Source organism: Melospiza melodia, chromosome 24 (genome assembly GCF_035770615.1).
Source record: "Melospiza melodia melodia isolate bMelMel2 chromosome 24, bMelMel2.pri, whole genome shotgun sequence".
NCBI lineage: Eukaryota > Metazoa > Chordata > Aves > Passeriformes > Passerellidae > Melospiza > Melospiza melodia.
Window position 1 is genome coordinate 1518368 of NC_086217.1, and position 54886 is coordinate 1573253.

Below are 54886 nucleotides of genomic sequence, written 5' to 3' on the forward strand. Positions count from 1 at the left end.
CAGGAGGGAGGGTGCGGGACAGGAGGGAGGGTGAGGGCAGGAGGGAGGGTGCGGGACAGGAGGGACGGTGCGGGGCAGGAGGGAGGGTGCGGGACAGGAGGGAGGGTGAGGGCAGGAGGGAGGGTGCGGGACAGGAGGGAGGGTGAGGGCAGGAGGGAGGGTGCGGGACAGGAGGGAGGGTGAGGACAAGAGGGAGGGTGAGGGCAGGAGGGAGGGTGAGGACAGGAGGGAGGGTGAGGGCAGGAGGGAGGGTGAGGGCAGGAGGGAGGGTGAGGACAGGAGGGAGGGTGAGGGCAGGAGGGAGGGTGAGGACAGGAGGGAGGGTGAGGGCAGGAGGGACGGTGCGGGGCAGGAGGGAGGGTGAGGGCAGGAGTGATGGATGGTGCTGGACAGGAGGGGGGAATGCAGGGCAGGAGGGGCAGGAGGGACGGTGCGGGCAGGAGGAGCAGGAGGAGCAGGAGGGAGGGAGCGGGGCTGGAGGGATGATGCGGGCAGGAGGAGCCTGCCTGCTCTATCCCCGCGGTTGGGCCAGCGCTGCTCCCGCCGGCGCTGCCCTGTCACACGCTTTGCGCTGAAATTCGCTGCCCTGACGTTAATTGGCTTTGACCCATCTGGGCCGCCGCGATCGCATCTTGGAGGTTCAGCGGCCCCGAGGTGCTGGGATGGACGGGAGGGGACAGCCCTGTCGCCGTGCGAGGGAGCCAGAGGCTCTCGGCCTGACCTTGTTGGCAGCGCGGCGCTGCTGAGGGCGGAGAGGACCCGCCCTGATGGGGATTTGGAGCTGCCTCTGGGCCGGGGGGAGCTGGGCAGCGTTTCTGTGTCCCTGTGTCCTACGGGGATTTGCTCGGTGCTGTCCGCGAGTGTCACCCTTCCTGTGCCCCTGGAAGGAACATCTTGGTGGCACCGTGCTGGGAACCACGGCTCCGAGCCGTGCTGCTCCCCGTCCCTCTTCAAAGCAGCCAGAACTCTCTTCCCACCCCCGGACACCATAAAATATCTGCCTTTTCCATCCCGCAGTCACGGTGCAATTTAGAATGGAAAATCGGGGAGAGGAGTGCTGAGCCTGCAGCAGCTGGTGCCAGGGGAGATGCCAGGAGTGCCTGGCTCTCAAACATTCCCAGATCCTGAGAGAGCCGTGTGGGGCAGCAGCAGCATCCCAGGGAGGGAAGGGCCCCCTGGGCACCGTCCCAGGGAGGGAAGGGCCCACACTGGGCACCAGCAGAGGCTTCGGGTTCCTGCAGCAGGAGCCCGGCTCCCTCAGCCCCATCCCGGTGCAGAGGGGTGTCCCGGCTGGGACCGGCTCCTGCTGCCCTGCCCGGGGCTCCCGGGCCGCTCCGTCCGGGCTCTCCAAACCTGCCCCAGCGCCGGGGGTGCGAGCCCCAGGGGCTGGGACAGCGGGGATGGGGGTGCGGGGTGGGAGCGGGGGCTGTCCGAGGAGATGCCCGGAGACGCCGGGGGCTGCAAGGGCTGCGGGAGCTCGGGGAGCTGCCCCGGGACGTGCCGGGGGATGCCGGGGATGCGGGGCCGTGCCGAGGGACACCGAGGTGATGTCGGGCGGATGCGGGGGATGCTGGAGCGGCGCTGGGGCCGCGTCACGGGACCCGAGGGGATGCCAGGTGACGCTGGGCGTGCCAGGGGGATGCCGGGGCCACGCCAGGTGAGGCCGAGGCCATGTCGGGGGAGGCTGAGGGATGCCGGGGGGATGCCGGGCCACGCCCAGGGATGCCGGGGAGAAGTCGGGGGGTGCCGGGGGGGATGCCCGGCTCGGGGCTCGCTCCGAGACCCTCCCCCGGCCCGGAGAGCCCGGCGGGGCGGGCGGCCCCGGACTACATTTCCCATGTCCGCCGCGGCCGGGGGCGGTGCGGGGCGGTGCGGGGGGCGCGGAGCGCAGGCGGAGGCGCGGAGAGGCGCAGGGGCGGCGGGGCCCGCTCGGCCCGGCTCGGCTCGGCTCGGCCCGGCCCGGCTCGGCGCCGGGCGGGGATGCGGGAGGGGCGGCCCGCTGCCCCCGGCCCCGCTGCCCGCCCGCACCGCCGCCACCATGAAGAAGCAATTCAACCGCATGCGCCAGCTCGCCAACCAGACCGTGGGCAGGTGGGGACGGGATGGGGTGGGATGGGATGGGGTCCATGGAATGGGATGGGGTGGGATGGGATGGGATCCATGGAATGGGATGGATGGGGTGGGATGGGATGGGATCCATGGAATGGGATTCGGTGGGATGGGATGGGATCCATGGAATGGGATGGGGTGGGATGGGATGGGATCCATGGAATGGGATGGGGTGGGATGGGATCCATGGAATGGGATGGGATGGGATCCATGGAATGGGATGGGGTGGGATGGGATGGGATCCATGGAATGGGATGGGGACGGACCCAGCCCTGCCCACAGCCCCATCCCGCGCCCTGCCTGCTCCCGCCCGCCCCGCCGCACCCGCACCTGCCCGTTCCCAGCTCCCTGCCCGCTCCGTGCCGGCCCCACCGCCCCCATCCCATGTGTCCTGCCTGCCCCAGTGCCCTGATTCTGCCCCCTCCCCGCGTCCTGCCTGCCCCACTAACCTGATTCTGCCCCCTCGCTGCCTGCCCCACTGTTCCTACTCCCTGTCTGCTCTCTGGCAGCCTCACTGCCCTCATCCCACACTCATCCCACTCCCTGCCTGCCCCTCCTCCCTTCCTGCCCCAGTGCCCTGATGCTGTACCTGTGCCACTGCCGCACTGCCTGCCCCACTGCTCCTGCTCCGTGCCTGGGTCCTCCTTGCCCCACTGGCCCCAATCCCGCTCCCTACCTGCTCCCTGCCTGCCCCACAGCCCTCCTGCTCCCTGTGTGCCCCTTGCCCTGCTCCCTGTCTGACACCCTCTGTCCTCACTGTGCCCCACTCCCTGCCCTGGCCCTGCTCCCTGCCCGTCTGCCTGTCCCTCTGTCTGTTCTCTGCCTGCCCCACTGCCCCCGTACCCACCCCTTACATCCTTCTTGCCCATTCCCTGCCAGTTAACCCCTGCCTGCCCGCCTACAGCTGCCCTGCCCCACTCCTTGTCCCCTTTACCCACTGCTCCCTGCCTGTCCCCCTGTCCTGCCATCCCATCTGTCCCAGGGCTGTGGGGACACAGCTCCGATGCTGTGGGGTGCCCCACTGCCCTGCCCCCCCAGCACCCCAGGATGGCCCTGCTGGCCGAGGGGCTGGGAGCACTCTGGGGCTCTGGAGCCGGAGCCGTGCCCACGGGAATGCCCACGGGAATGCCGTGTGTGCCATGCATGGCCAGGCCTGGGTTTGGCAGTGGCTGTTGTGTAATTCCTGGAGATTTTGTACCGGAGGGCGGGGGGGCGGGAAGAGGATTTATTTATTTCCCTTCCCGTGGCGGCACTGGGGCACTGGCACAGCTGGAGCGGTGGCTCCATAGCCCCGCGGCATGGCCAGGGCTCCGGCTGGCACCGCCCGTGCCCCCGTGTGCCCCCGACTGAGCAGCCACGGCCCGGCTGGCAGCGGCTGTGGGAGCGCCGGGAGGCGCGGGAATGTGGGCAGGTACAGCAGTGCCGGGCAGGGAGCGCGGGGCAGGTGCGGGAGTGCAGGCAGGTACAGCAGTGCAGGCAGGTAGAGCAGTGCAGGCAGGTGCAGCAGTGCAGGCAGGTGCAGCAGTGCAGGCAGGTCCAGCAGTGCAGGCAGGTGCAGCAGTGCAGGCAGGGACAGCAGTGCAGGCAGGTACAGCAGTGCAGGCAGGTGCAGCAGTGCAGGCAGGTACAGCAGTGCAGGCAGGTGCGGGAGTGCAGGCAGGTGCGGGAGTGCAGGCAGGTGCAGCAGTGCAGGCAGGTGCAGCAGTGCAGGCAGGTCCAGCAGTGTGGGCAGGTACAGCAGTGCAGGCAGGTACGGGAATGCCGGGCAGGTACAGCAGTGCAGGCAGGTGCAGCAGTGCAGGCAGGTACAGCAGTGCAGGCAGGTAGAGCAGTGCAGGCAGGTAGAGCAGCGCAGGCAAGTACAGCAGTGCAGGCAGGTGCGGGAGTGCAGGCAGGTCCAGCAGTGCAGGCAGGTGCGGGAGTGCAGGCAGGTGCGGGAGTGCAGGCAGGTACAGCAGTGCAGGCAGGTGCGGGAGTGCAGGTAGGTAGAGCAGTGCAGGCAGGTGTGGAAGTGCCGGGAGGTGCAGGAGTGCCGGGCAGGGAGCACGGGGCAGGTACAGCAGTGCAGGCAGGTACAGCAGTGCAGGCAGGTACAGCAGTGCAGGCAGGTGCAGCAGTGCAGGCAGGTCCAGCAGTGCAGGCAGGTACAGCAGTGCAGGCAGGTGCAGCAGTGCAGGCAGGGAGCGCGGGGCAGGTACAGCAGTGCCGGGCAGGGAGAGCAGCTCGGGAGCTCCAGGGTCTGAAGGGAGTGCGAGCATGGCAGTGGTGTGGGAGCGCCGTGCAGGTGCAGTGTGGGAATGTACAGTGGGAATATGGAGCGGGAACGTGGCACTGGGAATGTGGCACAAGGAGCATGGCACTGGGAAGGTGGCACAGGGAACGTGGCACTGGGAGTGTGGCACAGAGAGTGTGGCACAGGGAATGTGGCACAAGGAGCGTGGCACAGGGAATGTGGCACAGGGAATGTGGCACAAGGAGTGTGGCACAGGGAATGTGGCACAGGGAATGTGGCACAGGGAATGTGGCGCAGGGAATGTGGCACAGGGAACGTGGCACTGGGAGCGTGGCACAGGGAACGTGGCACTGGGAATGTGGCGCTGGGATCGTGCTGTGGGACCGTGGTGCGGGAGTGCCGGGAGCCCGGCAGTGCCTCCGGTGGCGAGCGCCAGGGGGAGGCTGTTCCAGGACTCGCTGCTCCATGTCCCGGCTCCACTTGGATGCTGGGAGCCAGCACGGAGCCCCTGTTCCCACTGGGGAGAGCTGCAGCTCCACAGGAGCTGGAGGGGGAGACTGGAACCTCTGCTGGGCCCTGAGCATGGCGTTTATTTTACTGTATTTTGGTTTGTATTTATTTATTTTATTTACTTTGGGTTTGGGTGGATTTTTTTGTCATTTCACTTGACAGAAAGAACTGAGGATACTCAGCCCAGCCCAGACCTGGTACCCAACCTTGGGAAGAATTCCTGTGCCAGTCTGTGAGGGGCAGGGATATTTATCTCCGTGAGGTGGAAAAAGGAGGAGAAGCCAAAGAGTGGCTGTAGATCATTCTGAGGATGTTTCCTGCAAAGTGCTTTTACCTCTATTTGTGTTTGTCCGTCCCATCGGGACAGTGGCACCAGGATGTCACCTCAGTCACTCCGGCAGCCCTGGGAATTTCCCAGGATGGGCTCCGTGGGGATTTTTTTCCCATGGGGATTAAATCGAGCATGTGCAGGGTGGCACTTTGGGCTCCCCAGTGGCACCGAGGGGATGCCGCTCACCGGGAATGGGTTTTTCCTCCTCGACTTTTCTGAGCATCTCACGCTGGGTCCCCCATCCCGGGGGCAGTGGTGGCCTTTGGGGCTAGATGTCACCTCGCTGGCTCACAGGGAGATGCTTCTCCAAGCCCCAGGACGGCCGCGCCTCCAGACAAAGCCTTTAAACACCGCGGGTTTATTCCTGGTGCTGCAGGGATGCCCGGCAAGAAGGAAGGACATTTCCTGCTTGCATGGAATAAGGGCAAATGGAATAAAAGCACCGCCTGGGATTTTCCCAGCGGGGTTTGCGGAAGGGAACAGCACCCTGTAAATAGCCAGGCTCCCCATCTGCACCTCGGGGTGCCCATGACTGCTGCCAGCAGAACCCCCGGGGCTTTCGGCTCCGGAGCCGGCGGATGCCGGCAGCCCCGGGGATATTTTTATCCTCCTCGCAAAGAGACAGTGCTGGCAGCCTGGAATATTCATGGAGCGAGCGGGCTGAGGGTTCTGTCCCTGCTCCAGCTGCCTCAGGGCTCTGCGCCCTGCAGGGGCTCCTCCAGGGCTGCTAAATCGGGATGGAAGCGAGCTGGGGATGCGGCCCCAGGGAGGGAAGCGCCGGGAGCAGAGGGCCCCGAGCATCCCGTGCCAAAGCGATGCCAGCACCGAGATGGCCGCGGGAAGGCAGCGGGAAATGAGGACAGGAGGCTTTTCTGCCTTGCAGACTGTCTCCCATTTTGCTTTGCTTCCCTCGCTTTGCCCAGCTGTGGGCAGGATGGAGGGAAGCAGCTGCAGCCCTCCCTGCCTGCTCCTGCTGCTGCTGCAGCCTGGCAGAGCCAGCCCTGGCCCCGGGTGGGCAGCGCTCCCCGGGCTGTGCCCCTGGGCTTTGATCACCGGGCTGTGTACCCAGGCTGTGCCCCCCGGGCTGTGTCCCCAGACTGTGTCCCTAGGCTGTGTCCCCAAGCTGTGCCCCCCGGGCTGTGTCCCCAAGCTGTGTCCCCCGAGCTGTGATCACCGGGCTGTGTCCCCTGGCTGTGCCCCCGGGCCGTGATCACCAGGCTCTGTCCCCCAGGCTGTGCCCCCCGGCTATGCCCCCCGGCTGTGCTCCCGGGCCGTGATCACCAGGCTCTGTCCCCCAGGCTGTGCCCCCCGGCTATGCCCCCCGGCTGTGCTCCCGGGCCGTGATCACCAGGCTCTGTCCCCCAGGCTGTGCCCCCCGGCTATGCCCCCCGGCTGTGCCCCCGGGCTGTGATCACCAGGCTCTGTCCCCCCCGGCTGTGCCCCCGGGCTGTGATCACGGGGCTGTGATCCCCCCACTGTGTCCCCAGGCTGTCGCACAATGTCACCCGCACCCGAGAAGCGCCAGCCGGGCCGCGTCCCCGCGTGGCGCTGGATGTTGCAGTCGGAGTAGTTTCCCGGGGGAGCTGAGCAGCGATTTGAGGATATCAATATTTGATGTTTTGCTTCTTGCCTGCTGAAAAGACGCTGGGAAAAACCCGCGGCTCGGCGGGGCTCGGGGGGGTTGAGCCGGGATCTGTGTCCCCAGAGAAGCAGTGGCCACGAGAGCTCAGGTGGCGGCAGAAGATGGGGACAGCGCGGCCTTGGGGCAGATCCAGCGTGGATGCGGAGCCCGGCGCTTCCAGGGCTGGTGCTGACACCGAGGGAGGGCTCCCTCCTCCCTCTGGCAAACGCAGAGGATGCCCAGTGCTTTCCCCAGGGGCTGGGGATGAACCTCACTGCCCAGCCTCCCCTCTGGGTTCTGGGGACTCCAGCGCCTGGAATGTTCTCGCAGGAGGGGATGGAGCCGGGCCTGTCCTCATGTTTGGGATGTGGGACAGGAGGGGATGGAGCTGGGGATGGAGCTGGGCCTGTCCCTGTGTCCATGTGGGCTGTGGGACAGGAGGGGATGGAGCCGGGCCTGTCGCTGTGTCCATGTGGGACAGGAGGGGATGGAGCCGGGGATGGAGCCGGGGATGGAGCCAGGCCTGTCCCTGTGTCCATGTGGGACAGGAGGGGATGGAGCCGGGCCTGTGCCTGTGTCCATGTGGGACAGGAGGGGACAGGAGGGGATGGAGCTGGGCCTGTCCCTGTGACCATGTGGGACAAGAGGGGATGGAGCCAGGGCTGTCCCCGTGTCCATGTGGGACAGGAGGGGACAGGAGGGGATGGAGCCGGGCCTGTCCCTGTGACCATGTGGGACAAGAGGGGATGGAGCCAGGGCTGTCCCCGTGTCCATGTGGGACAGGAGGGGACAGGAGGGGATGGAGCCGGGCCTGTCCGTGTGTCCGTGTCCATGTGGGACAGGAGGGGATGGAGCCAGGCCTGTCCCTGTGTCCATGTGGGACAGGAGGGGATGGAGACGGGGATGGAGCCAGGCCTGTCCCTGTGTCCATGTGGGACAGAGGGGATGGAGCCAGGCCTGTCCCTCTGTCCATGTGGGACAGGAGGGGATGGAGCCGGGCCTGTCCCTGTGTCCGTGTGGGACAGGAGGGGATGGAGCTGGGCCTGTCCCTGTGTCCGTGTGGGACAAGAGGGGATGGAGCTGGGCCTGTCCCTGTGTCCATGTGGGACAGGAGGGGATGGAGCCGGGGATGGAGCCGGGCCTGTCCCTGTGTCCGTGTGGGACAGGAGGGGATGGAGCCGGGGATGGAGCCAGGCCTGTCCCTGTCCCTGTGTCCGGGCGGGATATGGGACACACCCAGCCCCGGGAATCAGCACGGCACTGCCTCGGCTGGGTGTTTGTGCCTCCTCTCCACCGGTGGAGCTATTTTTAGGCTAAAGCAAGGAGAAATCAGGGAATGAACACTGGTAATTAAGTAGTGATTAAATATTTCTGAGCAGGCTGCAGCGAGGGCCAAAGGGGTGTTTGGGCAGGAGATGGAGGTGAGGGGCTTTGTGGGGCACCATGGACATGCTCTGACAATGGAGATGGTTCATCCCTGCCCCTGCTGCAGATTCATCCCTGCTCCTGCTGTCCCCACACCAGGGGTAATGCTTTATCTTTCAGGGATTAATTGCCATGAAATCCTTGGAGTTCTGCAGGCTCAGGGTCAAATCCAAGGCCGGCAGCTCCCTGTTGTGGGTGGCTGAGGCACCAGAGTGGGACGGTGGCAGGGGACAGTGCTGGGTGGTCCAGCCAGGAGAGTTGGCTGGCACCAGGAGATGCTCCAGGGAAGCAGCGGCTCTGCTGCACCTCCCCAGGCCAAGGCTTTGGAAACTCATGTATTTATTTGGGAATCAACAGAATTTGCTTGATTGGGGTTGATTTCTGCTGGCAGCAGTGAACTTGTGCAGCAACAAAGCCCAAGCATGCCATGGCTGTGTCGCCTCTCGTTGGCTTTGGCTCCCCACGGTCACTGTCCCTATTCCCAGCTGCCTGCAGGGACAGGGCCTGGGGTTGTGCAGGGAAAAATGGCTCGGGTGGAGGGGGAGGAGCAGGATTTTATTTGCCAAAAGGAAAGAGGAAAAGTTGGGAGTTGGGGATGCTGGCTGTGTCCCCAAGGGTGCTCTGTCAGGATGACTGTAACTCATATGGAACGAAGTTTTGGGGAATTAGGGACCAGACAGGGAAACTGGGGGGTCCCTGCCCTCTCTCTTGGGAGGCAGAGGGACCATCACCCATCCTTGAATGGGATTGATTGGAGCCCCTTTACTTATCCCGATCCATAAAACGCTGCAGCCTGGCTGTTCCCCCTCTTCAAAGCCCAGTTCCTCCCTGGCAGGGAGCAGGGCTGTCTGTGCAGGGCTGGCACAAGGGATGCTCTCCACGGGGGTTTCTCACACTGAGGATGTCCTTTAAAACACATCAAGGCCATGTTTTTGTTATTCTCTTTGAAATGTTGTTTTCTGCTGCCCAAACACACCTCAGGGCATAGCCTGGGCTGGGATGTGGCTACTGGGAGAAAGAGCTGCCTGTGGGACCTGGGATGTGCAAATCCCACCCACCTCCTGCCTGGGAGAGGAGAAAACAGGAAAAAATCCCTTCTTCTGCTCAAGTGAGGAAGTGATTCCTGGGGAGTGAGCAGCAGGGACGTGCCAGTGGTGCCTCACTCCCTGCCACCTCCCACTCCTTCAGGAGGCTAAAAATATCCCAAGCTGGGACAGACGTGTGGCTGTGCCCGTGGATATTTGCTGCTTTTTTCCCTGTTTGTGCTAATTCTGTGTCACTTCCAATCCTGTCTAAATGAAAGTGAAGGTGTTTCCCAGAGGAGGAGGAGAAGCTGCTCAGCTCTTGCTCCCAGGTGGGCAGTGCTCCTTAGAGAGGATCTAATCTGTTCATTTCAACAACTAATCTTTAAAATTAACATAAACAGGATTCAATTTAATTTAATTTATTTTTAAACCACCTTAAATCAGGTGCTGGGACATCTTTCATGGCCAAGGCAGATTTAATGCAGTTGATTTGGGCAGCCCTGGCACAGGTGCCCAGAGCAGCTGGGGCTGCCCCTGGATCCCTGCAGTGCCCAAGGCCAGGCTGGACACTGGGGCTGGAGCAGCCTGGGACAGTGGGAGGTGTCCCTGGGACAGTGGGACAAGTCCTTGCCATGGCAGGTGTGGCACTGGATGGACTTTAAGATCCCTTCCAACCCAAACCACTCTATGATTCTGTGATTTGCACTTTTTGCAAGGCTTTGGCTGAGATGGACTTGCGTGTGAGCCTCTCCCATGTTGTGCTCACTGTCTGACCCTTTCTCTGTGTTTGCTCCTTATTTCCACTGCTCCAACATTTCCCTCCCTGTCTCCAAGCTGAGAATCCAGCTCGGAGGGCAGGAAGGGCCCAGGCTCAGGAAATGAAGGTGCTGTTTGCAGGATGGCAGCACCAAACTCTCTCTGTCCCCTGAGGAACCTTTAGGGACCGATTGGCTGAGTGACAGCTCTGCCCCAGCTCAAACTGACAGAGCTCGTTTTTCCAAGTGAAAGGATGCACTGAAGTTGTTAAAAACCCTGGGAAAAAGAACAAATGATCCGGATGTGATGGTTTAACTGAGCCTGAGCAGCTGTGGTGCAGGGCCCTGGGCTCTGGTTGCTGCGGGTCCGGGGGCCGAGGACGGCGGGTTTGTGTCTCCTGCATCCCGGCGCTGCTCCCTCGGGAAGGCATCAGCTCTGGAGCGGTAAATCCGTCTGCAGTGAGCAGCAAAGGGTGTGGCGGGGCCCGGGCAGCAGCTGCCTCCTCCCATCCCATGGCTGCCCCCGTGCAAGGAGGCTCAGCCATGCGGGGAGCCCGGGGAGCCGCAGCCACAGCGCCTCTCTGGGAGCACTGCCCGCTTCCTTCTGGGAATCTGCATCCCTGCTTTCCTGGCAATAGCGGGAAAACAAGGCAGAGATGGGCAGCAGGCCCTGGAGTGGTGTGGTGCCTGGCAGTGACCGTGGAGATGCTCCATCGTTTCCTTCCTTAGGGGATGAGGCATGGCTGGTGGGAGCAGAGAGCCTTGAATCCCCCCTGCATCCCAGAGGAAAAGCACATCCCGGGCTCCATGGTGTGCAGGGGTTGCTGCTGTGTGTCCCACACCCTTCACCAATGACTCCTGTCCTCTTTTGTCCTGCAGAGCCGAGAAGACCGAGGTGTTGAGCGAGGATCTGCTGCAGGTGAGGCTCCCTCGGAGCCATCCCGGGGTGTCCATGGGAGCCCGGGCACCTCTCGGGGAGCTGCACTCATCAGCAGCTCCCTGGTGGTGCCACAGCATCCCAGCCACTCCAGGGGTGGGATCTCAGGTGATGGGATTCTGGGGTGATGAGATCCTGGGATTATGGGTTCCCTGGTAATGGGTGATGGGATACTCCAGTGATGGGATCCTGGATGATGGAATCCCTGGAGGATGATGATCCCCAGGTGATGGGATCCCCAGTGATGGGATCCTGGATGATGGAATCCCTGGAGGATGATGATCCCCGGGTGATGGGATCCCCAGTGATTGGATCCCTGGGTGATGGGATCCCCGGTGATGGGATCCCTGGGTGATGGGATCCCTGGGTGATGGGATCCCCAGTGATGGGCTCTGTCACTCCCACAGGTGGAGAAGCGGCTGGAGCTGGTGAAGCAGGTGTCCCACAGCACCCACAAGAAGCTGACGGCCTGTCTGCAGGGCCAGCAGGGCCTGGACGCCGACAAGCGCTCGGTTAGGGCAGCAGGATCCAGGGATCTGGGGATGTGGGGAACTGGGGGGATCCAGGAATCTGGGGTATCCGGGGGAACACAGCCCGTCTCTCTCTGCAGAAGAAGCTGCCGCTGACGACGCTGGCGCAGTGTCTGATGGAGGGATCGGCCGTGCTGGGGGATGACTCCCTGCTGGGGTAAGGGGGGCTGGGGCTGCAATGGGTCTGCACTGCCCTGGGATGTGCTGGGAGTGTCCCCAGCCATGCCTGTCCCTGCAGGAAGATGCTGCGGCTGTGCGGGGAGGCTGAGGACAAGCTGGCACAGGAGCTGATCCACTTTGAGCTGCAGGTGGAGCGGGACGTCATCGAGCCGCTCTTCGTGCTGGCTGAGGTGAGCTGTGAGTCTTGGGGTGTTCTTCGTGCTGACTGAGGTGAGCCTGGGGCGCCCTTTGTGCTGGCTGAGGTGAGCCTGGGGACCCTGGGGTGTCCTTTGTGCTGGCTGAGGTGAGCTGTGAGTCTTGGGGTGTTCTTTGTCCTGGCTGAGGTGAGCCTGGGGTGGCCGCCCTGTCCCTGAGGATGTGACATTAGGGAGGTGCATCCTCACCCACCCAGCCCTGGACACCTCTCCAGGGCTGTCACCTCCTCCTGTTCCCTTGTGCTGCCACAGGTGGAAATCCCAAATATCCAAAAGCAGAGGAAGCACTTGGCCAAGCTCGTGCTGGACATGGACTCCTCCAGGACGAGGTAAGAAGTGCCTTCAAGGGTTTTATGAGAAATAAACCTTGCCAAGGCGCGGGTGGCTCCAGGAGAGCAGCTCCCGAGCCCTGGCACCGCAGCTCCCCTGGGACAGGGAGCCCTGGCTGTGCCTCTGGGGGCTTGAGCCCAGCTCTGCAAGGAGCCACCATTTCTGCTCCTGTCTGCAGAACCCATGGATTCCTTTTCCTTGCCTGTTCTCTGCAGCAGAAGTGTATTTTTTTTTTTCTGGCAGAAAGGGTTATTTTGTACTTTTTACCTTGTCTTGGTGAGTTCTGATGCAGAGCCGGGTGCTCCTGTCCCTGCAGTGACACCAAGAGGAGTAGGGATGACTCAGGATTGTCCCATGGCACCCCTGAGTCGTCCAAACACTCACTCCAGAGTGTCCTGGGAGAGATCTGAGAGCTGTCCACAGTCCCCAGCATCATGCCTAGGCTCTCCCATGCCTTTCTCCTCTCTTCCCGCCTGGCTGTGTCTCCTTACCCTGCTGAAGGGAATTCCCTCCCTGCTGTGTGCAGTGCTGTGGGGCTGGGGTTGGGAGTGGGGCTCAGTCCCAGCTGGACTGGGATTGTCTCCGTGCTGCTCAGCCCTGGGGACCGTGATGACCCTGCAGGGCCCTGGGACACGGTCAGGCCCCGACTGTCGCTGTCCCTCCCACAGGTGGCAGCAGTCGGTGAAGTCCTCGGGTCTGGCCAGCAACCTGCAGCCCTCGGGGGCCAAAGCCGACGCTCTCAGGGAGGAGATGGAGGAGGCGGCCAACAGAGTGGAGATCTGCAGGGTAGGGGGCTGCCCCTGGCCGAGGGGTCTGCGGGCTCCCAGACCCTGGGGAAAGCTGCAGCCTCTCCTCCCAGCCCACTCTGCACCTTCCTTCCCCTGCCTGTGCTGCGTCTCTTCTGGGCCCCAAACACACCTCAGAGGCTGGGGGTGATGCTCCCCAGCCAGGCAGGACATCCCCGCTGCTCCATCCCCATCCTCCACATCCCGGAGCTGGAGGGGCTCCCATTCCCTGGCAGAGCTCAGCACTGGGTTCATCCAACCTTGGCAGAGACATTTCTCCACCTTCTCTGTGCTGGGTCATTGATTTCTGCCATTTTCAAGCACTCAGAGGGACTTTCCCCCCTTCCCTGGCATAACAGGGAGTCCAATCTCCCCTCTTTGTGCACTTTGGGGGGAGCTGGGCCCTGCTCAGGCTGCAGTGGGGGAGCTGAGCTCCCCTGAGCTCCCCTGAGCTCCCCTGCCACACCAGCCTTAACCCTGTGCCACCCTGGCTCCCGCTGGACCGAGCTGCTCCCTGCTGGTGGCTGGGGAAGGGCCCTGCTGGTGGCACCAGGGCTGCAGGGCAGGGACAGTGACAGTGACATAACCTCTGCCCCCGCAGGACCAGCTCTCCGCTGACATGTACAATTTTGTGGCCAAAGAAGTCGACTATGCAAACTATTTTTCAAACTGTAAGTGCCAAGCCCCGGGCTGTCCCTGTCCCTGTCCCAGCAGTACAGTGACCCTGGTGCTGTGTCCCCACAGCTGATCGAGGTGCAGGCCGAGTACCACCGCAAATCCCTGGCGCTCCTGCAGAACTTCCTGCCACAGATCAAAGCCCAGCAGGGTGAGTGCCCACAGGTCTGTCCCTGCCTGTGGCACCGAGGGGCTGTGACTGTACAGGGACAGCTGAGCACCCTCCCTTTGCTTGTCCTGCCTGCATCCCACCTGCTCCAGAGCTGGGAGGGAATCCCATCTCCTTCCCCATCCCCATCCTATCCCATCCCATCCCATCCCATCCTATCCCATCCCATCCCATCCATCCCATCCCATCCCATCCCATCCCATCCCATCCCATCCCATCCCATCCCATTATCCTATCCCATCCCATCCCATTATCCCATCCCATCCCATCCCATTATCCCTCCCATCCTATCCCATCTCCATCCCCATCCCCATCCCCATCCCCATCCCCATCTCCATCCCCATCCCCATCCCCATCCCCATCCCATCCCATCCCCATTCCCTCCCCATCCCATCCCATCCCATCCCATCCCATCCCATCCCATCCCATCCCACCCCAAGGGCCTTTTGGGGAGGGGCTGCTGGATCTGGCACCACCCTCCCTCTCCTCTGCCCCCTCTGCCCGTCACAGAGGCGTGGGTGGAGAAGCCCTCCTTTGGGAAGCCCCTGGAGGAGCACCTGGCTGTCAGCGGGAGGGAGATCGCCTTCCCCGTGGAGGCCTGTGTCACCATGCTGCTGGAATGTGGCATGCAGGAGGAGGTGGGTGCTGCTGGGATGGGGATGCAGGAGGAGGTGGGCACTGCTGGGATGGGGGATGCAGGAGGAGGTGGCACTGCTGGGATGGGGATGCAGGAGGAGGTGGGCACTGCTGGGATGGGATGCAGGAGGAGGTGGGCACTGCTGGGATGGGATGCAGGAGGAGGTGGGCACTGCTGGGATGGGGATGCAGGAGGAGGTGGGCACTGCTGGGGATGGGGGGGATGCAGGAGAAGAGCACTGCTGGGATGGGCATGCAGGAGGAGGTGGGTGCTGCTGGGTTTGGGAGATGCAGGAGGAGGTGGCACTGCTGGGATGGGGGATGCAGGAGGAGACGGGTCCTGATGAATTGGGGGGTGCAGGAGGAGGTGGGTCCCATGTCCAACCCTTGCTGGGCACGATGGACGGGGTCACAGGTGTCCCCAACACTCTCCTCTGGCCAGGGTCTCTTCCGAGTGGCTCCCTCGGCCTCCAAGCTGAAGAAGCTCAAGGCTGCCCTGGACTGCTGCGTGGTGGACGTGCAGGAGTACTCAGCTGACCCCCACGCCATCGCAGGTGCGGCTCCTCGGGGTGGGGGGACCCCTCCAGGCACCCCCCCAAGGGCACCCAGAGGGGGATCGGTGGCACCAAGTCCAGCTGGAGACCAGGAACCAGTGGTGCCGTCCAGGGGTTGACGCTGGCTCTGATTTTGTTCAATTAATCTTGTCATTAATTAATGGCCTGTCTAATGGGCCAGGGTGTCCGCTCAGCGAGCAGGCAGGTGACACAAACTAGGACAGTGGCTGCCCCAGAGAGGTGCTGCCATGCAGAGGGAAGGTGCTCAGAGGGGCTGCAGGGTGGCAAGGTGGGCACTGGGTTGGGGGGTGCCACAGGCTGCTCCAAGATGGGGACACCAGTGGGTGCTCAGGGGTGCTCAGGGGGTGGTGGAGGGGAAGGCTGGGGGGGACGTGGGTCCAAATGCCCAGGAGGAAAACCACTTGGTGCCCAACAGCCAGTGCCACCTGCAGTGCCAATGCTGTGTCCCCTGTGTGCCACAGGAGCCCTCAAGTCCTACCTGCGGGAGCTGCCCGAGCCCCTGATGACCTTCGAGCTGTACGAGGAGTGGATCCAGGCCTCCAAGTGAGTCTGGGCTGTCCCCCCATTCCTCAGTGGCATGGGCAGGGACAGTCTGGGTCCCCAGGGATGCTCTGGGCTTTTCCTGGCACAGTTCACAGCATTTGGGATCTTTCCTCTGGGCTCTGAGAGCCATGAAGTGCTGAGAGGAAATCCAAAGGGATTCTTTCTCCTTGGGACAGGTCTTGGACTTTATTTACTTCCATAATGTTGGTGGCAGCCTGGGGGTCTCACAGGGTCGCCAGGGGTGGGGCTGGCAGGGTCCTCAGCCCCAGGGCAGGGTGGGGATGGGGGATAACACCCTCTCCCTCCCTGCAGCATCCCAGAGCAGGAGAAAACGGCTGCAGGCTCTCTGGAACGCCTGCGAGAAGCTGCCCAAAGCCAACTACAACAACATCAGGTGAGCCTGGGCCAGAAGGACACGCGGAGGGGACACGGGGTGAGGCCATGCACTGATCCCTGTGGGATCTGCTCTCCAGGTACGTGATTAAATTCCTGGCCAAGTTGACCGAGTACCAGGATATCAACAAAATGACCCCGAGCAATGTGGCCATCGTGCTGGGACCCAACCTGCTGTGGCCACAGGCCGAGGGTGAGTGCTGGGGGAGGGATGGGGGCAAGTCCTGCTGAGAATCCTGCTGGGAAAACTGCTGGGAATCCCACTGGGAGCCCTTCTGGGAGCCCTGCTGGGAAAAATCTGCTGGGGGAGGTCTGAGGGCAGATCCTGCTGGGAATCCTGTTGGGAATCCTGCTGGGAGCCCTGCTGGGAAATCCTGCTGAGAACCCTGCTGGGAATCCTGCTGGGAATCCTGCTGGGAGCCCTGCTGGGAATCCTGCTGAGAACCCTGCTGGGAATCCTGCTGGTAATCCTGCTGGGAACCCTGCTGAGAACACTGCTGGGAATCCAGCTGGGAATCCTGCTGGGGATCCTGCTGGGAATCCTGCTGGGAGCCCTGCTGGGAATCCTGCTGGGAAAACTGCTGAGAACCCTACTGGGAACCCTGCTGAGAACCCTGCTGGAATCCTGCTGGGAATCCTGCTGGGAGCCCTGCTGGGAATCCTGCTGGGAATCCTGCTGGGAAAACTGCTGGGGGAGGGCTGAGGGGCAGATCCCGCTGGGAATCCTACTGGGAACACTGCTGGAACACTGCTGGGAACACTGCTGGGAACACTGCTGGCCGGGGGGGGTTGCTGAGCTGCTGCCCCACCCCCCCAGGAACATGACGGAGATGATGACGACGCTGTCGCTGCAGATCGTGGGCATCATCGAGCCGCTCATCCAGCACGCAGACTGGTTCTTCCCGGGAGGTAGGGCGTGCCTGGGCACAGCTGGCCCTCCTGGCACTCCAGGGGAGAGGCTCAGAGCCCCCAGGTTTGGTTTTGCCAGCCCCCTCTGCTGCTGGAGCTCAGGCAGGGCTCTGGCACAGCACCGAGCCCATCCCTGCAGGGGCAGCACCCCCAGTCCCTCCCCTCCCTAAGCATGCCCCTCCCACCATCCTCTGTGCCCCCCAGAGATCGAGTTCAACGTGACGGGCAACTACGGCAGCCCCCTGCACGTGAACCACAACGCCAACTACAGCTCCATGCCCTCGCCCGACATGGAGCACGGCGAGCGCCGGCAGCACGAGACAGCGCGGCGCCCGCTCAGCGTGGCCACGGACAACATGATGCTGGAGTTCTGCAAGAAGGACGGGTAGGACAGACAGCAGGACACTGGGGTTCTGCAAGGATGGGTGGGACAGACAGCAGGACACTGGGGTTGTGTAGCACAGACAGCATGATGCTGGGGTTCTGCAAAAAGGACGGGTAGGACAGACAGCAGGACATTGGGGTTGTGCAAGAAGGATGGGTGGGGACACTGGGGACAGGATGGGGCAGCTCTGACACACCCCAGGGGCAGCAGGGGAGGATGCTCAGCATCACTTTGGGGTGGGTGGCACTGAGCTGGTGGAGGTTGGGTGGTCCCAGGGTGCAGGAACCCCCTGATTTCCATGCCAGGCTCTTGGGGGGCTCAGGTGAACCCAGGGCTCCATGCCTGCCTCCAGCCCACTGCAGATGGGAGTGGGGTGGCGCATGGGGTGACACTGGGGCTGTTACATGGCAGAGACAGGTGTCCTGCTGTCCTCAAGGCCTGCAGCATTTGCTGCCCATTCCCAGCCTGTGCATGTCCCCCCTCCATCACACCTCACAGGGACCTCAAAGAGTTGAATGGGCTCCAGAAAACACCCCAGGACTCTGCCCATCCCAAAATGTCTCCATTTCCAGGGGGTACCCCCAGCTGTCCCACCACTGGCACAGCCTGGTCCCTGCTCAGCCCCCCTCTCTCACAGCCCCTTTGCCCGGCAGTGACCTCAGTCCCTGTGCACTCTGCAGTTTTAGAGGGTTTTCACAATAATAATCGTTTTGTTTCTGCCCATGCAGCCTTAGGAAAATCCAAAGGTACCATATCCTCTGCAGGCTGCTGGCAGGGTGCTGGCAGGGAGCTGGGAGGGTGCTGGGAGGGTGCTGGGGGGGTGCTGGATGAGTGCTGGGAGGGTGCTGGGAGGGTGCTGGTGGGTGCTGATTCTCAGGAAGGGAGAGGTCGCTGGGGGTGACACAACCCATCCCACTCTGCCCCCCCCCTGCCCATTGCCCTGTAGTTTCATTCCCAGCAGTTTCCCGGTGGAAGAAGTGTTTTTAGGGACCCCAAAGGAGTGGCGGGGGTGTGCTGACCGTGCCCTCCCACCAGGCAGGCGCTGACCCCCGTGTCTGTGTCCCCAGCATGGGCGTCAGGGTGATGGACACGTCGTGGGTGGCTCGCCGCGGCACCTCCGCGGGGCGCAAGGCGAGCTCGGCGCCCCCGGCCGCGCAGCCCCCGGCGCCGCCCGCCGAGCTGCCCCCCACGCCCCACTCGCCCATTCCCGAGCAGCCCCCGGAGATTTCAGCAGTGCCTCTCCACCTCCCACCAGCTTCGGCTTCCCCCCGGCAGCCGAGCGGACAAGGTAAGGACACCTGAGGACAGCGGCAGCTCCTCCTGTCCCCGAGCCGGGGCACCGTCCCCACGAGTGAGGCCAGCAGGAAACAGCAAGAAACAACCTCAGCAGGGGAGGGTGCTCTGCATCCCCGGAGAGGAGCAGAGACCCAGGGCAGCAGGACAGCAGGACAGCACAGCATGCCAGTGAGGAGCAGAGTCCCGAGGCAGCAGGACAGGATGCTCAGTATCCCCACAGCCACCAGCACAACTCCACCCTGCCACTCCCATGAGAACCGTGCTGCCTTCAGGGATATTCCTGAGGGCCCCTTGCCCGGGTGTCACTGGGCTCTAGTGGAATTCGGGCTGGAGTTGCTGCAGGAAGGTGCAGAGAAAGCCCTGGGGGAACCCAGAGCCCTCTGAGACCTTCGTGTGCCCAGGGTCTGAGCCCGAGTTCAATCTGCACAGCCCACATGGGAGAAAGCTCCTAAATCGCACTTTTCTGCCCCAAAAGTGAAGCAGAGCTGGGGCCGGGGTGCTCACACCTGGGGAGGGGCAGCCCCGGGAGGGTCGTGCCGTGGGACGAGCGGGGGGACTCGGCACCACGAGGGCTCCCGCGCCTCTGCCCGCGCCCACCAAGGTTTCTGCTCTTTGACGAATTTCCCCTCGCTTTGGTGTCACTTCTGCCAGTTTTTATGGTGCTTCTGTACCTTTGCAGCAGGGCTGACCCAGCGGCCGCCTGGCGCCGCGGCGGCCCCGGGGACCCCCGGCTTGGGGACTCCCCGAGCCCCCGGGCACGCTGTCCCCCCTGGGCGCCGCCGCTGGGGCCGGGCTGTGGCCGCAGCCCCCCCGCGCCCGCCCCGCTCTGCTCCCTGCGCTGTCCCCCCGCTGTCCCCGTGGCCCTGTGCCCCCCTGTCCCCCTGGCCCTGTCCCACCCCGGCCCCGCGGCTCTGCCTGCACCCCGCGCCCCCCCTGCCCCGGGGCAGCCGCCCGCCCGCCCCCGCCGCCGGAGCCGGCCCCCCGAGGTAACCGTGGGGCCCTGGGGGGGCTGGGGGGGCTGGGGGTGTCATCGCCGCCCGGGGGGACCCTGGGTCTGGTGGGGAGGGGACACAAGCGCCGGGGCCTGAGGAACCCGGGGGGCGGGAGGGGGACAGCGGGTGCGGAGTGCTGGGTGCGGGAAGGAGCTCATGGCTCTCCCTCTTCTTCTTCTTCTTGTTCTTCCACTGTTTGTTTTCAATTTTCTGTTTTATTCGTATGGCTCATCTTTTGCGTTTTCCTTTTATTGATTTTTTGTTTTATTTTTGTTTTATTTTTTAATAATATTTTCCTGATTTTTGAGTTTTCTTTACTTTGTTAATTTTCCTGCTTAACTTTATACTTTAATTCTCTTGTATTTTCTGGTTTTAATTTTATTTCCAATGTTTAATCTTTGTTTTCCATTGTTTTAATTCTACTTTTCATTTATTTTTATTTTATTTAATTTTTCAACTTTACTTTTACTTTTTATTCTTTGCCTTTATATGCTTGAAACCTTTTCCTTTCCTTTCCTTTCCTTTCCTTTCCTTTCCTTTCCTTTCTTTCCTTTCCTTTCCTTTCCTTTTCCTTTCCTTTCCTTTCCTTTCCTTTCCTTTCCTTTCCTTTCCTTTCCTTTCCTTTCCTTTCCTTTCCTTTCCTTTCCTTTCCTTTCCTTTCCTTTCCTTTCCTTTCCTTTCCTTCCCTTCCCTTCCCTTCCCTTCCCTTCCCTTCCCTTCCCTTCCCTTCCCTTCCCTTCCCTTCCCTTCCCTTCCCTTCCCTTCCCTTCCCTTCCCTTCCCTTCCCTTCCCTTCCCTTCCCCTTCCCCTCCCCTTCCCCTTCCCCTTCCCCTTCCCCTTCCCCTTCCCCTTCCCCTTCCCCTTCCCCTTCCCCTTCCCCTTCCCCTTCCCCTTCCCCTTCCCCTTCCCCTTCCCTTTCCTTCTTCCTTTTTTGAGGTTTTTTCCCCCCTTTTTCTTCCTTTTTCTTCCATTTCTTTTCTCCCTCTTTTCTTTCCCTTTCCCTCTTTCCTTTTTCCCATTTTGCGAGGGGTTTTTTTTCTCTGTTTTTTCCCCCGTTTTCTGTCCATCTGTCTTTTGGCCGTTCTTTCCCGTTCTGTCTCTCCCCCGTGCCCGTTCCGTGCCCCGTGCCCGCCCCAGCACTTTCAGGCCCCCGGAGCTGTCCCCGGGGCCGCCCCCCGAGCAGAGCCCGCACTCGCTGCGCAAAGGTAGGACCGGAGCGGGCCGGGGGGAGCGGGGGGTGCCCGCGGCGGCGCGGCCCTGACCCGCCGCTGTCGCCGTGTCTGTCCCGCAGGGGCCAAGAAGCTGGCGCCCATCCCGTCCCCGGCCAGCCTGTCCCCGACGCCCCCCAGCACCCCGTCCCCGTACGGCCCCCCCGGAGCCCCCCCGGGCGCGGGGCCGCCCCCGCTGCTGCCGTCCCCCGCCGCCGCCGCCGCCCCCCGCGCCCGGGCCGCCCCCAAGGCTCGGCCGCGCCCCGCGCTGCCCCCCCCGCCGCAGCCGCCCCCGGCCGCCCCCGCGCCCCCGCAGCCCCCGGAGCCGCCCCGCACGGACAGCGCGGCGCCCGGGGACGGCGCCGTCACAGGTAACCCCGGGGGAGGGTCCCGGGAGGGGGGCGGAGACCCCCGGCACGGGGACGGTGGCCCTGAGGAGGCGGCGGTGTGCCCTGGAAGGTGCGCGTGTCCCCTGGGAGGTGGCGCCCTCCCCGCTGAGGTGGAACTGGAAAGGCAGAAATGTGCCCGGGAAGGTGGCGGTGTTCCCCAGGAAGGTGACAATGTCCCTGGAAAGGCAGAACCGTCCCCAAGACGGTGGTGATGAGCCCAGGGAGGTGCCGAGGCATCGGGAAGCTGGCAGTGTCCCCTGGGAGGTGGCAGTGTCACCAGGAATGTGGCATCCCCGGAGCTGTGCTGCTGTCCCTACTGCTCTCCCTGAGCCCTGGTGGTGCCGTGTCCCCCCGGGGTCCCTGCGCTGCTGCGGGGGACAGCCAGGGGCGTGCTTGGGAAGTGCAGGTGGCATTGGGGACTACTGAGGACACAGAGGCCGGGGGAGTGTCCCAGTGTCCCTTCTGTGGGGTCTGGCAGGACTCAGGGCTCTGTCCCCGCTTGCCTGCCCTGCCTGTGAGGGGTGGGCAGGCACGAGTGGCAGAGAGGGAGTGGTCACTGTCCCCAGGGGCTGCCACCTGCCTTTGGGTGGCACTGGCACCGGTGTGGCTCTGCCAACGCATTGCTGTGGGCCTGGCAGGGCACCCTGGCATGGATGCAGCCCTGACATCACACCTGGCATCACCCCTGGCTCAGGTGCAGCTCCCCTGTGCCATTGTGGGACAAGATCCCTGAGCCACATCCCTGAGAAATATCCCTGGGCAACATCCCTGGGCAATATCCCTGAAAAATGTCCCTGGGCAATGTCCCTAAGAAATGTCCCTTGTATAATGTCCCTGGGCAATGTCCCTGAGCAACATCTCTGAGAAATGTCCCTGAGCAACGTCCTTGAGCTGGGCAGGGGTGGCAGAGGTGCTTCTTCTGTCTGAGGGGGTTGCTCTGCTCTCAGCAAGGGACACGGTGACACTGCCTGCTGTGGCTATGGTCACCCTGTCACTTCACACGTGCAGCCTCACCCTGCGGGTCACCTGGGAGAGGGGACAGAGGTGTCACCTGCGCTCGGTGCGACATGGGCAGTGTGTGGGGACAGCGGTGTCACCTGCCCTCAGTGGGACAGGGCTTCAGGGGACACGGGCAGTGTGTGGGGACAGCGGTGTCACCTGCGCTTCACGGGACACGGGCAGTGTGTGGGGACAGCTGGTGTCACTGCCCTGACTCGGGTGGGATCCACAGAGCAGAGGGCGGTGGTGCCACCCCCGGTGGTGACAGTGACACGGTGCCAGCCCGGTGGGTGTCCCCATCTCTGTGCCCTCCCGCAGGTCTGCTCCGTTTTGAGGTCCCCTCCCTCCACGTGTCCCCGGACGCCGCCCTGTGCCGGGACCCGCCCGAGGCAGCTCAGAGACTCTCGGGGCCGAGCCTGACCCCGCGGCAGGAGGAGGAGGAATCGGAGAGCACAGCCCTATGACAGTGTCCCTGTCCCCGAGCTCATCCGTGCGGCACCCAGGGCCAGCCCCGGCCACCGGCACCCAGGGCCACGGGGCCATTTTGGGTGGCAAAGCGCCCGGTTTTGGGGGCGGCCGCCGTTCTTTATTTCATTTTTGTTCGCCTTATCCAGACTTTGCCTTGGAACCGGGTGCCTGCCCCCCTGCCCCGCAGCACCCACGACCCTGGGGCGGTGCCACCACGTCCCCCATGCCCCGAGGCGGGTGCCACTGGGTGCTGGCCAGGTGACAAGGAGCTCGCCGGCGCTTTGCAGTGGCATTTCCTTTCTTCGGCTTCTTCCCCCCCTGCTTGTTTGGGAGCAGGATGGGACCTGACCAGCAATAACCTGGGGATGCAGGATGTGCCCCCCCGGCTCTCGGGGTGCTGGCGGGGGAGGCGCATGTCCCTCGGCACCCGCTGTCCCCGGGGCTTGGTGGCTTTGGTCGTGCATGCACAGACAAATTAACCTTTATCCTTTCCAGAGAGAGAAGAGCTGTATATATATATATCGGCAGAGATATATATATATTCTATATTTGTATAGAGAGAGAGAAACTATAGAGAGATTTGTTTTATGTGGAGCCATTCCCGCCCGGCCGGGGCGAGAGGGAGGATGGAAATGGCAGCGCTTCGCCCCCGCCCCGCTCGCGCCGTGCCCCCCGCCCCAGGTGGGCACCGGGGGGCACCAGCACCCCAAAGCAATCAATAAATCCAATAAATCCGTGTGCCACTCGCTGAGAACCGCCCGGCGGCGCTGGCCCTTCCTTCCTGCCCCGCCTTGGGGGGAGGACTGGGAGGTGGAGAGCGTTTGGGGAATAAAATGGTGGTTTGGTGTTTTATAGGGAACTTTACGGGTCTGGTGCCATGGGATGGGGCAGGGTCCCCCTCCCCCAGAAACAGCCACCCCACATGGCAGGGTCCAGCCGGAGTGACCCCTGATCCCGGGCTGATCCCCACTGCAGGACCAGGACCAGCCCTAAGGGACTCAGAGCCCTTTTCCCCTGGGATGGACACTGGGTTTGTTTCACGTGTCTTTAATAGAAACCGCCGGCGGTGGGCAGAGCCCCGTACAAAAGCTGGCTGCAGGAATCGGGGATTGCATAGACCGAGGTGTGGGGGACCCCCCACCCTCAAATAGTCGCCTTTTAGAAAACAAAAAGCGTCTCTGAATAAAACTCTCCTGGTACAATAAATACTCTGGTGCTGCAGAGCTGGGGACCATGCACCCGCCTGCCCTGTTTGGGATGGCCCGGAGCTGGGAGACCCCTGGGTTCAGAGCCGCCACTTGGGGATGAACCCAGGTCTGAAACCCCCAGCTAGGGATGGTCCTGGTTTGGAATGCTTCTGGATCGGGACCCAGGGTGCCCTGGGTCAGGCAGGAGCCCCCCTGTCAGGATTCCATTTGGGAGCCTCTGCATCAGGGTAGCCTGGTTTGGTTTTCCCCCAGCTCAGAAGTCCCTGGGCTGGGAGCCCCCAGGTCGGGACAACCCCAGTCAGGACGTTCCTGGTTTTGGATCCCCGCTTCAGGCACCCTTGTGGTGAGACACCCCTGTTGGGGAGCTCCCCGATCCGTTCAGGACCTGCTGTACATCTGCTGGGGTGGTGCTCCCATCCATGGCTCAGAAGCTGGACTCGGGCACGGCCGAGGGCCGCAGGGGCCCAGGGGGCTGCCGGCCCCGCTGCAGGGTGGCCCCGGGGGGAGCGCGGGCCAGGGGCGGCCCCGCCGCGGCCCTGCCCAGCGAGGCGGATCTGCGCAGCGCCCCCTCGGCCCGGGGGGGCAGGCTGGCCGAGCTCCGCGACCGCCCCAGCGCCGAGGGGCCGGGGGGGCAGCGGCCCGGGGGCACAGCCGCGTCCCCCCGCGGCCCCGCGGCCCCGGGGCTGCTGCCGGCTCCCGGCGGCGGCCGGCGCGGGGTCCCCTCGGCGCTGGCGGCCCGGCGGAGCCGGCGGGGGGCGCGGGGGGCGCCCGGCTCCCCCTGTCCCGCGGGTCCGGCGGGGACGGTCCGGACGCTGAGGCTGCGACCGTGCAGCCCCTGCAGGCCCCGCACCGAGGGCCGCGCCTCGAACCCGCCTGCGGGGAAAGCACGGTCAGGGCGGGCGGGGGGCGCGGCGGGCACCGGGGGCCGGCATCCTGAGTCTCACCGTTCTCCGGGGCGGCGACGGAGCCCGAGGGGTCGGGGTCGGTGCGGGGGTCGGCGCGGGGCTCGGAGGCGGCCAGGCGGAACACCCAGTGCCCCGCGGCGGCGGCGGAGCCTGCGGGGAGCGGGGCGTGGGCCGGGGGCACCGAGAGGGGGGACCCAGCGCGGGGAGCGGGGCGTGGGACAGGGTAGGACAGGATGGGCTGGGGGTGAACCGGGGATGGGACAGGGTGGGCTGAGGGTGCTCACACGCGAAGGGATGGCGCAGCAGGTCTGTGTGCACACGTGTGCAGGGGGCAGAGGCAGGCGTGTGCACACGGGTGTGGGTGACACGTGGGGCTGTGTGTGAGCACGCGGCAGTGCCAGGGTGTGGGAGCAGGGATCTGGGGCTCACCCGTGCTGGAGCCGGCGGCGCGGCGGCGCTGGTAGAACAGGATGTAGGCGCTGCGGGTGCTCACCTCGGCCTCACGCACCCACTCCACCCGGCTGTCGTCGTAGCTGTACCAGCGCCCGTCCAGGGCGTTGCAGCAGAACGCTGGGGGCGAGGGGACACGGGGTGAGCGGGGACAGGGGCTCTGTCCCTGGATGCCCCCAGCCCCAGCGTGCAGAGGGGACCAGGAGCCCTATGGTGCAGGGACACACCAAGGGAATGACGGTGCTGGGGGACACATGCCGGTGCCATGAGGTGGCTGGAATGCCATCCTGAATGTCCCCTGCCCCCCGGTTCCCCTCTGCCCTGCCCCATGGCACCCCCATTATACCCCTGTCCCAGCGTCCCCGCTCACCGGTGTAGTGGCCGCCCTGCATGCTGCCATGGTGGTTGCAGACGGCGTACAGGTCGTACAGGTGGTCGCGGGGGCAGCCCGGGGGCAGGCACAGGGTGGGCTGCCAGGGCACCCAGCGCCCCAGGAGCTGCCCCCCGGGCTGGCCCCGCTGTGCCACGTGCGGGGCCATGTCCAGCCCCCGCAGCGGGAACCTCACCAGCGTGGTGAGCTTGTGCCGCTGCTCGGCCACCTGCCGGAAGCGCTTCAGGTGGATGATGAGGATGTCGGGCAGCGTCCACAGGCTGAGCTTCACCGTGCCCTGCTGGGGCACCTTGCAGTGCGGGCAGCGCCAGGCATCGTCCGGGGCCAGCTGGGGACACCACGTCATGTCCACCTCCCTCCCTGTCACCCCCGGCAGCTCCACAGCCACCCCCAGCACTGCAGCCCCTGTGCTGGGGGTGCCCGTACCTGCTCCTCCTTGGTGTAGAGCTGGAAGCATTCATCCAGGGTGCAGCTGTGCTGCTGCCCGTGCGCCTGCTGCTGCCGTCTCACGCTCTCTGCATCCTGCACCACCTCCTCCTGGATGCTCCCGAACAGCCTGGGGGGGACACGTCACCACTGAGGGTGACTCCAATGCCAGGGTGTCCCCTCAGCCCGGGCACAGGGGACTTACCGCTCTTTGGTGCTCATGTCCCACTCCACCGTCAGCCTCACGTGGGGAGGGCCCCCGGCCCCGCACAGCTGCAGGGCCCTGAGGGGAGGACAGGGTGAGATGTCCCCAGAACCCCTGTCCCCATGGGGACACCTCCTTGCCAGCCCGTGGAGGCAGGCAGGGACAGCCAGCACCTCCCACACTGGGAACACGGGGCTGGGGACCCAGTGCTGGGGCAGCAGAGTGACCACACTGTGGCTACCCAAAGTGTCACCACTGGGCACCCATGGTGACAACACAGCCATGCTCAGGGACCCTCTGATGGCCCACTCATGTTGATGTCACTAACCACCCCCAGGGGTTGAGGGGACATCCTGGGGACAGTCCTGTCCCTGTCGCCCCTTACCTGTCGATGGCAGGGTGGCAGAGAGGATGAGGATCCTGAGGGGACAGGTAGGTGCAGGGGGCCGAGCCCCCGGCCAGGCGGATCCGGAAAAGGGCTCCTGTGCCCTGTGAGGGGAGAGGGGGCTGTGGGGCCACCAGGGGACAGGGATCCCTTGCCCAGCAGCAGCACCTGGCCAAGCCAGGCCTTGGCACACGGGGCAAACACAGCCCCCGAATTTGGATGGCTTTGAGGGCACAGGGCTGTTCCCTGGGCTCACCTGTGGCCGGACATCTCCCCGCAGGACCCCCCTCAGCTGGGCCAGGATGTTCTGCTGCAGCTGCTCCCAGGAGACGCCGCGCTCCTCCCGCAGCACCAGCGGCGGCCCGAACCTGGGCACAGGCAGCAGGGACACGGGCTGGGTGTCACATGGGTGAGGAGGGGGTGGGACAGGGTGGCAGGCGGGTGACAGGTGGGTAGCAGGCAGGTGGCAGGACAGGGTGGCAGGCAGGTGGCAGGGAGGTGGCAGGACAGGGTGACAAGCAGGTGGCAGGCAGGGGGCAGGTGGGTGGCAGGCAGGTGGGGGTACCTGGCGAGCTGTGGCCCCGTGCCCGCTGTGTTGCAGAGCAGCAGGAGGATGCGGCCGCCGGGCGCGCGGTGCAGGCAGTCGGAGGAGCGGGCAGCGCTGGACAGCAAGCGCGGCCCCTCCGGCCGTGGCACCGCGGGGGACGTGGGGAGGCTGCGTGGACACCCTGCGGAATGAGGGAAACGAGGGGCTCTTGTTAGCAGTGGGTTAATTATTGCCACAGCCCTGCCTAGCACTGCCGTTCACACCAATCCCAGCAGAGAGGACACAGCTCCCACCAATCCCAGCCAAAGAGATCCATTTCCCACTAATTCTGACAGAAACTGCCTCCCCTATTCCCGATGGGGCGCAGCTGCCTCTGACCAATCACAGCAGGGAGGATCCACTGCCCCACCAATCCCAATGAGGGGATCCATCACCTGCCACCAATCACAGTGAGGGATCCACGGCCTCCCGCCAATCACAGGGTCGTTCCCGCCCCCCCGCCCAGCGCCAATCCTAGCACAGCCCGGGAGCTCCCAGCCAATCGGCGCGGGGCGGGCCGGCAGCCGCAGCCAATGGCAGCGCGCGGCGGTACCTGCGCGGCGGGCGGGCGGCGGCTGGAAGGCGTAGACGGGCGCGGCCTCGCCGGCCGCCCGCAGCGCCTCGGGGTCGGACAGCGAGCGCAGGAGGCCCCGCGGGGACACCTCGGCCAGGATCACCTGCGGGACGGGCGTTCAGCAGCACCGCCCGGGCCGGCCCCAAGCCCCGCTCCTCGCTCCCCTCCCCGCTCCCCGTGCCCCGCCCCGCTCCGCTCTCCGCTCCCCGCTTCCCGCTCCGTTCCGCTCGGCACCCCGTTCCCCGCTCTGCTCCCCGCGCTCCGCTCCCCTCCCCGCTCCGCGCTCCCCTCCCCGTCCCGCTCCGCTCCCCGTTCCCCGCTCTGCTCCCCGTTCCCCGCTCTGCTCCCCGTTCCCCGCTCTGCTCTCCGGACCCCGCTCCCCGCCCGCCCGTTACCTGCTCGGCGGGGACGCGGCCCTCCCGCGCCACCATCTCCCGCAGGTCGGCCACGGTGCCCAGCAGCGGCACGGCCAGGCCCACCCGCACGAAGCGCCAGCGCTCGCACTGCAGCACCAGCGTGACGTTCAGAGCCCTGGGGACACGGCGGGGACACGGCTCAGCACCGCCTGGCAGCCCCGCATGGCACACACCCACCGGGCACCGCTGCCGCCTGCCCCGCGGCTGCCGCCGCCTCCGCGTTCGTTATTTACCCCAAAAAATGCAAATTGCTGTGCTCGGAACAGCCGTCCTGCGGGCTCACCTGGTCTGGCGCAGCGGGATGGGCAGCGAGATGCACAGGAAGGGGTCGAAGGTGTTGCTCTGCTTCAGGCAGTGAGGGCACGTCAGGGAGGACCTGGCAGATGGATGGGCAGCGTCAGCACAGCGGGCACGGCCCCCGAGAGCCCACCCTGGGGCTGATCCCAGGTACCACACCCCAAATCCACCATCCCAGGTACCACACCCCAAATCCTCCATCCCAGCAACCACACCCCAAATCCACCGTCCCAGGTACCACACCCCAAATCCACCATCCCAGCAACCACACCCCAAATCCACCATCCCTGGTACCACACCCCAAATCCTCCATCCCAGCAACCACACCCCAAATCCACCGTCCCAGGTACCACAGCCCAAATCGACCATCCCAGCAACCACACCCCAAATCCACCATCCCTGGTACCACACCCAAATCCACCATCCCTGGTACCACACCCCAAATCCACCATCCCAGGTACCACACCCAAATCCACCATCCCAGGTACCACACCCCAAATCCACCATCCCAGGTACCACACCCCAAATCCACCATCCCAAGTACCGCACCCGAATCCACCATCCCAGGTACCAAGCCTAAATCCACCATCCCAGGTACCACACTCCAAATCCATCATCCCAGGTATCACACCCCAAATCCCTCATTCCAGGAACCACACCCCAAATCCACCAGCCCAGGAACCACACCCCAAATCCACCATCCCAGCAACCACACACCACATCCATCATCCCTGGTACCAACAACCACCTACTGCTGATTCTTCTTAATTTGTTTGTTTTGTTGTTTTTTGTTTGGTTTGGTTTTATTTTTGGGGGGGTTGTTTTGTTTGTTTGTTTCTAATTTCTTTTTTCCCCCTGCCTTTCTGTTCAACAGAAAGGGAAAAAATGAATTAAAATCCAAAGCAAAATCCCAAGTCCTCTTTATTTGTCACCTTGAAAAGCCACTGAGCTCCCTGGGAAACAGCCACAGGAATTAATAATCCTTTAGCGCACAGACGGCTCTGGCACGTGGAACAGGGATAATTAAAGTGCCTTTTGCATATATAGGACGAGGGATTAATTGAGAGAGGAGGAGGGCTTGTGATGCCAGATGCGTGCCCTGCTGCCTGTGGTGTCGTGGCTTGGGGACAGGGTGGCCTGAGCATCCCACGAGTGCCAGGCTGGTGAGGGTGTGGGGTGTCCCATAGCGGGGCACCCTCGTGCTGGGGCTCTGGGATAATCCCGAGTCCTGTGGCAAGAAAACGCCATGGGCAGGGACACCACCATGGGCAGGGACACCACCATGGGCAGGGACACTGCCATTGGAGCAGGTCACTCCAGCACTGTCCAACCTGGCCTTGCACACTTTCACCTGCTTGTAGGGGAAGAAGCTGCCCTGGCTGGGGAGGGATGGATGGATGATGGATGGATGGATGGATGGATGGATGGATGGATGGATGGATGGATGGATGGATGGATGATGGATGGATGGATGGATGATGGATGGATGGATGGATGATGGAGGGATGGATGGATGGATGATGGATGGATGGATGGATGGATGGATGGATGGATGGATGGATGGATGGATGGATGGATGGATGATGGATGGATGGATGGATTGATGGAGGGATGGATGATGGATGGATGGATGGATGGATGGATGGATGGATGGATGGATGGATGGATGTGTGAATGGATGATGGACGATGGAGGGATGGAGGGATGGATGGATGGATGGATGATGGATGGATGGATGGATTGATGGATGATACAGGGATGGATGGATGATGGATGGATGGATGATGGATGGATGGATGATGGATGGATGGATGGATGGATGGATGGATGATGGAGGGAGGAGTGAATGGATGGATGATGGATGGATGGATGGATGGATGGATGGATGGATGGATGGATGATGGATGGATGGATGATGGACGATGGACGGATGGATGATGGATGGATGGATGGAGAGATGGATGGATGATGAATGGATGGATGGAGGGATGAATGGATGGGTGATGGATGGATGGATGGATGGATGGATGGATGGATGGATGGATGGATGATGGATGGATGGATGGATGGATGGATGGATGGATGGATGGATGGATGATGGATGGATGATGGATGGATGTGTGAATGGATGATGGACGATGGAGGGATGGAGGGATGGATGGACGGATGATGGATGGATGGATGGATGGATGGATGGATGGATGGATGGATGGATGATGGATGGATGATGGATGGATGTGTGAATGGATGATGGACGATGGAGGGATGGATGGATGGATGATGGATGGATGGATGGATGATGGATGGATGGATGGATGGATGGATGGATGGATGGATGGATGGATGGATGATGGATGGATGATGGATGGATGGATGGATGATGGATGATGGATGGATGATGGATGGATGGATGATGGATGGATGGATGATGGATGGATGATGGATGGATGGATGGATGGATGGATGGATGGATGGATGGATGGATGGATGGATGATGGATGGATGATGGATGGATGGATGGATGATGGATGATGGATGGATGATGGATGGATGGATGGATGATGGAGGGATGGATGGATGGATGGATGGATGGATGGATGGATGGATGGATGGATGGATGGATGGATGATGGAGGGAGGAGTGAATGGATGGATGATGGATGGATGGATGGATGGATGGATGAATGGATGATGGATGGATGGATGATGGATGGATGGATGGATGATGGATGATGGAGGGAGGGGTGAATGGATGGATGGATGGATGAATGGATGATGGATGGACGGATAGATGGATGGATGGATGGATGGATGGATGGATGGATGGATGGATGGATGGAGATCCTCTCCATTTCATGCCTTTTCTGGACTCACAGTGCCCACCCAGGGCTCACAGAAGGGCAAAGCCTCCTGTGGCAGGATCTGTGCCTCACTGACCTGTACTGGGCCTGGAAGTGGCTCTGCACGAAGCTCTGCCCACGGGGGTGCTGGGTGCCAGGGGGGGACCTGCTGGCACAACTGCTTCCGTCCTTGCCAGGCTGCAGGGGCAAGAGACAAGTGATGAGTGAGGTGACAGGGTGAGGGCATGTCCTTCAGGGGACAGGGACACGTCCTAGGGAACCAAGCCCAGCTTTGGTGTCCCTATGGCACGAGGATGGGCTCAAGGTGATGCCAAAGAGACTCTGGCGCCTGCCTGCCTGGCACTGCTGCACCCTCCAGGCAGTGTCAGTAAAAACCCTGGGCTGTTCTGGGGTAAGACAGTGACTTTCTGGTGTCTCAATGAGTAAGACTGAAAATCACTGAGGATTTTGGCCGAGAGGTGGATTTTCCTCAATGCCATCTGCTGGCATCAGGTCCTGCTGAGGCTGACGTGTCCTGACGGTCTGCCTGGCACTGGGGTCCATCTGGTGTGGCTGAGAGGGGACCTGGATGGTGTCTGTGCCCTACAGGGCCCCCAGAATTCCCCAAAAACCCAAGGGGTGCCTCCTCCTCCTGCCTTCCTGGCAGCCAAGCCTTGGTGCCCACTTTGGTCCCCCCTCACCCCAGACACTTATCGGGGGTCCCACCCCTGCCAGGCATCCCTCCCCAAGGACAGGGACATGTGGGTGACACGGCTGGCATCACCAAAAGGAGCCAAAACTGGGGGATGGCAGGGAAAACCACAGGTGCTGAGGGACACACCAAGGGTCCCCTCCCGAGAGCCAGGTGGCACAGCCTCCAGGTGGCACAGCCTCCAGGTGGCACAGCCGGTGTCACACCACAGCTCATGGCACACTGACATTTAACGGGAGTTGCCAGGCTTTCCCAAAAAGCCTGAGGTATCCAAATGTGCCAGGGAAGGTGGCAGGGCTGAGGGCAGCTCAGGGCAGGGCAGGGATGGTTGCAGGGCCCTGGCCAGGCAGTAAAGGGCACCACAGCCAGGCTGTCCCTGAGCTACACAGCTGGGCTGGAGGCTGGGCTGGGGGTCACCCCAAAGTGGGGACAGCTCAGTGCTGGGCCAGGTGTCACCCCAAAGTGGGGACAGCCCAGTGCTGGGCCAGGTGTCACCCCCAGAGTGGGGACAGCTCAGTGCTGGGCTGGGGGTCACCCCAAAGCAGGGACAGCTCAGTGCTGGGCCAGATGTCACCCCCAAAGCAGGGACAGCTCAGTGCTGGGCTGGGTGTCACCCCAAAGTGGGGACAGCTCAGTGCTGGGCCAGGTGTCACCCCCAGAGCAGGGACAGCTCAGTGCTGGGCTGGGAGTCACCCCCAGAGCAGGGACAGCTCAGTGCTGGGCTGAGCTCATGGGTCAAACAGCAACAGCTCAAATCCATCTCCTGCAACAGGCGGTGCCCGGCGGGCAGCAGCAGGCGGGGAAGGAGCCGGAAGGAGCAGGGAAGGAGTGGGAAGGAGGCGGCAGGAGGAGGCAGGGAGGGCCAGGGCCAGGGCCAGGGCAATGCCTGAGCGCAGATGGATTGAGGAAGACTTAATTACTCATTTTGCCAGCAGCAAAGCCGCCGAGCTGTAATTACAGCGGGCTTAGCTGGAGGCAGGGAGAGACGGGGGGGGGCTGCATCTCCTCCTCATCCAAGGACCAGGATGCTCCCAGAGCCGGGATGCTCAGCTGGAAGGCTCCTGCCGACATCCTCCATTCTCCCAGCACTCCAACCCCTGCCAGTCTCGGCTCCCACCTCGAACCACAGCATCCCTGTCCCCTCCGGGGCGGGGCCCAGCTCCATCCACCGCCTGGCACCGCATCCCGGTGTTCCCGGTGCCAGCCCGGGCCCGAACGCCCCTCCCGAGCCGGGGGCACCCACCTGCGCGGGGCCGCGGCTCTGCTGGGCCGGGGAGGCGGCGCCCAGGTCCTCGTGCATTCGGTCCAGCAGCCAGAGCAGGAACTCGAGCGCGTCGTGCTGAGCATTGCCCCGGAACTGCGAGCTGTGCTTGGAGACGATGTTCTGCACGACACGGGCGGGGCGGGCGCTGATCAACGGGTCCATGCTCAGCACCCACCCCAAAACCATCCCTGCTCCATCCCTGCAACAGCCGCTGCCCTGTCCTGCCTCTGCAGGGGACATCTCGGCCACCCCGGGGCCAGCAGAGTAGCGGGGACAGAGACAGAGGCTCTGTGGTGCCCCAGCTTCCAGCGGCCAGGAGGGGACACAGGGAAAACCGCACTGAGGCCCAGATGGGCAGGTCCAGCCATGGGGACCCTCGGGTCCCACTGCCCCGAGCGCTCCGATGGCACCAAGCCCGAGTAGCCCATGCCAGGGCGGGGCTCAGCTGCCCGGGAGCTCCCCCGGGCACTTTGCAAAGTTCAGTTTCTTGGCAGCACGGAGGAAATGTCACTCGGGCAGGGGACACGTGTCCCTGAGCGCGGGGAGCTGTGATGCCAGGCTGGCCGGGCTGCGGTGCCCGTGGCACCCTGTCCCCTGGATGCCCCTGACACCCTGTCCCCTGGCACACTGGCAGAGGTGTGACACACCCAGGGACAGAGCCCGAGGCCACTGAATTTGGCTCCTGGGACAACATCCTGCCTTTCCCGTGATCCCAGCCGGCTCCAGCTCAGCCTCAGGGCTCTGGGCACGGCCGGGCTGGCAGCTCACCCACCCCGGAGGCTCCGGGGACAGGGGCCAGGCCAGAGGGAGGTGACAGCAACAGGGCCGGGGGTGTCCGGCAAGGCAGGGTCCACCGGGAGGGTGAGGCAGGGGAGCAGCTGATGTGAGCTGGGAGGGGTGGCAGGGGTTTGGGGGGTGGTTAGGAAGGGTGTCAGTGGGTTCGGAGGACTGGGAAGGGTGTCAGGGGGTTCAGGGGGTTAGAAATGGTGTCAGTGGGTTCGGGGGGCTGGAGGAAGCTGTGAGAGGGGTTCGCCGGTGCTGTGAGCGGCTGTGCCGGTGCCGCTGGGGATGCCGCTGGGGCCGGGGTGAGCCGGGGCCGCGGGGCGGGGGACCGCTCGGTACCTTGAACTCGGCGGAGAGCTGCGGGGTGTACTCGCGGGTCCAGAGCGCCCGGACCAGGGCCGCCAGCCGGTGCGTGACCTCTCCGCGGGCGCGGTACCGGCCCAGCGCCAGGCGCTCGGCCAGCGGCGCCGTGTTGCTCAGGCACTGCACCACGGCGTTCATGAAGCAGGTGTTGCCGTGGTTCCGCAGCCCCTGCGCGCCCGGCGGCCGCTCCGCGCCGCCCGCTGCCGCCTCGCCCGCTGCCGCCTCGCCCCCCGGGGCCGCCGCCGGGGCCGCCCCGCCGAGCCGGCGCCGCGAGCCCCCCCGGAACCCGCCCTCGTCATCCTCGGGGGCGGCGCGGCGGCCCCCGCGGCCCCCGGCCAGGCGCATGGCCCAGGTGCGGAGCAGCCGCCCGGCCAGGCAGCCCAGCGAGCGCAGCGCCCGCCGCCGCCGCCCGCCCCCCGCCCGCGGCCGCCCCGCCGGGCTCGCCCCGCCGCCCCCCGCCCGCCGCCGCCGCCCGGGGCCGCAGCCCTGCCCCGGCCCCGGCCCCGGCCCCGGCCCCGCCGCGCTCATGGCCCCGGGCGGCCGCCCTGCCCCTGCCCCTGCCCCTGCCCCGGCCCCGCCGGCCCCGGCCCCGCCGCGGCGCGCATGGCCCCGGGCGGGCGCTGGGCGCTGGGCGCTGGGCGCCGCCGGTGCCGGAGCCGCTGCGGGGCCCGGAGGGGCCGGGCGGGAGGTTTTGTGCGCGGCCGGCTCCTCCCCCGGCCGGGCTGGCTCGGGAGAGGGAGACGGCAGGAGGAGGAGGAGGAGGAGGAGGAGGAGGAAGAGGGAGCGGAGCGGAGGCGGGGGGAGCGGGGAGGTGCCGCCGGCGGCACGGGCGGCCGTGCCCCCCCCGCCCCGGTGTCCCCAGCGTCACCCCGGCACCGCCCGGTGCCAGCCGAGTGAGCCGTCCCTCTGTCCCCTTTCCCGGCAGTCCCGTCCCTGCTGCCCTGAGCGTCGCCTCCGGGTGTCACAGCGGCGCTCGGAGATGCCCCAGTTCTGCTCCCGCTGGGCGCTCTGAGCTGATAGTGGCACCATGGTCACCTCCGCACCCTCCACACTGAGCCTTGGGGACATAGCGACAGCTCCTGTGCACAGAGGAGTCACAAAACGGGGGTTTCCAACCCAGGGCTGGCAAAGTCCAGAGCCTTTGGCCGCCTCCTGCCACCCTTCACTGTCTGGCACCACACCCTGGTGTCGGTTTGGGGTTCGGGAGGTGCGGCAGGGTAGCAGAGGAAGGGTCAGGCGGGTGCTGCTGGGTGTCACGGTCCTTCCCAGTGTCCCTGGGCCGGGCTGTGAGCTCGGGGTGGTGACAGGACAGTGACCTCCCCGGGGGGATGCCAGGCTGGCAGCAGCGGTGTGGTGCACACGGATCGGGCACAGGGCCGTGTGCTGGCCCTGGAGTGAGCTCGGGCTAAATGCAGCTGCCGATGCTGAGCAGATGGAGCGGGATCAGCCGCGCGTGGATCCCCAGGGACGGCTCTGCCGCGAGTGGCGCCGGGCTCAGGAGCTGCTGATCCAGACAGGAGAGAGGATTGAGTCTGGCCGGAGTTTCCTCCCGCGCGCAGCCAGCCCTGGTTGGCACGGGCTGTCCCCGAGAGCCCGGCTGGGGTCACTCCTGCCCCTCACAGCCCGGCTGGGGTCACTCCTGCCCCTCACAGCCCGGCTGGGGTCACTGCTGTCCCTGAGAGCCCGGCTGGGGTCACTCCTGCCCCTGAGAGCCCGGCTGGGGTCAGCCCTGCCCCTGAGAGCCCGGCTGGGGTCACTCCTGCCGCCGAGAGCCCGGCTGGGGTCACTCCTGCCCCTGAGAGCCCGGCTGGGGTCAGCCCTGTCCCTGAGAGCCCGGCTGGGGTCACTCCTGTCCCCTCACAGCCCGGCTGGGGTCAGCCCTGCCCCTCACAGCCCCCCGAGGGAGCAGCCGCCTTGTGGGGACTGCGGCTCCCACCCGGGGCCATCCCGGGCTCTCAGCCTTTCCTCGGGGCAGATGGGAATGGGGATGGATGGGCCCCGCCGGGGGTGGTCCCTGTGCCCGGGGAGCTGCTCTGGGCTGGGGATGCAGGGCAGGGGCTCAGCGCAGCCCCTGCAGCACCGTGGGGGCTCCCAGCTCCCAGCCTGCCCGAGGAAAGCTGCTGGCACTGCCGGGGCTCTCGCCGGCCCACGCACTCTGGGCTGAGCTGAAATTCCATCTACGAAGCCCCCAGGCTCAAAGGTTTGACTCCTGGGCTGACTCTGCATCCACTGCTGGAGCTCATTTCTCAGCATCCTCCTGGCCAGAGCTGTGAAATCCATCATTACAAAGCCAAAGGATAAAATGTTCCTCCCTGCTCCTATCCGAAGGTGTCAATCCACACACAGGGTGTTCCCTGGGACGCCTGGCGGGCTTCTGGCCCTGCTGCAGCACGCCCCAGTGCAAACCCCACTGGAGACCCAGAAGATGGGAGCTGGGATCTGCCAGAGCGCTCGTGTGGGGCTGCGGGGCCTTTCCTGGCTGAATTCTCTAACAAGGGCCGGTTGTGCCTCATGCAGCGTGGGAAGAATGGGTTTATCTAGAGCAGCTCCCGGCTCACTGAGGAGAAAAGCACTTGTTGTTTCTCTCTGGCCGCTTTTGGCTGCACACTGGAGCCCCGAGCATCCCACGCGAGCCAGGGAGGAGAGGCAGCCCGGGCAGGGCTCCTGCCCAGCTCAAGGCAGCCAGAAACAAAAAGCAACTCCTCAAGGAAGGTGAGGAAAAGCCTAAAGGAGAGCAAGGGGAGGGGGAGAGTCCAGAGGCAGGAGCTGAACTCGGGCTGGGTGAGAACCTGGTGTTTGTTAGGGTGGGATGGATGGGAAGGGAGAGCTGACAAGCACAGCCAAGGGAAATGGCTTTAAAATGAGAGAGTGAACTCAGTCATGCACAAAACCCCGGTCCTGCCAGGATTAGGAAGTTTGGGTAGTGAAAGCATTTTTCCTGGGGTCCTTTCAGCCCCCCCAGCTGCCACCTGTGATGTCAGAGCAGGAATTCTGACAGCACACGTCAGCCAACGACTGAAAACTGAATCAGGGCCTTTCCAAGCACAGGCAGAGGCATCCCCTGGATGTCAGTGCCTCCCCCCCAGCCTGGAGCAGGCAGAGGGGCCTTGCCCACAGGTAACTCCAGTGCATTCCAATTCAAAGCAGTTTGCACACCGGAGTGAGCCTCAGGAATGCTCACCGTGTGAATCTGTCTTTCAGTGGCACTGTACTTGTCATCTTCCCTCTTTTTCAGGTCATTCTGAACGTGATGCCTTCCTATTCAGGCTGAATCAAATATTTATCAACGCTGCAGCATCCGGCCCTGCTGGTTGCGTCAGCACTTTCTCCCTAAAATGCCTTTTTTGGGATCTCCTGCCTCTCTCCAGCTCCTGCCTCTCAAGCTGCCATTTCCTGCTTCGGCTTCAGAGCAAATGTGGGGTGGGCAAAATCCGAGTGTCAAACACCAGGAAAGGATGGAAACGCTCGGTCCCTGTGCTGGAAAATTCCTTGTTGTTATGGCATGAACTGCCCGGGACAGCAGGATGGGTATGAAAACACGGAGGGGTTGGGTTGGATTAGGGAGACACGGGGACAGGACAGCCCTGCGCATGGACAGGAGTCCCTGTGCCAGGGAGGCACTTGGATTTCAGGATGAAATCCCGAATAGATGTGAGCTGGACTGACTCAGGCCCCAGAGAACTCCATTTCCATGCTGCCAAATCATTGTGACAATAATAACAGCAAAAAAAAAGAGAAACCTTCCTCCCTGCTCGCTGTGCTCTGCCCTGGGACAATGTTTGCTTTCTTTGAGCCTCTCCCGCTCTCTTGGCACCGGCTGGGAACATCTGTGCTGTGGAGTGGAAATGTGCTTTCAACAGCCCCGTCCCCTCCGAGCCTGGGGCAGCTGGGGGAGCCCGGGAGGGGCTGGGGGAGCGGCCCGGGCTGGCACTGCCCCCTCCCTGCCCTTCCCTTCCCCATCCCTGCCCTTCCCATCCCTGCCCCTCCCTGCCCTTCCCTTCCCATCCCTGCCCCTCCCTCCCCATCCCCGCCCATCCCTGCGCCCTCCCTTCCCATCCCTGCCCATCCCTTCCCATCCCTGCCCTTCCTTCCCATCCCTTCCCATCCCTGCCCATCCCTTCCCATCCCTGCCCCTCCCTGCCCATCCCTGCCCATCCCCTGCCCCTCCCTGCCCCATCCCTGCCCCTCCCTGCCATCCCTGCCCATCCCTGCCCCATCCCTGCCCATCCCTGCCCATCCCTGCCCATCCCTGCCCATCCCTTCCCATCCCTGCCCCTCCCTGCCCATCCCTGCCCCTCCCTGCCCCATCCCTGCCCATCCCTGCCCCTCCCTGCCCCATCCCTGCCCCATCCCTGCCCATCCCTGCCCCATCCCTGCCCCATCCCTGCCCATCCCTGCCCATCCCTGCCCCATCCCTGCCCCTCCCAGCCCATCCCTGCCCCTCCCTTCCCATCCCTTCCCATCCCATCCCATCCCATCCCTGCCCCTCCCTGCCCATCCCTGCCCCTCCCTGCCTGCAGCTGTTTTGGGCCCAAGGCAGAGAAATCTCCCCCCTGGACCGCCTCCCTCCCCAGGGTCTGCAGCTGGGATTGAATTATAGATAGCAGAGTGAGTTATTCCGTGCCCCATGAAAGATGCATGGGCCTGCCTGTTTTGGGAGTCTCTGAGGAGGGACGGCCCCGAGGCAGGGAGATGCCGCTTGTGCGGGGCTCAGGCTGATGGATGGAGCTGGCCATGCTCGCGCCGGTTCCCAAAGAAAGCAGCAGATCACCCCGGGCTGCAGGAGCTCCTGCCCTTTGTCCACAGCGATTCCCCTCGGCTTTGATGCATCTGCTCCATCGCTGGTGCTTCACTGAGCAGGTGTCTCCAGGCTCTTTCCTCCCATTATCGTGTGAGCCGGGACTGTGATCCCGCAGCAGGAGCCGAGCTGGGATCCAGCAGCGCTGAGCGGGGATTGTGCCTGGACACTGCCCCGGGCTCTGTGGGGCTCAGCGGGCTGGGGGAGCTCGGAAACCTCACCCGGGGTGTCCCAGGGGTAAATGAGCACCGTGCAGAGGTGAGAGCGGTGGGAGGGGTGTGCTGGGAGGGACAGGGGTGTGCCCGCAGGGACAGGGATGTGCCAGGAGGGACAGGGATGTGCCAGGAGGGACAGGGGTGTGCCCGCAGGGACAGGGGTGTGCCCGCAGGGACAGGGATGTGCCCTCAGGACAGGGGTGTGCCCTCAGGGACAGGGGTGTGCCAGGAGGGACAGGGATGTGCCGGGAGGGACAGGGGTGTGCCCGCAGGGACAGGGGTGTGCCAGGAGGGACAGGGGTGTGCCCGCAGGGACAGGGGTGTGCCCGCAGGGACAGGGATGTGCCAGGAGGGACAGGGATGTGCCCGCAGGGACAGGGATGTGCCCACAGGGACAGGGATGTGCCAGGAGGGACAGGGATGTGCCAGGAGGGACAGGGATGTGCTGGGAGGGACAGGGGTGTGCCAGGAGGGACAGGGATGTGCTGGGAGGGACAGGGATGTGCCAGGAGGGACAGGGATGTGCCCTCAGGGACAGGGATGTGCTGGGAGGGACAGGGGTGTGCCCACAGGGACAGGGATGTGCCCGCAGGGACAGGGATGTGCTGGGAGGGACAGGGGTGTGCCCGCAGGGACAGGGATGTGCCCGCAGGGACAGGGGTGTGCCCTCAGGGACAGGGGTGCGCCTCGCAGGGACAGGGGTGTGCTGGGAGGGACAGGGGTGTGCCAGGAGAGACAGGGATGTGCCCACAGGGACAGGGGTGTGCTGGGAGGGACAGGGGTGTGCCCGCAGGGACAGGGATGTGCCAGGAGGGACAGGGATGTGCCGGGAGGGACAGGGATGTGCCCGCAGGGACAGGGGTGTGCCCGCAGGGACAGGGATGTGCCCGCAGGGACAGGGGTGTGCCCGCAGGGACAGGGGTGTGCCCACAGGGACAGGGGTGTGCCCTCAGGGACAGGGATGTGCCCGCAGGGACAGGGATGTGCCAGGAGGGACAGGGATGTGCCCGCAGGGACAGGGGTGTGCCCACAGGGACAGGGGTGTGCCCGCAGGGACAGGGGTGTGCTGGGAGGGACAGGGGTGTGCCCTCAGGGACAGGGATGTGCCCGCAGGGACAGGGATGTGCCCGCAGGGACAGGGGTGTGCCAGGAGGGACAGGGGTGTGCCCGCAGGGACAGGGATGTGCCCGCAGGGACAGGGGTGTGCCCGCAGGGACAGGGATGTGCCAGGAGGGACAGGGATGTGCCAGGAGGGACAGGGGTGTGCCCTCAGGGACAGGGATGTGCCCGCAGGGAGGTGCCAGATGGGACAGGGATATGATGGCAGGAACAGGGATATTATGGGAGGGACAGGGGAACAGGTCTGCCAAGCTGAGCACAAGCCTGAAAGGTGACAGAGGCACCCAGAGCAGCAGCCTGGGAGGGAATGGCCTCTGTTTCCTGTAGGAATGTGGCTCTGGGAGCAGCCACACCAACACAGGACTCTGGCTCTACAGTGGTTCTCCCCCTCCTGCAGTGACAGGTTTGGGTGACCCATGGGGACAGCATGGCTCTGCTGAGGTAGAACAGAGCCCTGATCCCCAAACCTGACCCTTCTCCACACTCTGCCCCAGGGGAGCTGCAGTGCCAGAGCTCCTGGCACCCCTGGGGGCTCACAGGCCCCTGCTCTTTCCCCCACACAGGCACAGAGGTTTTCCAGCCTGTCCCACATTCCAGGGCTGGCCCTGGATCCCCAGCACTGCTGCAGAGCCTGTGGAACCTGCTGGGGGGTTTGTGGCTCACAGCACCAGGGGCTCCACAGGAGGAGAGGATTCTGACTGGATTCCTGGGCTGGAGGCTCCCTTAGTGAGAGCAGGGGTTTCAGGCAGAAGGAGGAGGATTTGCTCAGGTTTGATGGACAGCAGAGGGGCACAGGCTGAGAGGATCCCCCTGTGCTGTGCTGTGAGCAGGAAATGCTGTCAGTGACACGTGAGGAAAACCAAGCAATGACACCTTTAAATGCCAGTCCCCAGTGCCTTCCAGAGCTGTCAGTGCAGGTGTGGAGATAAATCATCTCCATTAACTGAAACATCTGAGATCCTCAGCGTTAAGGGCTGCAGCATTCTGTTTCTGCTGCATTCTAGCTGATGACAGAATTCTCCCAGGTCTCCAATGCCTGCAAGAGAAATCCTTCCCTTGCATCACTTCCCAGGCACTGATCTTTACACAAACAGCACTCGAGAGCTGCTGCTTTTAATCCTAGATGTGATACTGAGTTAGTAATAAGCACTTCTGCTGTGCAAATTTGGAGCCTGTTTGAGGAATCAGGCCAAGCGTGCCAGGCTGGAAACACCCAGGCATTTCAGCAGTGGCTGCACTCCTAGAACAAGGTCTCTGAACAGAGCTTTAAACTGGACACGGCAAAGGAACAGCCCCAGCATCCCCGAGTGTCTTTGGGAACGTGGGGTTAAAATCTTGGCTCGAAAGAGCTTCCCAGTGAATGCCAGGAGTTGGAGCTGAATTTTTTCCTTAATCAGGAGCAGACAAATTAAAATAAACACAGAAGACTGAATTTACACAACAAGTCATTCATTAAAGGCAGGGCAGGAGGGGGGAGGGAAAAGAGAGGGAGTGGAAAAGAGAGGGAGTGAAAGCGAGATATCATCCAACAGGAGCAGATCCCCCAAAAGGGAGCAGGTCCTGAAACAGGGAGCAGATCCTGCAAAATAGAACAGATCCTCCAAAAGGGAGCAGAGCCTCCAAAAGGGAGCAGATCCTCAAACAGGGAGCAGAGTCTCAAACAGGGAGCAGATCCTCAAACAGGGAGCAGAGCCTCCAAAAGGAGCAGGGCCTCCAAAAGGGAGCAGATCCTGCAAAAGGGAGCAGATCCCAACCAGGCCGTGCCAGGAGCCTCTGGGAAAGGTGGCAGTGACAGCAGGGAAGTGTTGAACAGCAGCCAAGCTGTGTTCCCTGTGTCCCAAGGTGATTCTCAGAAGCAGGGAACCCTTCACAGCAATCTGAAAGGAACACAAGCCCCTGCTCCCCCTGAACCAGTCAGACCCATTTGTTCAGTGCTGTGGGGCTCTTGGGGGGATCTGGTAAATGCAGGACAGGAAATACAAAAATGGACTCTCCTCTAATTGTAAAAGTTCTTTAAAGTTGCCTCAGCTGTAAGGAAAAGGATCTCCTGAGAGGCTGAGGAAGCAGCAGCCCCACAGCTCCTGCTCCAGCTGCTTGTGCAAACCTGGGGAATTCCAGACCAGGCTGGCAGCACCTGGAATCTGAGAATCCCACAATGGTTTGGGCTGGAAATTACCTCAGAGCTCACCCAGGGCCACCCCTGCCACGGCAGGGGTACCTTGCAGTGTCCCAGGCTGCTCCCAGCCCTGTCCAGCCTGGCCTGGGACATTCACAGGGGTGTCCAGTCCACAGCCTCTCTGTAGCGGGGCCTCCTCAGCCCTGGAGTGAAATATTTCCTCCTAATTTCTCATCTAAACCTTCCCTGCTCTGCCTGAGCCTGTTCCTGCTTTCCCCACAGGCAGGGAGCACTCAGATGTCCCTTTGATTTCGGCAGGTGGGACAATCACTGCAGGAATTGGGACAATTGCTCCTTTTCAGCTGAAGCAGAGTCGGTGCCCAGCAGAGTTCAGGGCCTGCAGCAGCAGCTCCTGGGGAGCTGTGCCCAGAAATTGGGCCAGGAGCACAAAGGGCCTTCAAAGGGCTCTGAACCAGCATCCCTAACCCAGGGTAAGGAAAAGAGACACAGCAAATCCATGGAGTGAGCTGCAGGCAATGCCCACGGTGATGGCACGGCTCCCTGGGGAGCTCCTGAGGAGATGGCACACGAGTGGCACATGAGGTGGCACACGAGTGGCACATGGGAGCTCCTGAGGAGATGGCACACGAGAGGCACCACGAGAGGCCGGCGCTGGCTGCAGAGGAACCTGCCAGGGTTCTGGGGGAGGCACCTGGACACAGCCCTGAGTGCAGGAGAGCAGAACTAAACCGGGAGCAGGGCAGGGGGAAGATGGTTTCCTGTGATCCCTGTGTCCCCTGTGTACCCCGTGTTCCTGCATTCCTTGTCTCCCCTCTGTCCCCTTTGTTGCCTCTGTTCCCTGCATTCCCTGTGTCCCCTGTGTTCCATATTTCCTGTGTCCCCTGTGTTCCGTGTACCCTGTGTCTCCTGTGTCCCCTCCATTCCCTGTGTCCCCTCTGTCCCCTGTGTCCCCTCTGTTTCCCAAGTGCCTCCTGGAGCCCTTTCGGGCCCTTCCAGGGGCTCTGAGCTCTCCCTGGGCCTTCTCTCCTCCAGGTGAGCACCCCCAGCTCTCCTCCAAGCTCCCCAGGGTTTGATTTCCACTTTAACCCCATCATTGTCCCTCTGTCCTGCCCAGGCTGTGCTCTGGGTCCCCCCGAGCAAACGGGGACCTTTGGGTGGCTCTGGTGTCCCCAGCAGTCAGGCAGCCCCACCAGGGCTCTGTCTGCTGCCATCCTCTCGTGGATGAAACCCAGAGGCTGTGTAGGAGGTTAAAAATATCTCCATTCATTATTTACTCCTTGCAGCAAGAACCCGCTGCTTTGAAGTGTGATTATAAATACAAACACCATCAGGAGCCCTGCCTGCCCACCCTTCCCCTGCAGAAATATTTGCTCTTTGTCCTGCTCTGCTCTCCTGTGAACCCTTCCAGCTCACCTCCTTTAAATACATGTCTGAATTTTCTTTGAGTGCAAACCAGCCCTTTCTGGAAATGCATTTCAGGGCTGCATCCCCCTTTGCCTTGGCAGCCTGAGAGCTGCTCAGCTGTGATGGTGGCCAAAATCAATCCTGCTGTTTACCCCAGCATTTATAGACCTCACAGAAATGGGGACCAAACCAAATCCTGCTGTTTACCCCAGTATTTATGGAGCTCACAGAAATGGGGACCAAACCCAATCCTGCTGTTTACCCCAGTATTTATGGAGCTCACAGAAATGGGGACCAAACCCAATCCTGCCGTTTACCCCAGTATTTATGGAGCTCACAGAAATGGGGACCAAACCCAATCCTGCCGTTTACCCCAGTATTTATGGAGCTCACAGAAATGGGGACCAAACCCAATCCTGCTGTTTACCCCAGTATTTATGGAGCTCACAGAAATGGGGACCAAACCCAATCCTGCTGTTTATCCCAGCATTTATAGAGCTCACAGAAATGCACGTACAGATAATCCCACATAGGTGGAAAACAAGGAGCATCATCATCACCCACTGAAGGGTTCTGCCGCTCCTTCTCAAAACACAAACAAAGGAATCTTCAGATCAGCCCGAGGGAATAAACACGTTCTCCTCTATCTGAAGGCAGAGTTCCTTTAAGGTTGACCCGACTTTATTTTCAATAAACATCTTTCCCTCCCCCAGCAGATCTAAACCCTTTCTTTAGAGATAAACTCCCCGTGGGGTGGGGGACTGTGCATTCCAGGTTTGGAGTTTCGTGAGGAGCCAGGGGCCCATAATTCCCAGTGGGAACAAGGTTTTGGGGATAAAGGGTGATGTTTGCTCACTAAAATGCATCATGGAATGCCCCATCCCTGGCAGGGTGGACACTGGGGCTGGGAGCAGCCTGGGACAGGGGAAGGTGTCCCTGGGACAGGGGAAGGTGTCCCTGGGACAGAGAAGGTGTCCCTGCCATGGCAGGGGTGGCACTGGATAAGCTTTGAGGTCCCCTCCAGCTCAAACCATTCTGGGATTGTATTTTTCAGAAAAATTACAACAAAGCGCTGAAAACAATCCCTCAGGGAGGGACAGTCCCAGGGTGGGGCTGCAGGCCCAGCTGCCCTCCAGGGAGGGAAATTCCCCCTTGGGAGGGCAGTGTCCATCCCCAGACCCTGCTGAGCCCAGGGCAGCTCTGCTCTGCAGGCACCACGGGGGGATTTTCCATTCCCAGTACCTGCTGCATTTCCAAGGAAAAGTCCAGAGATGCCTTGAGGAATCACCCAGCTCTGCAGGGGGGAAACAAAACCAGCCCTTGGCCCAGGGTTAGCCATTCCAGGGACTAAATTGTGTGGAAACAGGGATGGAAACATGTTTGTTTTGATAAATGCTGTGGGTTTGACTGCAAGAAAACATCTGTAAAACCCCTCCTGTGGCACTGAAGGCTCTGCTCCAGCTGGAAATTTCTGCTGTGGGACATTAAACGTGGTTTCACAAGGAGCTGGTGGCAGTGCAGCGACAGGGAATTGTTTGTGTGAGCAGCAGGTGGGTGGGACGGGAGGGGAATCACTGCACGGGGCTGGGAGAGGAAAATGGGAAGGATGCAAATGGATCTGACAGTGGTGGGGGATAAAAACACACCAGGACCTTCTCCCCAGCTGCAAGGACAGGAGGGCCTGTGGATTTCCCGTTTCAAGGCTCTGGAAGCTGCATTTGGTGAGAGTGAGTGAAGAGGGCAGGGAGGAAGGAAGGAGAGGAGAAGGAGGGAAAGGTGAGCGCTTGTGTCCTCCACAATCCTGGCTCTGAACAGAAATGTCTGCTGTGGGCAGCATGGGAAGGAGGAGGCTGGAGGCACCGCCTGTCACTCCCATCCCAGGCATCTCCTCTTCTCCCCCTTCACCACAATCATCAGCGGGCATTCCTCTCCCAAGACAGCCCCGTGGGAGTCAGTGCTGGGGTGAGACAGGGATGGCTGGGACACTTTGGAGTGTTCTGGAGTCAGTTCTGGGGTGACACAGGGGTGCTTGGGACACTTTGGAGTGTTCTGGAGTCAGTTCTGGGGTGACACAGGGGTGCTTGGGACACTTTGGGCCGTTTCTGTCACAGTGTAGCTGCCCAGGGAGCACACACAGCCCCTCGGCGCTGCCCCCATCGTGTGCCAGTGTGGGAACTGCTGAGCCCGGCCCTCCGGAGGAGCAGGGCGTCCACACCCCCCAGATCTGCAGGGAAATCAGCTCCGAGCATCACAAACTGTGCTTTTTGTAGCTATTTGTGGAATTGCTGAGCCCGTCCCTCCAGAGGAGCAGGGCATCCACAGCCCCCAGATCCTCCCAGCTTCACAAAATGTGCTTTTTGTAGCCATTTGTGGTACAAGGAAGTGTCCAATAGTCCCTCACCTCGGGGGGAGCAGGGGATGACCCAGACCTGCAGGGAGGGATTGTCCCTCCGTTAATTCCCCGTCATTCAGAGCCACCCTGGGCTGCTCTATTTGTGCCAAGGCTGGCAGGAGCCCAGAATGCAGCTCAGGGAGCAGAGGTGAGCCAGGCAGATCCCTGCACTGCTCTGAGACACCTCTGTGGGGACAAGGAGCAGAAACGCCCCAAAGGGATGAGCTGATGGATATTCCAGCTCCTTCCAGAGCACACGGGGGCTGAAGTTTCCTTTTCACTGAAGATTTCAGTAAAGACGCAAAGTCAAGGGAAATGGGCAGGGGGTGGCAGGGCTGGGGGGCTCTGGGGCCACGGGGTGAGGGATTGGGGTGCTGTGGGGCCATGAGGTGAGGGGTCGGGGTGCTGTGGGGCCATGGAGTGAGGGATTGGGGTGCTGTGGGGCCATGGGTGAGGGATTGGGGTGCTGTGGGGCCATGGGGTGAGGGGTTGGGGTGCTGTGGGGCCATGGGGTGAGGGATTGGGGTGCTGTGGGGCCATGGGGTGAGGGGCTGGGGGGCTCTGGGGCCATGGGTGAGGGATTGGGGTGCTGTGGGGCCATGGGGTGAGGGGTTGAGGTGCTGACCCTCTCCAGGGAGGTGAGAGCAGGTCCCAGATCTCTTTATTCCCCATCACACGTCCCCTCTGCCTCCCAGCCCTGCTGCTCCCCCACCGTGTCTTTGTGCTGGAATTTGTTTGAATTCTCCAAGAGTTTGGAACTTTATTCAGCAATGGAATAAGGGGCAGGAAGGAAGGAGCCCTTTCAGGGTCCCTTTCAGCGCGGCAAAGGCTCGGCAGAGCTCGGGCACCCCCCAAACCCCAGGCAGGGCTTTGCCACCCCCGGCAGCACTTCCAGCCAGGGACGGGAGGAGTCTCTGCCAGGGCTGGTGGGTCCTGGGCAGTCCTGGGTACCCACGGAGGCTGCAGAACCCCCCGGGTGCCTGAGGGGCTGTGCTGGGCTGGGGGCTGGGAGGGAAGCGGATCTGAGAATGTTTCTGGTGAGCTCTGGAGCTCGGTGTTGGAGCTTGGCCTCAGAACCCCCACAAGATCTGCCCATGCTGTCCCTGTTTGCTGAGCCCCACGCTGCAGACAGGCCAGGGAGGTGTGAGAATCCAGCCTGGCTGCCCTCCCCTCCAGCGCCCCAAACCGGGCCAGACTGGGTGGAGTGAGCTGGGGCTAAACTGCAGGAGGGGACCTCGAATGTCCCCAGGGGCAGCACCCGCAGTTCTGGCCCTGGCACTGCCTCGGCCTCTCCCACAGAACCACGAGGGCTGATCTGGTCTGATCTGATCCGATCTGATCCAGTCTGCTCCGTTCTGCTCTGCTCCGTTCTGGTTGATCCATTCTCTCTGCTCTGCTCTGCTCCATTCTGCTCTGCTCTGATCCATTCTGCTCTGCTCTGATCCAGTCTGCTCTGCTCTGCTCCATTCTGCTCTGCTCTGCTCCATTCTGCTCTGCTCTGATCCATTCTCTCTGCTCTGCTCTGCTCCATTCTGCTCTGCTCTGATCCATTCTGCTCTGCTCTGCTCCGTTCTGGCCGTGGAGGGGCCCAGGGGACCGGAACAGCCGCCCAGGTGGCCCCAGCCCGGCCGGGGGTGCCAGCGCAGGGAGGGTCCCGGTGCCCGGTGCCCGTGCCCGCGGGTGGCACTCGGGGTGTCCCCAGGGCCCCTAGGTGCTCTGGAAGCCCCACACCTCCAGGAGCTGCACCTGGAAGTTCTCCCGGCAGAGCGGGGGGTTGTCGAAGGTCTCGCAGCGCTCCGTGCGTCCCCGCAGCAGGCTGGCGTCCAGGGACAGCGCTTGGCCTCCCCCTCCGCCTGCAAGGGCAGCGCGGGCTGGGCCGGGCCGGGCCGGGCTGGGGCCGCCCTCGGAGCGAGGGAAGGGCCGGGCAGGGCCGCTCCGGGCCCGGGCAGCGAACCCCGGCAGGGTTGGGGATGTGGGAACCCCCTGGGGCTCCCGGGCTGGGGAAGGGCAGCTGCCCTCGCCTGCCCAGACTTCAACCCGATACCCCCAGCTGGAGCTCCAGGAAGCCCATAGGGATCCCCCTCTTATTGATGAGGATCCCCTCTTATCCATAGGAATCCCCCCTCACTCATAGGGATCCTCCCTTACTGATAGGGATACCCCCCTCACTGATAGGGATCCCCCCTTATCGATAGGGATCCCCCCACTCTGATAGGGATCCCCCCACTCTGATAGGGATCCCTCCTTACCGATAGGGATCGCCCCTTATCAATAGGGATCCTCCCTTACTGATAGGGATCCCCCCCTTATCGATAGGGATCCTCCCTTACTGATAGGGATCCCCCCTTATCGATAGGGATCCTCCCTTACTGATAGGGATTCCCCCCCTCACTGATAGGGATCCCCCCTTATCGATAGGGATCCCTCCTTACCAATAGGGATCGCCCGTTATTGATAGGCACCTCCCGTTATCGATAGGGATCTTCCCTTATTGATATCGATCCCCCCTCACTGATAGGGATCCCTCCTTATCCCTCCTTATCTTCCCCTTACTGATAACGATCCCCCCCCTTTATTGATATCAATTCCCCCCTTACCAATATCGATTTCCCCTTACTGATACTGATCCCCCACAGATGTCATCCCCCCTCACCGATAACGATGCCGTCCCGGGAGCCGGACATGAACATGGAGGCCGTTTTGGAGGGCAGCAGGAAGTGCCTGGTGGCCAGGAACGGGGACAGGCGGCCTCTGCCCTGTGCCGAGGGCACGGCCAGGTGCTGGGGGCTGCAGCTGTCCCGGGAGGAGCCGAGCAGGGACTCGGGAGCGGGGGAAGGCGAGCGCCGCCGGGAGCGCGGCACGGCCTTGGCCAGCTCTGGCCTCTGGATGAGCACCCACTCGTACCTCTCTGCCTCGGGGCGCACCTGGGCACGGGACACACCTGGTGACCTGGGGGAAGGGGCTGCTGCTGCTCCGGGTGGGGCCTGGGGCAGGGAAGGGACGGCGTGTCCTGGCAGGACAGCAATGAGGGGACAGGGCCGGACACAAACCGTGACTTACAGTGAACACAAAGCACTCCCCTGTCCCAAAAAAGCCCGAGGTGGCTCCGCTCTTCTTCCTTTCGGCCCAGTCGGAGGAGAGAAAGGCCCCACACACCTGGGAGAGAGCACAGGGAGCTCAGGGATGGATCAGTCTCACTGGTGGCCTCTCCCCCTCACCCTCCCCTCCTGGTTCCCCAGCACCCCGGCTCAGGTGTGTCCTGGTGGCAGAGGGGCAGTTTGTGCTGCCCTGGGAGCTGGGACAGACCCGACCCGGGGCACGACAGGGAGCTCACAGCCCATGGGTGCTCCCAGCAGTGCCAGGGGGCTCACCCAGCCCGGGCAGGACAGGGAGCTCACAGCCCTCACAGCCCGTGGGTGCTCCCAGCAGTGCCAGGGGGGTCACCCAGCCCGGGCAGGACAGGGAGCTCACAGCCTGTGGGTGCTCTCAGCAGTGCCAGGGGGGTCACCCAGCCCATCCCCTTCCCCAGCCCTGCCTGGCAGCACTCACCTCCCCCTCGGTGGTTTTGATGAGCAGCACCGTGGGTTCGTAGCCTTCACAGCACGTGTAGAACCTGCAGGGATTGACAAGGCTGGGCTGAGGGAGCTGGAGCCCCAGCAGGGTGTGCTGGCTGTCCCTGGGCAGGGTGTGCTGGCTGACCCTGGGCACGGTGTGCCGGCTGTCCCTGGGCATGGCTGTCCCTGGGCAGGGTGTGCTGGCTGTCCCTGGGCAGGGTGTGCTGGCTGACCCTGGGCACGGTGTGCTGGCTGACCCCAGCAGGGTGTGCTGGCTGTCCCTGGGCATGGCTGTCCCTGGGCAGGGTGTGCTGGCTGTCCCTGGGCACGGTGTGCTGGCTGTCCATGGGCACGGTGTGCTGGCTGTCCCTGGGCACAGTGTGCTGGCTGTCCCTGGGCACGGTGTGCTGGCTGTCCCTGGGCATGGTGCGCTGGCTGTGCCTGGGCATGGCTGTCCCTGGGCACGGTGTGCTGGCTGTCCCTGGGCAGGGTGTGCTGGCTGACCCTGGGCACGGTGTGCTGGCTGTCCCTGGGCAGGGTGTGCTGGCTGACCCTGGGCACGGTGTGCTGGCTGTCCCTGGGCATGGTGTGCTGGCTGTCCCTGGGCATGGCTGTCCCTGGGCAGGGTGTGCTGGCTGTCCCTGGGCATGGCTGTCCCTAGGCAGGGTGTGCTGGCTGACCCTGGGCACGGTGTGCTGGCTGTCCCTGGACGCTCACAGCATGCTGGCACAGGGTGGCACAGGGGACATCCCTGCCTGGCACAGCCACAGGGCTCCCTGTGCCCCGGGCGGTGCCCAGGTGTCGGTGCCCATCTGGGCCAGCCTCTGCCCTCTGCCCTCAGCCACCCTCGGGACCCCGAATCCAGCCCAGGAGGGTCCCCAGCAGCCCCAGAGGTGCCCAGGTCCCTTGTGCTGCTCCTCCCCCCAGCACCAAGCCCTGCCCAGGTTCCCCCGTGCCCGCCCAGCCCGGGGGCAGGTGAGGCTTCACCTCTGCAGGCTGCAGCCGTCCTGGGAGGTGGAGAAGAGCAGCAGCGGGGGGAAGAGCGAGAAGCGCTCGGGCAGCCAGGACCAGACGAGGCGCATCTCCTGTGCCGTGACCGTGCTGGAGCTGAACTTCTGCATGTCCACGGCCAGGTGGAAGGACGGCCTGGGGGCAGGGACATCAGGGGGCTGGGGGCCTCTGCTTGATGGGGCACAGCCCCTGCAGCAGGTTCTGCCCTGCCCTGAGCACCGTGAGCTCCCTGCCAGCACCCCCAGCTGGGCTATGTCCCCTGACAGGGTCCCTGGCTCTGGCTGGGCCGTGTCCCCTCACAGGGTCCCCAGACCTCGCTGTGCTGTGTCCCCTGACAGCGTCCCCAGCTCTGGCTGTGCCGTGTCCCCTGACAGGGTCACTGTCTCTGGCTGTGCCATGTCCCCTGACAGGAATCCTGACTCTGGCTGGGCCGTGTCCCCTCACAGGGTCCCTGACTCTGGCTGTGCTGTGTCCCCTGACAGGGTCACTGTCTCTGGCTGTGCCATGTCCCCTGACAGGAATCCTGACTCTGGCTGGGCCGTGTCCCCTGACAGGGTCCCTGTCTCTGGCTGTGCTGTGTCCCCTGACAGGGTCCCTGTCTCTGGCTGTGTTGTGTCCCCTGACAGGGTCCCTGACTCCTCTGGCTGTGCTGTGTCCCCTCACAGGGTCCCAGGCCTGGCTGTGTTGTGTCCCCTGACAGGGTCCCAGGCCTGGCTGTGTTGTGTCCCCTGACAGGGTCCCCAGCTCTGGCTGTGCCGTGTCCCCTGACAGGGCCTCCCAGAGGCTGTGAGGGCCCAGCACAGCCACAGCTGCGGGAGTTTCCTGCAGCTCCCCCAGAGCTCTCCACAGGAGCTCCCATTTTGCCGGCTCAGCCCCAGAGCTGGGAGCGCAGAGCTCTCCTCACCTCCTCTGCACCACGGTGATGCCCCTCTCCACCAAGGCCTTCCTGTTGGCCATGTGCAGCAGCCAGATCTCCTTGCGGGAGAAGAGGCGGATGCCGAAGGCTCTCTCCAGGAGTTTGTCCACGCTGACGTGCTGGGCGATGTTCCTGACGAAGGCCTGCAGCTCGGCCTTGACGTCGGAGCCCTGCGGCCCGGCCGGGGCCGCCGAGAGCCGGAACTGCTTGAGCAGGGCCAGGCCGATGCGGTACAGCACCTTCTGGCCCTCCAGCAGGAACACGTCCAGCACGCGCACGGCGTAGGCCAAGGGCAGCCCGGGGAAGAGCCACGACAGCCACTCCGAGTAGACCTCGAGCACGTTGTCGGCGGCGCCGGCGATGAGCTTGTGGGCCGCGGGGCAGTGCTTGCTGGCCAGGTCGCCGAAGGTCATGCAGGAGGCCTGGTGCGCCAGGAAGGACTGGTCGATGTAGGCGGCGTGGGGAGCGTTGCTGGCGATGAGGCGCGAGAGGCTCTCGAAGCACCGGGCCTCGTCCTCGCTGTAGTGCAGCAGCAGCGCCGCCAGCGCCGGCAGCAGCGGGCTGTGCGTGATGTCGGGGAACAGGGCGCCCACGCAGATGAGGATCTTCCTCAGGGCCGTGACCCCGCGCGGGCTGAGGCAGTAGGTGGGCACGGGGCAGCCCTCCAGGAACTCGGGCAGGGGGTGCGAGCTCACGCTGCGCTGCCCGAAGAGCCGGCCGGCCACGTCCCGGTACACGAGCGCGTCGGGGGTGACCAGGCGGCAGGAGACGCGCTGGATGAGGCGGGGGTAGAGCCGGGCCCGGCCCGCGTGGCTCCCGGCCCAGCAGCCTTCCCTCGCCAGCCGCTTCAGCTCCTTCGGGGGCCGGCCCAGCACGTCCCGCGGGATCCGCGCCGGGCCCTGCGCCTCCGGCATCTGGGCCCAGTCCACGAAGGGCCCGCAGCCCCGGCCCGGGGAGGTGTCGATGTCCCACGTGTCGGCCTCGGACGTGACCACGATGGTGACCGGGGACGAGCCCAGCGCCTCTGCGGGACACAGAGCTTTTATTGATCGCCTCTCCCCGCCCCACCAGCGGCGTTCCGCCCCGGCTCAGGGCGCTCTGAAGCCTCACAGCCGCGTCCTGCGTTTCTTTGCTCTGCCCCGCCAAGGGAAGCGTTTCGGGCTTTGCCCTCTCCCGCTCTCATCGGCTCCGGGCCCCGGAGAAGCTGGGGCCAGGTCCCAGCTGGGTGTCAGGGCTGCTTCTCACACCGCGAGGGGCTTTTCCCCCTCCCAAAGCTCCCGGCCCCGATCAGGGGCTCGGGCAGCCGCCGGCGCTGGGCAGAGCGGGCTCCGAGCTCCGCCCGGACACACGGGAGCGGCATTTCCCCGGGGCTGGACAGACGGGAGCGGCATTTCCCCGGGGCTCGGGAGAGCTGAGCCGAGCCCTGCAGGGGCTGGGGGCTGTCCCCGCGTCGGTGAGCTCTGCTGGGCGCTCATCAACGGCCGAGACACCGCAATTAGCGCGCTCATTAACTCTCGGGTGTTTGTACCGTGCGTGTGCTCGGCTGCTGGGGATCAGGGATGGATTCGCACCGAGACAAGGGGACACGGGGACAGCCCGTGGTGGCACATCGGGACGGTCCCGGGCCAGGTCCGGCTCTGGCTCTCGCTCTCCAGCTCAGTTTGGCGCCTGCCCAAGGCCAGCGGGAGCAGCGGGTCGGGCTCAGCCTGGTTCAGGGCAGGAGCTGCTGGATCCGGAGCCGCTCGGGCCAGCTCCAGTCCCGGACACAGCCTGACCCCGGCACATCACGGGGGCTCCTGGCCATAGAAACCAGGCTGAGGCATCACCGGGGGGCGATCAGGGGCTGTTTGCGCCCCAAATTCCTCTCTCAGGGCGCTGCCCTGCCCGGGTCCCGAGGAGCATCAGCCCGAGCCCACCCGACCGCCGGTGCCCCGGGTGCTGAACGGAGGCTGCGGCTGTGCCCGGCCCGGGACGAGCCGGGGGCTGGGGGCAGGACTCGGCCGTGCCCCAGCCCCTGCGGCTGTGCCCGGCCGTGCCCCGGCCCCCGCGGCTGTGCCCGGCCGTGCCCCGGCCCCTGCGGCTGTGCCCGGCCCCCGCGGCTGTGCCCGGCCGTGCCCCGGCCCCTGCGGCTGTGCCCGGCCGTGCCCCGGCCCCCGCGGCTGTGCCCGGCCGTGCCCCGGCCCCCGCGGCTGTGCCCGGCCGTGCCCCGGCCCCTGCGCTCCCGCTCGGTCCCGCACTCACCCGGCCCCGTGCCCGGCTCCTCGCCCGTGCCCGGCTCGGCCATGGGGCAGGCGGCGGCCGCGCCCCCGGGGCAGCGGGGCACGCTGAGCCCCAGCTGCAGCATCTGCCAGCTCGGCCACCCCTGCCGGGTCCGCTCTGCCGCGCACCTGCCGCGCTTTTAAGGTGCGGGCCGGCCCCGGCCCCGCGGTTTGTTTGGGGTAAACACAGCGAGGGGTGGAGCGGCTCCGCGCCCGCATCGCCCCTGCCTGCCCCCATTCCGCGCCGGGCCCGGCCGGGGGCTGCAAACACCCCGCGGGCCGAGATAGCATCGAACAGCAACACGGGCAGCAAACGAACCCTTGATTTTCCTCAGGATACCCTTCGTGCTCCGCTCGGGCTGCGGCTGCTGCGGCCCGGCCGCGGGGCTCCGGCGTTCCCGGTGTGCCCCCGGGAAATGCTCGGTACCGATCGGTGCCAGCCCCAGAACGCGCTGCAGAGCTGCACAATGAGCGGGAAATGCTCGGTACCGATCGGTGCCAGCCCCAGAACGCGCTGCAGAGCTGCACAATGAGCGGGAAATGCTCGGTACCGATCGGTGCCAGCCCCAGAACGCGCTGCAGAGCTGCACAATGAGCGCTGTGCTCACCGACAGAGGAGCTGGGCTGGAGGAAATCGGCCTCCAGCAACTGGGAGAGGCTCCCGGGACACCGGCCC

At 63.6% G+C, this 54886-nt stretch overlaps 3 protein-coding genes across 3 annotated transcripts; 1 reads left to right on the forward strand and 2 right to left on the reverse strand.

Moving 5' to 3' along the window:
* The first annotated feature begins 1974 nt into the window (after positions 1–1974).
* Positions 1975–23807, forward strand: ARHGAP44 (Rho GTPase activating protein 44). Its single transcript, XM_063175562.1, is given in 23 exon segments — positions 1975–2091; positions 10889–10928; positions 11354–11458; positions 11557–11633; positions 11715–11826; positions 12103–12179; positions 12849–12966; positions 13567–13647; positions 13710–13791; positions 14320–14447; positions 14888–14999; positions 15482–15563; positions 15876–15891; positions 15893–15957; positions 16037–16149; positions 16773–16865; positions 17070–17250; positions 17979–17996; positions 18318–18487; positions 18490–18538; positions 20676–20743; positions 20830–21117; positions 22453–23807. Coding segments are annotated over 23 exon segments (2274 nt in total). The 5' UTR covers positions 1975–2038; the 3' UTR covers positions 22599–23807.
* Positions 23808–24924: 1117 nt separating this feature from the next.
* USP43 (ubiquitin specific peptidase 43) lies at positions 24925–34751 on the reverse strand. Its single transcript, XM_063176082.1, has 13 exons — positions 34383–34751; positions 33240–33380; positions 31382–31482; positions 28432–28524; positions 28128–28263; positions 27712–27835; positions 27138–27369; positions 26829–26940; positions 26573–26676; positions 26188–26265; positions 25983–26112; positions 25536–25884; positions 24925–25285 (listed from the first exon to the last, which is right to left on the reverse strand). Exons 1-13 carry the CDS (start codon positions 34749–34751, stop codon positions 24996–24998), a joined length of 2259 nt encoding a protein of 752 aa, XP_063032152.1. The 3' UTR covers positions 24925–24995.
* Positions 34752–48107: 13356 nt separating this feature from the next.
* Positions 48108–53312, reverse strand: LOC134428983 (TBC1 domain family member 24-like). The gene is made up of 7 exons (XM_063176083.1): positions 53198–53312; positions 51941–53039; positions 51013–51171; positions 50021–50084; positions 49532–49627; positions 49125–49395; positions 48108–48324 (listed from the first exon to the last, which is right to left on the reverse strand). Exons 1-7 carry the CDS (start codon positions 53310–53312, stop codon positions 48179–48181), a joined length of 1950 nt encoding a protein of 649 aa, XP_063032153.1. The 3' UTR covers positions 48108–48178.
* Positions 53313–54886: the final 1574 nt, after the last annotated feature.

Excerpts from the sequence above, each read along its gene's own strand:
- USP43 (XM_063176082.1), bottom strand. The coding sequence starts at position 34,751 with ATGCGCCTGGCCGGGGGCCGCGGGGGCCGCCGCGCCGCCCCCGAGGAT. Across the intron at positions 31,483-33,239 it reads AGAGCCGCGGCCCCGCGCAG|CCTGGCAAGGACGGAAGCAG; the intron begins GTGGGTGCCCCC and ends TTGCCCCTGCAG. Across the intron at positions 26,941-27,137 it reads ACGGGGCCACAGCTCGCCAG|GTTCGGGCCGCCGCTGGTGC; the intron begins GTACCCCCACCT and ends GCCTGTGCCCAG.
- LOC134428983 (XM_063176083.1), bottom strand. The coding sequence starts at position 53,312 with ATGCCGCTCCCGTGTGTCCGGGCGGAGCTCGGAGCCCGCTCTGCCCAG. Across the intron at positions 53,040-53,197 it reads GGGGAAAAGCCCCTCGCGGT|CCGGGGCGGAACGCCGCTGG; the intron begins GTGAGAAGCAGC and ends GAGCGCCCTGAG. Across the intron at positions 51,172-51,940 it reads ATCACCGTGGTGCAGAGGAG|GCCGTCCTTCCACCTGGCCG; the intron begins GTGAGGAGAGCT and ends CCCTGCCCCCAG.